General features: G+C 50.8%; 9 non-coding genes across 9 annotated transcripts; 4 read left to right on the top strand and 5 right to left on the bottom strand.

Moving 5' to 3' along the window:
- Positions 1 to 19,580: 19,580 nt before the first annotated feature.
- Positions 19,581 to 19,652, bottom strand: TRNAV-UAC. The gene has a single exon. It is a non-coding gene; the product is annotated as a tRNA-Val (tRNA).
- Positions 19,653 to 20,948: 1,296 nt separating this feature from the next.
- Positions 20,949 to 21,020, bottom strand: TRNAE-UUC. The gene has a single exon. It is a non-coding gene; the product is annotated as a tRNA-Glu (tRNA).
- A 15,872-nt stretch (positions 21,021 to 36,892) lies between these two features.
- On the bottom strand, positions 36,893 to 36,974 carry TRNAS-UGA. The gene has a single exon. It is a non-coding gene; the product is annotated as a tRNA-Ser (tRNA).
- Positions 36,975 to 40,432: 3,458 nt separating this feature from the next.
- TRNAS-AGA lies at positions 40,433 to 40,514 on the bottom strand. The gene has a single exon. It is a non-coding gene; the product is annotated as a tRNA-Ser (tRNA).
- A 2,818-nt stretch (positions 40,515 to 43,332) lies between these two features.
- On the top strand, positions 43,333 to 43,404 carry TRNAE-UUC. Its single transcript has one exon. It is a non-coding gene; the product is annotated as a tRNA-Glu (tRNA).
- A 14,235-nt stretch (positions 43,405 to 57,639) lies between these two features.
- TRNAK-CUU lies at positions 57,640 to 57,712 on the top strand. The gene has a single exon. It is a non-coding gene; the product is annotated as a tRNA-Lys (tRNA).
- Positions 57,713 to 58,365: 653 nt separating this feature from the next.
- On the top strand, positions 58,366 to 58,438 carry TRNAE-UUC. The gene has a single exon. It is a non-coding gene; the product is annotated as a tRNA-Glu (tRNA).
- A 3,254-nt stretch (positions 58,439 to 61,692) lies between these two features.
- Positions 61,693 to 61,888, top strand: LOC120389486. The gene has a single exon (XR_005590960.1). It is a non-coding gene; the product is annotated as a U2 spliceosomal RNA (small nuclear RNA).
- A 4,375-nt stretch (positions 61,889 to 66,263) lies between these two features.
- On the bottom strand, positions 66,264 to 66,428 carry LOC120389476. Its single transcript, XR_005590950.1, has one exon. It is a non-coding gene; the product is annotated as a U1 spliceosomal RNA (small nuclear RNA).
- Between the last annotated feature and the right edge of the window lie 4,369 nt (positions 66,429 to 70,797).

Genomic DNA, 70,797 nt, shown 5'->3' with positions numbered 1-70,797 from the left:
AACAACAATCTTTTGTCATCTTTAACATCCTGTAATACTCTATCTGGATTTGATGAACCTTTCCTGCCAGGCGGGGTGTAATACATTCTGTTGCCAATCAGCACTTCCCCTAGGTAAAGTCTCTCTCCTGTCTGGTGATTTACAGAGCCACAGAGGCTCACAATGCAGCTAGTCAGATATTAACCCTGGCAGCAACTCAATAAAGCATTCATTAAAGTCTAAACATATTCTTGTCATTCTAATACCTGTTTTAACAATACTAACACAGGTGAGTCAGACTGATTCCAGCTATGTGTTTGTCCCTGTTCAATGAAGACATGGGGGCTTTTGCAAGAGCTAACACCTCATCTGCCACTGTCACAGGCAGGGTGGGCAGGGATGGTGTGTCTAGCCTCTGTTTGCCAGAAGCTGGGAATGGGCGACGGGGGGGATCACTTGATGATCCCCTGTTCTGTTCATTCCCTCTGAAGCACCTGGCATTGGCCACTGAGCTAGATGGACCAGTGCTCTGATGCAGTGGGCCGTTCTTATGTTCGCAGTCACTGTCAGGAGTATCTACTCATTTGGACTCACTGGGGAACCACAGAAAGAAACAAGATGTGCTGTGGCAAGAAGGCCCCGTCTCAGAGCCCCTGGGGTCACACTTGCCAAAAGCTAAACCTAGGCCCAGCCCATGAAAGGGGCACTGCCAGGAGAGACTGTATAAAGGCTGGACCATCCAACAACTTTGTAAACCTGTGATAGGGAAAATATCCCCCCACCCTGCTTATAGGCCCAGAATTTTGAGCGTACCTTAACCCCCCTTGCCTCGCAGGCCCAAGGCCTGTAGCTAGAACAATTGCTATGTAAGAACAAAGGTTGAAACTTCTGCAAAACTTGTTTGTCTGTACAAGGGGCACGGGGGAGAGGGGGGGGGAAGAGACCAGAGAAAGAGGAACTGAGGAAAGGAACAAAGAGGGCCCATATGTGCCAGCTCAGCCAGAATGCGACAAGAGCCTTATCCAATGCAACCGCAAAGGAGGGGTCTTAAGGCAGGCAGACCACCAACGAAAACTGCCAAAGAACAATAACAGGAAAAACCAAATATGGAAAAGTACTGAGCTAGCTTGCTTAATTTTCCATTGATAATCCCAAATAAGGGAAATTTAGTAAGTAATGATTTGTGGTTTTAGCCTTTATAAGCCTGGTGAAATCTGTTGAAGACAAGGCAGCCACCCCTTGCATGGGGCCACGCTGTCCCTCCCTGCATGCATGCTTGTATAACAATAAAGGTGCCTCAGGCTGTCTGATCTAAAATCAACCGTGTGGCTAATTTTCCACAACACCTGAGACAGCTGCCTTGGGGACAATGACAGGGAGAATCCTCAGAGTGACTCCTTTGATCCTGCTCTTCTCTGGCCTTTGGTTTATAGAATCACAGAACTGGAAGGGACCTTGAGAGGTCTCCAGTCCAGTCCCCTGCACTCAAGGTAGGACTAAGTATTATCTAGACCATCCCTGACAGGTGTTTGTCCAGCCTGCTCTTAAAAATCCCCAATGATGGAGATTCCACAATCTCCCTAGGCAATTTAGTCCAGTGCTTAACCACTCTGACAGTTAGGAAGTTTTTCCTAATGTCCAACCTAAACCTTCCTTGATGCAATTTAAGCCCATTGCTTCTTGTCCTGTCCTCAGAGGTTAAGAAGAACAATTTTTCTCCCTCCTCCTTGTAACAACCTTTTATGTACTTGAAAACTGTGATCATGTCCCCTTTCAGGCTTCTCTTCTCCAGACTAAACAAACCCAATGTTTTCAATCTTCCCTCATAGGTCATGTTTTCTAGACCTTTCATCATTTTTGTTGCTCTTCTCTGGACTATCAACATCTTTCCTGAAATGTGGTGCCCAGAACTGGACACTCTTCTCCAGTTGAGGCCTAATCAGTGCAGAATAGAGCGGAAGAATTACTTCTCGTGTCTTGCTTACAATACTCCCGCTAAAATATCCCAAAATGATACTTGCTTTTTTTGCAACACTGTTGACTCATATTTAGCTTGTGATCCACTATGACCCCCAGATCCCTTTCCGCAGCGCTCCTTCCTACGCAGTCATTTCCCGTTTTGTATGTGTGCAACTGATTGTTCCTTCCTAAATGAAGTACTTTGGATTTGTCCTTATTGAATTTCATCCTATTTACTTCAGACCATTTCTCCAGTTTGTCCAGATATTTTGAATGTCAGTTCTATCCTCCAAAGCACTTGCAACCCCTCCCGGCTTGATATCCACCACAGACTTGATAAGTGTAACAGAGAGACTCCCAGTGGCAGAGGGTTTCATCATGTCTCAGAGGGTTGCACCCTGGTGGGAGGGGGCTAGGCCTATACTGGAATAAGTTCACTCTGCTTCACAGTGTGGCAGAACCTAGAATTTCCATTAGCAGGGGAAAATGCTGGGGGGAATCGACATGTGGAATGGACAAAAGCCTCATCTGAATTCTCTCACATTGCCCTTCTCACCCTGGCAGGCTACAGAATAACGTCCACGTTTTGCTCCAGATCATCCCATCCTCCCAGGGGGAAGGAAATGTCTGCAATGGAGCTGGCTCAGGTAAGGGATTATCAGGAGCTGGTGGTGGGTTCTGCTTGGAGGAGAGGAGCACTAAATGCATAGGAGGGTGGGAGCTGCTCGAGGTGGTGGGAGGCAGGAAATATTGAGGGTGGAGAAAGGAGGGGACATGATGTGACAAACCTGCTTAGGCTTGTGTAATAGAGGGTGCGATGGGTTGTCACCCGGGTGCAGTCTGGGAGGCTTCTGGGAACTGCTGTGCCTCTAACCCTCAAGCTGGGCTGGCCCTTTTCACACTGCTGGAGATTTAGCCTTGTTATCACCCAACAGGACAGCAGGTGGCACCATGCATCCAACTAAGCTACCTGAGTTCTTTACCTAAGCCACTCAAGGACAGATAGACGACAACAGCCAATTTCCCAGCGATAAGCGGTAGCAAACAGATCAAAGCAGATTACTTAGCAAATAAGCAAAAACTCACACCAAGCCTAACATACTAGATGGATAGAATTTGAATTAGCAGTTTCTCACCCTGACTGATGATAGGAGCAGTCCACCAAGTTTCCATACACAAGCTGGAAATCCCTTTACCCTGGGACCAACACCTCCCCCAGTTCAGTCTTTGTTTCTCAGGTGCTTCCGGGAGTTCTCTTGTCTGGGGAATGAGGCCAAGAGATGATGACACACCCCACCTTATGCAGCTTTTCCATATCGCAGAAACCCTTTGTTCTAAACTAAGTTTCCAGTCCAGTTTGTGGAAAAATACAGGTACCAAAATGAAGTTCATTGTCATGTGGTCTGGTCGCATGCCCTGCCAAGTCATAGTAGCCATGACTCGCAGGCTGGCTGAAACTAGGCGGGCACACATAAATGCCCTGGCGGGCACCATGGTGCCCACGGGAACCACGTTGGGGACCACTGATCTATTGTGTCTAAACCTTTTTAATGGGTACTAATTATATTACCCTTCTTTAATTCTTTATTAATGAAATCCAGTATTGGCTGCTCCATTCTCTTGCCCAGTATCGATTTCAGACTAACACTCTTGTAATTAGCTGCATCATCTCTTTAATAGTTTTTAAATATTGGCACAGCATGAGCTTTATTCCAGTCTTATGGAATTTCCCCAGTGTTCCAAGTCCTAATTAAAATCAACATTAACAGTCCACCACGTTCCTCCACCGGGTCTTTCAAAACACTAGTTATCTGGACCCACTGATTTAAACACATCTAACTTTAACAGCTGCTGTGTAATGTCCTCGTGAGTTACTGTTGGAATGGAAAAACTGTCAGCATCAACATCTTATGATATGAGTTACATCATCTGTTTTTCTCCAAATCCAGGAGAGAAATATTTATTGAACACTTTACCTGTTCTGCATGATTGTTGATAATTCTGCCATTTCCGTCTAGTAATTTACCACTACCATTGTTAGGATTAATTTTGTACTTAATATACTTTTAAAAACTTCCTTCGTATTTCCATTGATTTCTTATAGCCAGTTTTGTACAATTCTGACCTTCTCACTTACACTCTTAACTATTGACTTCCCCTTTCTTCCATATATTTTATTTGGAGGGTGTTGGGATTCCTACCAGGGAGACACCAGCAGGGTCCAGAGACAGCCCCATCTCCTGTATCAAGCTCTGGCTTGTAGGTATGTGATAAATGTGAAGACCCTGCCTCCATCTGTCAGCTGGGAGACACAAAGGTTCTCTCTTTCTACCCTCTGATGCCTCCTGCATGCTCTAGACAAGGTGGGGTGGGACTCTGTTAACATGTGCCTCGCGGAGCTTCCATTTACCTGGTGCTGCTGTTCTGTGAGTAATGGGACTGTGAGTGGGGCAGCAGGTACTGAGTGTTGGACTCTTTCTCTTTCAGGGGCCGGTGACCTTCGAGGAGGTGGCTGTGTATTTCACCAGGGAAGAGGGGGCTCTGCTGGACCCCACTCAGAGAGCTCTCTGCAGAGACGTCATGCAGGAGAACTATGAGAACGTGACCTCGCTGGGTGAGGAGTCCTGTCCCCTGGGTTCTTAGAAGCTGCGGGGGGTCTAAAGAACCCGAGTAGTGATAACTTTATACCTTTATTTGTCATACAAGTTTCCTTGCCCCCGTTTTTTGCCTTATTTCCCATACATAAGTATCATTTTTGGACATGTGCCTTTTTGGTGCCGTTAGTCATTTTAAAATTGCATTGAATGCATCCTTATTGGCTACATTAGCAACTACATTAATAACTGTAGCTTTCATGCCTTTTCCTCATTTTAATAGGAAAATATGCTGACTGTAGAATTCTAAAGTAAATAGGTGTATGACTCATGCCTGGCTTGTGTGACAGGCAGATGAGGAGAGCGTATAATGTTGCCATTCAGGACCCCACGGGTGAAGGGAGAACAGAGTTGTGGGAGAGGAGAAGAAGGGGGGAGTAGATAATTCTGGGGTGCCAGGACATGGGGAGGGTGTGTGCAGGATTAGAGCTAAGAAGCAGCAGGGAGGGATGAGGTAGTGAGAGATGAGGAGGGAACACAAGATGTTCCCAAGGTGCTGGGAGGTGGTGTCGGCTGAGAGTAATGGGATGAAGGGGAGAGGAGTGTGGAGGAAGGGCAACCAGGAAGTGGGCTGGATGGGTCAGTGGATGGGAGGAGAGGTTTAGGGATCTGGAGCTGTGAGGAATCCCAGATCTTTAACCCCGAATCCCTACCCTTTCATGGATTGAGAACTGGTTAAAAGACAGGGAACAAAGGGTAGGAATTAATGATAAATTCTCAGAATGGAGAGGGGTAACTAGTGGTGTTCCCCAAGGGTCAGTCCTAGGACCAATCCTATTCAATTTATTCATAAATGATCTGGAGAAAGGGGTAAACAGTGAGGTGGCAAATTTTGCAGATGATACTAAACTGCTCAAGATAGTTAAGACCAAAGCAAATTGTGAAGAACTTCAAAAAGATCTCACAAAACTAAGTGATTGGGCAACAAAATGGCAAATGAAATTTAATGTAGATAAATTTAAAGTAATGCACATTGGAAAAAATAACCCCAACTATACATACAATATGATGGGGGCTAATTTAGCTACAACGAGTCAGGAAAAAGATCTTGGAGTCATTGTGGATAGTTCTCTGAAGATGTCCACGCAGTGTGCAGAGGTGATCAAAAAAGCAAACAGGATGTTAGGAATCATTAAAAAGGGGATAGAGAACAAGACGGAGAATATAGTATTGCCCTTATATAAATCCATGGTACGCCCACATCTCGAATACTGTGTACAGATGTGGTCTCCTCACCTCAAAAAAGATATTCTAGCACTAGAAAAGGTTCAGAAAAGGGCAACTAAAATGATTAGGGGTTTGGAGAGGGTCCCAAACGAGGAAAGATTAAAGAGGCTAGGACTCTTCAGCTTGGAAAAGAGGAGACTAAGGGGGGATATGATAGAGGTATATAAAATCATGAGTGATGTTGAGAAAGTGGATAAGGAAAAGTTATTTACTTATTCCCATAATACGAGAACTAGGGGTCACCAAATGAAATTAATAGGCAGCAGGTTTAAAACAAATAAAAGGAAGTTCTTCTTCACGCAGCACACAGTCAACTTGTGGAACTCCTCACCTGAGGAGGTTGTGAAGGCTAGGACTATAACAATGTTTAAAAGGGAACTGGATAAATTCATGGTGGTTAAGTCCATCAATGGCTATTAGCCAGGATGGGTAAGAATGGTGTCCCTAGCCTCTGTTCGTCAGAGGATGGAGATGGATGGCAGGAGGAAGATCACTTGATCATTGCCTGTTAGGTTCACTCCCTCTGGGGCACCTGGCATTGGCCACTGTCGGTAGACAGATACTGGGCTAGATGGACCTTTGGTCTGACCCGGTACGGCCGTTCTTATGTTCTTATGTACCCAAGCTTTAGAGCCTACACTCCGGTTTTATTTCTGTTCAGTTTTGCTTCATTACACATTTTCCCCCAAATATTATTATTTTAACTTTTAACCTCCCTCTCCCACTTATTACCCCTCTCCTCATATAACCTCCCTATCTCTATGCACAGCGACCCTGACCATTGATTCTGAGTCCTTGCTGCATCCTCCCTCCCATTGCGGGGCCGCTACCCAGGCATCAAGCATTAATACTCATGATTTACATCACTTACTTATTAATAATTCCAATATATGAATGCCTCCAACTGCTGAGATACTGCATAGCAACCTAATTGTTAAAGCCCACCTCCGCTTTCAGAATCCTGTGGCGTATTGCACCTGTTTGTGGTTACTCGTTAGTCTTTCAAAATCAGGGTGCAAAATATCTGACTTGGGATTCTCTCCTTAGGCCTATGCAGATAAATCCCAGACTTCAGCATAGCTACTCCCACAAAGTCTCCACCTAATATATGGCCCTTAACTGTAGCAAGCTTTGGCTATGTTTATACTACTGCAGTCAGTCGACCTACGCTGCGCAACTCCAGCTACGTGAATAAAGTAGCTGGAGTCAGCGTACCTTAGATCGCGTTACCACAGGGCGTACGCTGCAGGAGGTCAACTTACTTTACTCTTCTAATCTGGATAGAGTACAGGGGGCAACTGGAGAGTGATCTGCAGTCGATTTAGCGAGTGTTTACTACACCCGGTAAATCGACCATGGGTGGATCAATTTCAGAGCGTCGATCCCAGCTGTAGTGTAGACCTGCATCGCCTCCTTGCCCCTCCACGCATGTTCCAAGCTAATAAGCAATACTCTGATCATGTCATTTTCCCTCTAGCGAGTATAAAATTGCCCCCAAGACATGGTGGTCGTAGATGATAAAATCAGGTCGGGGTCAACAGGAGTGAAAGTCTGGAGAGTCTTGTCCCCCCTCTCCCCATCTGCAGCAGCCACAAGCTGGCTTCCCTCCAGGCTCCTTGGATCTCTGGGCCTGTCCCTCCGGAGCTTGCATGGCCCAGTTCTTGTTTCTTACAGTTTCCTTTTCTGGAAGAATTAGGGGCTGTTGCTCCTGAATTTTAGTGTTTAATTCCCCAGCTTTCTCCACACACTGGGGGAGTTTAATTCTCCCTCCCATTACACCTGAGTCACTCGGTTTCCTAATTCCCCCAAATCTGCTTTTGCGATGTCACAGTTCTGGGGTAGCGAAGCCTTTGACCTGCCTCCATGGTCTGCTCAAGCAATGGCCTCTCGGGTATCAGGCCTCTAGCCAGCCCCTCTCTATGGGTGGGGACCCACGTGCCTCTCCTGTTTGACCAGGGTGTGAGGATTGCAGCTTGTCCTCCACTGTGTTCACTGGACTGACCTCCAGTTCCCGTGGTTTGCTTTCTCTCCAGGGGCTGTGAGAGAGGTGGGAGTTTTGGTGATGCCAATACACACCTCAGTTTCCCTCTGGGGTTGGTGTTGCCATGATTAGAAAGAGGAGGAGACATGAAGTGTTTTGTCACGGAGCTGTCACGGGGTGATATGAATGGGTCATTAAGGACAGGCTGGGACCAACCTACATCAGTGGAATACCCGACAGAGACAAGGGAATAATTGTCCCCTGTCCATGGCAGGATCTCCCCTTGGCTGAGTGAAGCATACATGGACTCATGATGTGCTTGGGAGCAGGAAGAACTGGGTTTGCAGACACAGGGAGCTCTACCGGAGCGCAGACAAACGGACAGGCAAAGTGAAAGGAAACAAAACTGTTTTTAACAGCAGCGTGGCTCAAGAGCTTTGGCCAATATGGACTATATTGTCGTCTTTGCTTCTCTGTCCTAATCTAAAGCCTTTCTAATGCTGTGTTTCAGTTGACTAATAAACCCTGCTATATTTTAACAGTCTGCCCAGTATCACAGCAAAAACTTGCTGAGGTGCATTGAAGCATGACTGAGGAGCAGTCTCTGAACAGGAGGGTCGTTCAGCTGGACCTGCTGGCAGAGCTCACAGGTTGAAATAGGAGTGTTGAAGCCAGAGGCTCAGTCTCAAGTGTTGAAGCGACATGGTCTCTCCTTGTGGAAGACCCTTGGGGGTCCAGCGCACTCCAGGGGCACCTCCCAAGGACTGTTTAAAAGCCAGGGCATTGCACAGATCCTGTGCATCCATGACACTGCGCCAGAGGTTCAGCCTTATGGGAAAAAGATATAAAACAAGAAAAGGATCTAAATGTGTATTGACCATCGCACCCTCCTCAGTCCTCGTGGGAATCCCTCATCAGTTACAAAGTGCATTAAAACCTTCCTCTAAGGCTCACCTCTGGGTTATCCAGTCGTGTCAGTTTTGTTAGAGGGCTTTCCCTTCCCCCGCCCACTTCCCTGGCTCGTGTCACGCAGACAGCAAGCAGCAAAAGACCAGGAGTCCGAAGGGCAGATAGTGCGATGTTTATTGGGGTTATTTCCAAGCAAGCAGATTCCGAAGCCCTTCCCACCAGTCGGGCTTATCTCTATACACCCAGAGAGTCTGTTCCCCAGTGTCCCGTTCCCAGCTCTGAGGCCGCAGAGCCTTGCCTGTGTCCGTGTTCCCGTTCCCCCCCATTAATAAACCTGATTCCAATTTCCCTTCCCCCTCCTGTTTGACCCCAGTTTATATAGTCATATTCCCAGCTACACCTTAACCAATCATTTTACTGAAATGTAACTAACCAGTCCTAACATACTGTAACATAATTACCTAACCAATTATATCCTACTACCCTAATTAACTTACACCCAGCAAAATTAATTATACCGCAGGCAGAAACAATTAGAGAACCAGAAAAGTGGTGGACATAAAGATAAAACAATACAGAAATGAGGGTACCACAACCGTTGATAAGTGATTTCTTGCCAGACAGGATGCTATCAAATTAAATTTTCTTTAAGCATCTTAAGATCTGTTTCTTTATCTGGTGGTTCTACCCCTTCCCCCATCCTGTGCTTGTCTTGTCTAGTTAGATTGTAAATCGTTTAGGGCATGGGCCATCTACTATTCTGTGTTTGTACTTTGCCTAGCACAATGGGGACCCACTGTTAGCTGGTCCTTAGGCACTAAGGTAATGCATATGATTTATAATAATAACTCTCCTGCCCTTTGAGCCAAGGAAGCTGGCCTTGGGACGTTACTGCTTAAAAATGAGCTGGGGTTAAAACCGTGGACTATTCTTTGTGACAAGTATCCCACAAATTCCACTGACCTCCCTTGTTTTCTTGGCTTGGTGTAGGGTTTCTAAATTCCAAACCTGATGTGATCTCGCAGCTGGAACGAGGGGAAGAGCTGTGGGTCCCAGACCTCCAGGGCTCTGAGAAAGAAATGCTCCCAAGAGCTGCCTGCACAGGTGAGGGCTTGGTTAAACCAACTCAGAAACTCTCCATGAATACAGGAAACATTTGGGATGCCCTACAAAGACCTTGTGAGATCTCCAAGTTCAGGATTGTTCCCTTCAGATGTGGAATCATTAGGCAGATGTCACTCATGGCTTCCCACCTATCCTGACTAACAACTGGCAGCAGGTCGCTCCCCGATCTCGCTTTCCCCTGCATGTTCTGGTGAGATGCAGACCAAAACGAGCTCCTGGTAGGTTTGATCTCTCCTGCACATATTTTGGTTTGTTCATCCCTTTTTAAATTCCTGTCTCTGAGATTTCCTTTTTCTCAGGCACAGAGAGTGACCTGTGTCTGGATTCTCTCTGTCTCCCATCAGGTGTTGGGATGGCGAGTGAGAATGAGGAGAATCCCCAGCAGGAAGATGCTGAGCAAGTAGAACCACATGGGACGTTATCAGGAAGACCCAAAGGGAATGTTTCCGGGAGTTGTGCACTCCCAGAAAAAGCAAAAGCCTGTGAAACTCAGCAGAGTCCAGAGGAAAACTTAAGTAGCCTCTCAGACCTTATTACACACGAGAGAATCAACTTGGAAGAGACACGTTACACATGGCATGAGTGTGGGAAAAGCTTCAATGAGAGCTCAGACCTTTTCACACATCAGGGAATCCACAGAGGAGAGAGACCCTACATGTGCTCTGAGTGTGGGAAAGGCTTCAGTTGGAGCTCACACCTTATCAGACATCAGATAATCCACACAGGAGAGAAGCCATACACATGCTCTGAGTGTGGGAAAGGCTTCAGTCGGAGCTCAGACCTTATCAAACATCGTAGAATCCACACTGGAGAGACGCCCTACACATGCGCTGAGTGCGGGAAAAGCTTCAGTCAGAGCTCTACCTTTATCACACACAGGAGAATCCACACCGGAGAGACGCCCTACGCATGCTCTGAGTGCGGGAAACGCTTCAATCGGAGCTCAGACCTTTTCACACATCAGGGAATCCACAGAGGAGAGAGACCCTACATGTGCTCTGAGTGTGGGAAAGGCTTCAGTTGGAGCTCTACCCTTATCGCACACAGGAGAATCCACACAGGAGAGATGCCATACACATGCTCTGAGTGCGGGAAAAGCTTCAATCGGAGCTCAGACCTTATTAAACATCGTAGAATCCACACAGGAGAGACGCCCTACACATGCTCTGAGTGCGGGAAAAGCTTCAATCAGAGCTCACACCTTATCGCACACAGGAGAATCCACACCGGAGAGACGCCTTACACATGCTCTGAGTGTGGGAAAAGCTTCAATCGGAGCTCAAACCTTATCGCACATCGTAGAATCCACACAGGAGAGACGCCCTACACATGCGCTGAGTGCGGGAAAAGCTTCAAGCAGAGCTCAGAGCTTATCGTACATCAGAGAATCCACACCGGAGAGACACCCTACACATGCTCTGAGTGCGGGAAAAGCTTCAATCAGAGCTCAAATCTTATCGTACATCAGAGAATCCACATGAGAGAGATGCGCTACACATGCTCTGAGTGCGGGAAAAGCTTCAATCGGAGCTCAGACCTTATTAAACATCATGGAATCCACACCGGAGAGACGCCCTACACATGCGCTGAGTGCGGGAAAAGCTTCAATCAGTACTCAGACCTTATCAGACATCAGAGAATCCACACTGGAGAGACGCCCTACGCATGCTCTGAGTGCGGGAAACGGTTCAATCGGAGCTCAGATCTTATCGTACATCAGAGAATCCACACCGGAGAGACACCCTACACATGCTCTGAGTGCGGGAAAAGCTTCAATCGGAGCTCAAATCTTATCGTACATCAGAGAATCCACACGAGAGACACCCTGCACGTGCTCTGAGTGTGGGAAAAGCTTCAGTCAAAACTCACACCTTATCTCACATCGTAAAATACACACAAGAGAGACCCTACACATCCTCTGAGTGCGGGAAAAACTTCATTGAGTGCTCAGACCTTGTCATACGTCGTAGAATCCACAGTGGAGAGAGATTCTGCACATGCTCTGCATTTGGGAAAAGCTTCAATCAGAGGTCATTCCCTATTAGATATCAGAAAATCCAAATGGGAGAGAACTGTGAGAAATGCCTTGATTAGGGCTGGCCAAAGATTTGTTTTTAAAAAAATCACATTTGCTAATTCCAATATAGTGATCTTTGCACCATCTTCACCGTGGTCTCTCAGCTCCCCCAGATGAGTTGCCTCCTTCTGCCTTTTACAGCTCATCCTTCTTTGGGGTCAGTCCTGTGATCTTTCTATCAGCTCCTTCCTTTTGACTCGCAGGAGCATGTGTCCCTCCAGCCAGGAATGTTCATCAGCTCCAGGTCGGGGAGAGAGGGTTGATGCCAACAAGCTACCCTGAGGCAAAAGCTACCTGTGTCTTACATCCACTAGGACTGTACATGGAATTGGCTGCGCAAGTTAGTGATCTTGGTGTAAAAAGACAATTATAGTTGTAGAGCAGAAGCAGCCCAGGGAGTGAACCTAACAGGTAACGATCAAGTGATCTCTCTCCTGCCATCCATCTCCACCCTCTGACAAACAGAGGCTAGGGACACCATTCCTTACCCATCCTAGCTAATAGCCATTCATGGACTTAACCTCCATGAATGTATCCAGTTCTCTTTTAAACCCTGTTATAGTCCTAGCCTTCAGAACCTCCTCAGGCAAGCAGTTCCACAAGTTGACTGTGCGCTGTGTGAAGAACTACTTCCTTTTATTTATTTTAAACCTGCTGCCTATTAATTTCATTTGGTGGCCCCTAGTTCTTGTATTATGGGAGTAAGTAAATAGCTTTTCCTTATCTACTTTCTCCACATCACTCATGATTTTATATACCTCTATCATATTCTCCCTTAGTCTCCTCTTTTCCAAGCTGAAAAGTCCTAGCCTCTTTAATCTCTCCTCATATGATTCCAAACCCCTAATCATTTTAATTGCCCTTCTCTGAACCTTTTCTAATGCCAGTATATCTTTTTGAGATGAGGAGACCACATCTATAAGTAGTATTCAAGATGTTGGTGTACCATGGAGTTATGTAAGGGCAATAATATATCCTCCGTCTTATTCTCTATCCCCTTTTTAATGATTCCTAACATCCTGATTGCTTTTTTGATTGCCTCTGCACACTGCGTGGACATCTTCAGAGAACTATCCATGATGACTCCAAGATCTTTTCCTGATTTGTTGTAGCTAAATTAGCCCCATTATATTGTATGTATAATTGGGGTTATTTTTTCCAATGTGCATTACATTACATTTATCCACATTAAATTTCATTTGCCATTTTGTTGTTCAATCACTTAGTTTTGTGAGCTCTTTTTGAAGTTCTTCACACTCTCGTTTGGTCTTAACTATCTTGAGCAATTTAGTGTCATCTGCAAACTTTGCCACCTCACTTTTTACTCCTTTCTCCAGATCATTTATGAATAAGGTGAATAGGATTGGTCCTCGGACTGACCCTTGGGGAACACCACTAGTTATCCCTCTCCATTCTGAGAATTTACCAATTATTCCTACCCTTTGTTCCCTGTCTTTTAACCAGTTCTCAATCCATGAAAGGACCTTCCCTTTTATCCCATGACAACTTAATCTACGTAACAGCCTTTGGTGAGGGACCTTGTCAAAGGCTTTCTGGACATCTAAGTACACTATGTCCACTGGATCTCCCTTGTCCACATGTTTGTTGATCCCTTCAAAGAACTCTAATAGATTAGTAAGATACAATTTCCCTTTACAGAAACCATGTTGACTTTTGCCCAACAATTTATGTTCTTCTATGTGTCTGACAATTTTATTCTATTTATTGTTTCAACTAATTTCCCCAGTACTGACGTTAGACTTACTGGTCTGTAATTGACGGGATCACCTCTAGAGCGCTTTCTAAATATTGACGTTACATTAGCTATCTTCCAGTCATTGGGTACAGAAGCCAATTTAAAGGACAGGTTACAAACCATAGTTAATAGTTCTGCAACTTCACATTTGAGTTCTTTCAGAACTCTTGGGTGAATGCCATCTGGTCCCGGTGACTTGTTAATGTTGAGTTTATCAATGAATTCCAAAACCTCCTCTAGTGACACTTCAGTCTGTGACAGTTCCTCAGATTTGTCACCTACAAAAGCCAGCTCAGGTTTGGGAATCTCCCTAACATCCTCAGCCGTGAAGACTGACACACAGAATCCATTTAGTTTCTCCTCAATGGCTTTATCATCTTTAAGCGCTCCTTTTGTATCTCGATCATCAAGGGGCCCCACTGGTTGTTTAGCAGGCTTTCTGCTTCTGATATACTTAAAAAACATTTTATTACCTTGTGAGTTTTTGGCTAGCCGTTCTTCAAACTCCTCTTTGGCTTTTCTTATTAAATTTTTCACTTAATTTGGCAGTGCTTATGCTCCTTTCTATTTACCTCACTAGGGTTTGACTTCCACTTTTTAAAAGATGCCTTTTTATCTCTCATTGCTTCTTTTACATGGTTGCTAAGCCCCGGTGGCTCATTTTTAGTTCTTTTACTATGTTTTTTAATTTGGAGGATACATTTAAGTTGGTCTGTGTAGTGGGGCGTACTGCCCCACTCCCTGTGAGAGTGGGCTGCGGCAGGCCAGGGTGCCTGCGCAGACAGGGAGCCAATCAGAAAAGAGCTTATTGTGAGCCAATCAGGGCCCAGTTTGGAGACAGCCAATCCGTGCCAGGCTCAGACATATATAAAGGCTGCGCAGAAAGTGAGCAGTCAGTCTGTCACTGGCCTTTGGGAGGGGAAGGTCAGTCTCCAAGGGTGGAGACTAGCACCACGGACAGCACAGTGCTGGCCTGGCCTGGGCTCGGGGAGGCTAGAGAGCTTGAGCCCGTAGCCTGCCAGGCTGCAGGCCCTGAAGGGAAGGGCCTAGCGGGAAGGGGCCATAGGGGAAGTGGCCCAGGGAAACAGACAGCGGAGGGGAGAGAAGGACAGCGAGGCTGAGGCCAGAGGGTCCCTGGGCCGGGACTCAGAGTAGAGGGCGGGCCTGCCCCCCCCCTTCCTCCTTGCAGTACACCCAGCCAATGGCCATAGGGAGCGGCCATTGTACTACCCCAGATCCCTGACAAGAGGGATTGGACTCAGAGGGCGGTTGGACAGAGTGGCTGGGGTGTAGGACTGCTGATCACCGACCCCCGGAAGGGGATGCAGATGGACTAAGGGGCACTGCCAGAGAGCAGTGGCCTCGAAGAGCAGGCAGCAACGCGGGTCCAAAGACAGCAACAGAGGGCAGAACGACGGACGGGACACTACCAGGAGGGGGCGCTCCACTGGACAGAGCTAATTCCGGGAGTCACCAGTGGGAGGGGTCAGGTGGTGAGTCCCAAGCCGTTACAGTCCTCTATTATGGTGTCTTTAAAAAGCGTCCATGCAGCTTGCAGGGATTTCACTTTAGTCACTGGACCTTTTAATTTCTGTTTAACTAACCCCCTCATTTTTGCATAGTTCCCCTTTTTGAAATTAAATGCCACAGTGTTGGGCTATTGAGATGTTCTTCCCACCACAGGGATGTTAAATGTTATTATATTATGCAGTTTATTTTGAGCAAGTGCAGTTAGTCGGGAGAGTCCACACGGGCAGAGTTTCCCCTCCTGAGGTAGGTCTCGGTTAGATAAACATTTCAGGCAAGCATTTATACGTTTTGTGTCATGCAGTTGTTGCTCATTACTGTATTTTGTTTGTACATATTCCTTTCTGATCTCTTACTTCTCTCAGCAATTTCTGCTACAGTCTGCATTCTATTCTTATCTAACACAAGGTCGAAAACCAGCATCTCTTACAGTTCTTTTCCACTCGCCCAGGCCCTGCTTGGAAGTCTCGCGTTATTAGCTGTTAGAGTTAGCCTGTTAAATATCAAAATAAGGAGAAAACACAGTTATACAAAGCAAAACGAATCACAAACAGAAATGTCATTGGAAATACAAATATAAAAAAGGGAAATGCAATCCCCATCACTTTATCATGTCTGGGCCATTCCTGTATCGAGAGCACCCGCGAAGGTCCCTGTGTGCTTACGAGAAACCTGGAGGAACTCATACCACAGCCTGAACATGCAACTCAACTGCTCCCAAGTGCCGCAGTAAAACCCTTTCCCTGCTGTGACGTTGCACTCCATAGGATTTTATGAAAATATGCTAATGAGTGTGACTATAATGTAACTGGAATATGCTTCATTCAAAAGGTCTCTTGTACAGTATCATTAAAAAGCTTATAATCTACTGTGTGTGTTCATCCTATTTGTATGAACTGATCATTCTTGTATCTGAAACTAGAAATGTGAACTATAACTCTGAGGTCCTGTTGTAATGATGCAAAGTGTGGGCCATTAATAGTGGTTTGGACTCTTGAATGCTCCCATTAACTAGGACAATTGACCAGAGATGGCTCTGTCCTGCACCATCTGTGAGTCAGGCCAGGAAGAATGAAGGCTTGGGGTCTCACAGGACATATGACCATGTCCCCCAGTACAGGAATCCATCTTAAACCTGGGGCTTTTCCCCAGGAGAGAGATGAAAGATTCCTGCCTTGTACCAAAGCTGTATAAGGGGGAGAAACAGAAGAAAGGTGTCTGCAGTCATGAGAAATCCCTTAGCTACCACCTGAGCTGGAACACGGACTATACCAGGTGAAAAGATTGGGCCCAGACTAGAAATAAGTCTAGTCTGCAAAAGAAGTTTATTGGAAGATCTCTGAAGATGAGATTTTTATCTGTATTAGGCTTAGACTTGCATGTTTTTGTTTTATTTTGCTCTATGGAGAATAAAAACTCCACATAGAAGAAAAAGTTAATGCCCTAGAAAAGCAGGGAGCAAAAAACCTCATCTTCTCTGAGGTTTGACCTCAGGCCCTTCAGATTATGAGACTGACACGCTGCCAACTGCGCTAAGAAGGCTTGGAAAAACTTTAGGCTCAGTGCATATAGGACCCTTCTACAGCAGTGACTGGGGCAGGGAAGGAGCCAGAGATGTGCTGGAAGAAGCAGGGAGCTCTGGTGACCAGAGACTTTTCATGGCAGCTTTCACAGCAGCAAAGAAATCAATTCAGGCTGCCAGTGAACAATCTACTGGAACTAATGGCAGCACAGGGGGGATGTTTCCAAGCTGTGCACCTACTGCCACCTTTTAGAACTTACTCTCCTTTTCCTAGTAGGGCACTTTCCATGTGAATTAAGCAAAGCAAGTTGGGGAAACTACACAGGTAATAGAAACCAGGGCGCCAGATAAGGGTTGAACTCATAACCCCAGCAGTATCCCCCTCTGCGCTCACCAGTTGCACCACTGCAGGTGCTTCTTAGACAAAGCTGGGAAGCAGGCAGTTAGTCTCTGTGGGTCACACCTTTGCCTGGTAATTGAAAGGCTGATCCATCAAACCTAACTCAAGATGCGGCTTTTCAGCCATAAGACTCCAGGACATTTTAACAGGAAGAAAATCTCCTCGATTCTTGTTTAGCCCCATTTGACTCCTTCTGCCCGTCTTCTCTGCGCCCCCCCCGCCCCCGCCAGTCTCTTTCCTTCCCCATTGGGGCCGTGCAGAGAGGAGCCCCAGCCAGTCTCTGTCACAGAGTCTGTATCCCATCAAGGGAGGGAGGGGTCGCTCCAAAACACTGATAATGGGGTGGGGAGGGGTGTGTGTGGTTAGGGGGAGACAGGATGGAGAACTAACAGTGGGACCCAGAGAGATTCCCTCAGATTGAGGCGATCCCCTGCTGCCCCCCATCAGCCAGCTGTGGGAAGAACAACTCGATATTGCTTGGGGAAGCCACCTTTAAAAACACAAGTGTAACATGCTAGTTACATTTTAATAAGACCAAAGCCTCCTCAAACCCAGGGTCACAATCACTGGAATGATTTTGCCTTGATATTTTAGCAGCCGCAGACACAAAGCGAGTCAAATTACAGTTTCCGTTCGGAGTCAGTGCACACACAAGAATCCAGAGGCTTTTAATTCCTTAGGTTCTGCCGCCATTTCATTTGTTTCCTGTTCCAAGATTTATCCTTGTGCAAAGCAACGTTACGCCCTTGGGAGTGTCCCGCTCCCTGGTCCTGCCTGTCCCCCATGGGCAATTTAAAAGGGCCTGGGGCCCCCCGCCACCACCGCCAGCAGCACAAGGGGACTAAGGCACTTTCCTGCCCGCCCTCGCTCCGTGTGGCACGCCACTCCCAGAAACGCCTGGCACATCCCTGCGGTCCCTGGGCTGGGGGTGGGGGGTCTCTATGCGCTGCTCCCTCCTTGAGTGCCAACTCTGTCAACTGTGGCAATGGGAGCTGCGGGGGTGGAGTCTGCGGGCAGCCATGCACAGAGACACCCCCGGCCCTCCCGCTTAGGGGCTGCTGCCGGGGTGGGGTGGGGTGCAGGTTGCTTTCGGGAGATGCCCGAGGTAAATGCTGCACCCCTCACCATCTCCTGCACCCCCAACCCCCTGCCCCAACCCAGACCTCACACCCAAACCTCTTCCAAGACCCTGTCCCCCCACACACCCTCCTGCACCCCAACCCCTGACTGAGCCCAGACCCTGCACCCAAACTCTCTCCCAGAGCCCAGCCCCTCTCCCTCCCTCACCCAAACTCCCCCCCAGAGCCTTAGGCAGGTGTGTGTGTGTGGGGGGGCAGGACTTGGTCCCATTCTGGGCACCACCAAAAATTATACTAACCTGCCACCCCTGTCCAGCCCAACCTTCTGCTGATGCACCTCAGCCCACACCCCTGCAGGGTTTGAAGCTTCCATTGCTTAAACTCCAGGACACTGGGGGATTTCAGCTCCCCTTTGCCCAGAGGGAACCTTCACCCTACTCCCAGCCAGGTTCTTGTCCATGGGATCACTGCAGGGGGGCTGGGTCCCTCGCTGTCTTTTCTCTATGACAGGCCAGGGTGCAATAACTGGGGCATCTGAGCACCCAGGACCTTCTGTGGGGCTGCCATTCCCCTTCCCCTTCTGTGGTCTCGGCTGTCATTGACTCCAGCCTTTTTTCTATCCATCGTCAACACCATCCCAAGCAAGCTGCACTCGCCTCAAAAAGACAAAGAGTCCTGTGGCACCTTACAGAGAAACAGACATATTGGAGCATAAGCTTTCATGGGTGAATCCCCACTTCGTCAGATGAATGTCATGGAAATTTCCAGGGGCAGGTATAAATATGCAGGCAAGAATCAGTCTAGAGATAAGGAGGTTAGTTCAATCAGGGAGGATGAGGCCCTCTTCTAGCAGTTGAGGTGTGAGCATCAAGGGAGGAGAAATTGCTTTTGTAGTTGGCTAGCCAGGCACAGAATTCCCACTCCATTCATCTGACGAAGTGGGGATTCACCCACGAAAGCTTATGCTCCTGTACGTCAGTTAGTCTATAAGGTGCCACAGGACTCTTTGTTGCTTTTTACAGATCCAGACTAACACAGCTACCCCTGTGATACTCAAAAAGACAGTGTCCCCTGTTGGGTGTAAATCACTGACCTCTCTCCTCTCTGAGCACTGACTGCCCCTCTGTTTCCTTGCCTCTCACTCTGTGCAGATGGGACCTTTCCCTCCAGTGCTGGAGGATTCGCCCTTCTCATCTACCCTTGTCCCAAGCAGCACAGCTGGTGGGAATCTTACATGTACTGAGGTGACTTAGGAGCAGAAACCCCCCCAGACCTTCCATGCAATTGGCACTTGCCCCTCACTGAGCAGGATTAAAACTCCTGCAGGGAGACTGCTGGGCCACATCCCAACTGGGCATGAGCAAAGCAGCAGCGTGAAAAGAACCTGGAGATGCTGGGGACTGAACACAGGACCTTATACATGTAAAACATATGCTCTACCACTGAGCTACATCTCCAGATGAGCCATGTGTGCTATAAGTTGCACTCAGAGCCCTCCTGTTTCCAGAGCACCTAGTGGCCTAAAAGCAGCATGAGGGACGCATTCCCTGCTCTGAGGCCAAATCTGCTGTCCTGGAGGCTGCTGCTTCTTAGGGTCACTTTGCAGCAGGGCCAGATTCGATGTGTGGGGCAGAGAGAGTGGGTGCTCTGGACTCAGGGTGCAGAGATACACTCAGCCCTCTCCCCTGCATTGGGTGGGGGGTGCTGCCACCCCGTGCTGGAAGGTAATGTGTTGGGGGGAGGGGGGCACTGTGAGTCACTCAGCACCTGACCCTGGTGGCAGAAGTGCTGTGCGGAGCTCCAGGTGTTTCTAGGATCTGCTCTTTCCACCTGCCTGTGAAGTCCAGCTTTCCCCAGCACATTCACTGCGGTGCAATTGGGTCACTCTTTCCATGGCTGCACAGCAAAGAATCACTCCCAGTTTCCCTTCTATCTGCGGCAGGATTAGCCTGTGTCAGTGGTTAATGAGGTGGATCTAGTTGTAAATTGTTATTCATTCCCCACCTTGATAATTCAACCAGTCCCTTTCCCATGCAGATTCCCAGCACCTCAGTGATCCTGGTAGCAGGGGTTGGGGCCTGAGATTTTCAGGGTCCTTTTTCCCCTCCACCTGGAGTGAACTCAGCTTTTCCCCCATCCCAGACCATCCATGAAATAACAACAGGGGCATAAAGAAAGAGGGGAGGGAACATCTCACGGCCAGGGCTGGATGTGCCCAGGGCCCCCTGCTTGTCCATTGTTTCCCTGGAATTTGGCCCCCTGCTTTGCACAAGGGACAGAGAAAGATCTTGCTGTTCCTGTGTCTGTGCAAGGAAAATTGTGTTTCCCTAGGAAAGAGAGGAGGGAAATGGCCCCATGATGGGACAATATCCTCAGGATTAAGACCTAAGGACTCAGGCTGAGAACTGATTTAACTCCACTCATCTGTGATTTAACAAATTGTCTTCCATGGAGCAGGGCCAGTTCCAGTGTTTTTGCCACCCCAAGCGGAAAAAAATAAATAAAAAAGCTGCAGTCAGCGGCAGCTCTACCTCTGCCACTTTTGGCAGCAAGTCCTTCCCTCCGAGAGGGACTGAGAAGGCTGAAGCCTCCCCTTTCCATTGACAGCCCCAGGGACCTGCTTGCTGTGCTGGTGCCTGGAGCCAGCCCTGCCATGGAGACACTGGGAAGATGGGGGGAATCAGGAAAATACTACAGATTTGTTTACACTGCAAGTGAAGAATAACTGGAGTATTTTTGGTTTAAAGTCACTTTTCCCTGACTGGGAATTGAACCCAGACCTTGGCAGTGAAAGTGCCAAATCCTAACCACTAGACCATTAGGGAGGTGATGATATTGTTTTTCTTTTCACTTATGTTACACTTTCTTAGGCTACTTTCTATCCAATTTCTGAAGCTGCTCCATTGTCCACTCCCTGAGGGGCTAAGAGCAGAAAGTGCAGGAATCCCTGTTCTCAGGGTCACAACCTGAGACCAACCCAAGCCACTGAAACAAACATAAATGATGCTTCCTCCAGCAGGATCACAGAGCAACACAAAGAAAACCCAGCAGGAACAATCCTCCTCTGCCTTCATTTACCCCATTGCAACCCTCTCAGCAGCCAACTCTTGCGGGAAGGACGCTGAGCTGATAGGAGCTCTGGCATAGAGACCAAGGGAGGGGTGTTGCACCCCTTCAGAGGGAGCTGATCACATTCTGACTCTGGAAGAGGAGGGAAAGGCCATGGCCACATGATGGGGCCAGTATGTACCACAACATGGTTCTTTTCTGTGGGATGACTCTGAACATTGACTGATCTCCACTTCCTTGGATTTGAAGAGATGTTTAGTTGGGCACTTAGGAGGCTGAAGCAATGTTATGGATGGTGACACTACGATTAAAGGGTTATTTAATGTTGTAGAAATTGTTAAAAACACTGAGCTTAAACTGGAACTGCCTGTTGTTAAAGGCTGGTTTCCCCTCGTCAGTTCCATAAGCTCTGCTAGAAACACCCTGGGTTCTCTCCTGCCTCGGTGAGAACTGGAGGGAATCGTCCCCTGCTGCCCTTGGCTCCAGGCTGGTTTTTCTGGGGAGGGGACATGGAATTGATTTGTTTGCTGTTGAGAAGGGAGCCAGGCCAGTTTTCAGGGAACGAGAACTCCCAGCATCTTCCCAGCCCAGCCCAGGCTGCTGCCCTGTTCCAGCCTCTGTTCCCCTGGGGGCCCTGCGTGTTTGACTCTAGAGCAGGCCGGGAGCAGCAGCTGAGGCAGAGGACAGCCTGGGCCGGGCAGAGAAGAAGGAGTTTAGCCAGCAAAAAAGTAAAATGGCAGGGGAGTATTACCTTGGACTCGACGGCATTTCTCCATTGGTCTGTCTGCTTGGGGGTGGGGACAATAACACGTCCTGCTGCATTCGTTATTTCGAAGGGCAGTTTAGGATTTTCATTCTCACACACGGTGCACAAAGCAGGACTCAACCTTTGCCGTAAACTAAACGAGCTGCCCACAGATTCTAGCAGCCACAATGAGCATTTGGGTGAGAGCTCAGACCTGCCCCTGTCCCAGAGGGAGGGGGTCATCTGTGTGGGGACTGAACCACTGACCTACCCGCTCCTAACTCCCAAACATTCAGTAACTCTATTATCAGTGCCTGTGAGTGTTATTTAAACCATAAGAAAAACCACACTGGGCCAGACCAAAGGTCCATCTAGCTCTGAATCTTGTCTTCTGACAGTAGCCAATGGTAGGTGCCCCAACAACCAGGCACCACTGGGAGTTGAACCCAGGATCTGTTATTTACGAAACAGATGCTTTAGCCAGCTAAACCATAGTGCCTGCTGGTAGCTAAAACACAGTGTCTGCCCACACCTGACTCCCTGCCATCGCCACCAGGGCCTGACAAGCTTTGCTTGTGTTTGGATTCTGCAAAGCAGAGGAGCAGGTGATGTTTCCCTTACAAGTTGTGTGTGAGTGAATCTTTGGCCAGGTCTGCACTACAAAGTTATTTCAGCAGAATTATATTGCTCAGGTGTGTGAAAAACACACAATGCTCTCTCGGTCGGCAGCTTGTGGCTGGTGCACACACTGCAATGCCACGTCTGGTGACAAAACTGCCCTGTTTAGGTGACAAAATAAAATGAATTCGATGAGCAGTCTGGAGCTTTTTGCAGCAAACTGAAAGTGAGAGAGTGTCACTGTAGAGGCTGCTGTTCATTATATCACCATAACTGGCCTCCTCCAGTATCCCACAATGCCCGCTTTGAACTCGCCTGCCCTGCATTCCTGCTACAGAGCCATGGGCCCCTCCCTTTCATAGCTCTGGGAAGTTCTCACAGCTGAGCCTGCTGCTCTGCTCCGGCAGCCAGGAGCAAATCACTGCCGTGGATGCTGCTCTCTCCCGCACAGCGAACACAGAGCAGGGTGGTGGGAACTTCCTTACATGGTGCGGGGGGGCACCGGCATCTGAACTGTGATACCCCCATGGCACCTCTTCCCTCGAGGAGGCTCTTACTTTCTAAACAGGGACGGCTGTTTTCTCGTAAAATCACTAAAAGGGAAGGAGAAAACTCGGAAGAGGTTCCTCCTGGCGCTCACGTCCATGAACCCGAATAATCTCTCCGTCCTCAAAGAGAGACCTGGAGAAGGAGACTTGCTGAAGCAAAGCCACAGGGGTCTCTGAGGTTTCCCTGGCCCCTCGCCCCTGTCCTGCCTGCCTGATGTCAGCATCTCTCTGTGAGGTCACCACCTCCCCACCACCTTTGACCAATAGTCTGAGGTCCTGCAAAAGGCCTTTGTGATGTCACTGCCACACCCCTCCCTTGCTGGGCTAATGTCCTGCCCCTGGCCAGGCACTTTGGAGGTTTGAGCTACTCCCTGTGGATCACCCCACTCAAGGAGCGTTCGTTCTAGGCAGCAAGCCAGCTAGACAGGAAAACATCAGACGCTGCTCCCAATGCTACACTCAGTTTTTCAGAAATTAGTCGACTTTATGGCCAGAAGAGACAACTAGAGCATCTTATTTGACCCCCTGCATATCACAGGCCTCCTGTATGACACAATAGCTACTTTTGGGGCAAACACATTCCAGAAAGGCGTCTAGTCTTCATTAAATGATATCAAGAGAGGGAGAATCCACCACTTTCCCTAGAAGACATTTTTCTCCAGCCCTCAGAACATTTGGTGGCTCTTTGCTATTGAACGAGCTCAACCTGTTTAGCTTATCAAAAGAAGATTGAAAGGTGATTTCATTGAAGTGTTGAAGGGCATTAATGGAGACAAAAGATTGGGTATGAAAGGGCTCTTTAATTGAGCAGAGAAAGGCATAACAAGACCCAATGGCTGGAAGGTGAAAAGAGACAAATTCATATTACTACTAAGGCACAAATATTCAACAGCGAGGATGATTCACGACAGGAACAAGCTCCCAAGGAATGTGGTGGATTCTAATTCTAATTCCTTATGAATATTCTGTGTGTTTGTGTCTGCAGGGGAGGAACATGCTATATGGCCAGAGGACTTTATTCCTCCAGCCTGCAAGGACAGAGGGGATGTCAAGGAGTTGCTCCTTCAATCCCCCCCCCAGAAAGGCCCTTCTTAGGAAAGGCAAAATCCTGGAGAGAAAGAGTAACACTGAACAAGACTCCAGAAAGACAGATTTTTATACTCACAGTGAGAAGTTTTTCACCTGACCAGGGACTTGAACTTTTAATCTGAGGGTCCAGGGTTCAAGTCCCTGGTCAGGTGAAAAAACTTCTCACTGTGTTACTCTTTCTCTCCAGGATTTTGCCTTTCCTGGAGGAATAAAGTCCTCTGGCCATATAGCATTAGCACAGCAAGGGAAGGGTGTGGCAGTGACATCACAAAGGCTTTTTGCAGGACCTCAGACTATTGGTCAAAAGTGGTGGGGAGGTGGTGACCTCACAGAGAGATGCTGACATGAACCAGGCAGGACAGGGGCGAGGGGCCAGGGAAACCTCAGAGACCCCTGTGGCTTTGCTTCAGCAAGTCTCCTTCTCCAGGTCTCTCTTTGAGGACTGAGAGAGTATTCGGGTTCAGGCATGTGAGCGCCAGGAGGAACCTCTTTCGAGTTTTCTCCTTCCCTTTTAGTGATTTTACTAGTAAACAGAAGTCCCTGTTTAGAAGGTAAGAGCCTCCTCAAGGTTTGAAACCTGTTCAGTCTGATCCATCTGGTGACCACTGAATTCTAGGCATGGAAAACACGAGCTTAAGGAGGCAGAATTTTATTCCGAACCTGGGATTTTGTCCCTTAGAATCACTGGGGACATTAGGGTTTGTCCTTTTGGTTTCACCTTTTCCTCCATCCATCCCTCCCTCCTTTCTCTTTGTCTCTTGCTTCTTTTGTCTTTTCTCCTGTTCCCCTCCCAACACCAGGAAGGCATTTTTCTCCAGCCCTCAGAACACTTCGTGGCTCTTTGGTCATCAGACTCCTGAACTGCAGCTGGATGTGGTTCTTGTTCTTCTGCACAACATAGCTCCTGGAGAAGAGGGATCTGCAAATGTACATTCGTATGATACCTTTGTTTAACTGATGAAAACATAAATTGACACTTTGAGGATTGAAACTGATTTCAGCTGATGGACAGCTTTGCTAGGTTTTTATGCATTTGGACAGCGAAATATTGAGTGTTTACATTGATATCAAGCACTCCTGTATAGAGGAGCCCCTGAACAGAATGGAGAATGGAAATGAAAATGTTTTCCATTTTTTTTAAAAAAAGAAAGAGGGTTATAAGAGAACACGGGGGTTTGAACTGAGGACTACGTGAACTGCAGTTAAGCACTCTACCACTGAGCAATATCCCCATGACAACAGGACTATGGAATCATGATGTCCAACACTTTGAAGGACAGACCCTGCTTCATCGAGCTCCTTTGCCATTCCCAGACCACAGGTGGTTTTAAAAATGGGGTTTGATTAAACTTCTTAAATGTGGCAAACACCACAGCTTGCACACCCACCGATATAGCTTCTCCCACTGACATAGCTGCCACCTCTTGGGAAGTGGATTAACTACACCCCCAGGAAAACTTTCTCCCATCAGCATAGAGCAGTGGTTCTCAAACTGAGAGTCAGGACCCCAAAGTGGGTCATAACCCTGTTTTAATGGGGTCGCCAGGGCTGGCATTAGACTTGTTGGTGCCTGGGGCTGAAACCAAAAGTCTGAGCCCCACCACCCAGGGCTGAATCCCTCAAGCTCTGGTTTTGCCCTCCCCTAACTGGGGCAGGGCTCAGGCTTTGTCTCCTCTGCCTGTGCTCAGTGTAGAGGGGCTTGGTGCGTCTTTCTAGGGTCAGGTAGTAAGTTGTTTTTTTTTTGGCAGAAGGGGGTTGCAGTGAAAGGAAGTTTGAGAAACCCTGGCACAGAGCCTCTGAGTATGTCTAGACTTGGCTCCCTGTGGCAGATCAGACACTGAAAGTGCAGCCATGGAGACACCACACCCCAGCCTTGCCCAGCAGGCAAGAATCAAACATCCACAGACAAATGCCTGTAGCTTTTTAACCCATCTCCCTAAGCCCTCAGCCACCACCATTTAACAAAGGGGCTTTTCTACACTATGGTTCTGGTCTCACTGAAGGGTCATTTCCAATTGTTTGCTCAGAGCAGCATTACGGGAAATGGTGCCCTGGGAAAAGCTTGTACTTTGGCACTTCCCCATTGCCCCTGGACGATCCCCACTCCCCCTTTACCGCTAGCTCCTGCACTCCCAGCCCTTGCACCTCCTTCACCCCTAACTCCTGCCCCCTCCTGTGCCCCCTTTGCCCTTAACTCCCTGGGCCACCACCCATTGCCCCTCTCCTGCAGCCCTTCACATGGCTCCAGTGCTGGGGGCCCCACACTTGTTCTCCCTTTCCCTGGGCTTTGGCATCACTAGCCCCTGCTTAGCGGGTAGGGTTCAGTGGTCCCCAAAAAGTGGGGCATGACTCCTAGGGGGACACAGAGGAACATTCATGGAGTCAATGAAATCAATTGAGTTTCTTCAGTCTCTCGCTGTAGACATTTCCCTTGTTTTTAAAGGCAAAAATCCTGATCTTTCCAATGGGAGCTGCTGCTTCAATGTTCAGTTTGGGGAGGGATCTGGCTGCACTCAGAGATCTGACCCTCGCTGTGCAGCAGGAGGCGGAGGGAAGCTGATTGTCAGGGCTCAGGACTGCACCCTGCCATGTTGAGCTGGTGTCTGTGCTAAGCTCGGCATCAATCAGGTCATTCTGGGCAGTTCGGGGTCCCCGGGCTCCCACAGTAGGGTGAAGCAGGTCACCCCTGGAGCAGGTTAAAGCTGCAGGGTGACAGTGGGGTTGCTGCCCCTGTGAACAGCTGCTGTAGCACCGCCGGGGCAGGACAGGGAGAGCCAGTTATACCCTCCCCAGCCTGTATCGGGGGATGGGAGCACTCACACCCTGGGGACCTACCCACCAGAGATCTGCTGGGGGGGTAGTGGCACCCACACACCCAGAATGTTTTAGGGGGGGACAAGGGCATCCACACTCTGGGATCCTCTGCAGAGGGACGGACACCCACACATCCAGGATTCTGTATGGGGGGCAGAGGTACCCAGACACCTGGGCGGGGGAAGGGGGCACCGAAACATCCGGGATCTTACCTGGGAGGACAGCGGCGCCTGCAGCTCGACATGAGACGGGGGCGAGGGGAGAAGGAGCATTTCCCAGTTCCAGGCTGTCCCCGTCTGGCCAAGGCACAGAGCTCACAAGCAGAGTTTAAAGCTCCAGCTGCCAGGCTGCAAAACAAGCTGGGCTCCATGGCTGGTGCCTGTGATCCCAGCGCCTGGGGAGGCTGAGGCCGGTGGGTCGCTTGAGCTCAGGAGTTTTGGGCTGCAGGAGGCTGTGCTGATCAGGTATCCGCACTAAGTTCAGCATCAATATGGTGATCCTGGGGAAGCTGGGGGTCCCCAGTTTGCCTAAGCAGGGGTGAACTGGCCCAGGTTGGAAATGGAGCAGGTCAAAACTCCTGTGCTGATCAGTAGTGGGATCGCACCTGTGAATAGCCCCTGCAGCATAGCCTGGGCAAGACAGTGAGACACGGTCTCTTTTTAGACCTCCCTCCCCCCCCCCCCCCGCAGAGCCTGCATGGGGGGATGGGAGCAGCCACACACTGGGGATTCTGACTTGGGGGGAGGGACACCCCCCTGCAACACAGATCTTGAAAAGAGGAACAGAGACACCCACACACCACAGAGCCTGGATGGGGGCAGGGGAACCACACACGGGAGCTAGTTCATGGGGTGGGGGACACACCCATATGCTCCGTTGCACCATTCTTAATGAGAAGAACGGGGGCATCCACACAACACGGATCCTTAACGGGCGGGGGGACACCCACACACTCCACTATTAAGCAGGAGGGACAGGGGCACCAGACACCCACAGTAGCTTGGAGAACACCCACATCCACCGGATCCCTCATGGGGGGTAAGACAGAGGGGATTGTAATGGGGCCCAGCGCACCCACGCACCGGGGATTGTTAAGCGTTGAAGGGACAGGGACACCCACACACACTGAGATCACGTCCTTGGAGGAACGCAAACCCTCCACAGAAGGACCTGGTCTGTTCCATGATGGCAGCCCAGCCTGGGTGAGTCAAAGTCTCTTTTTATACAGCCACGCCCCAGAGATCCTGACTAGGGGGAGAGACACCCACCCACCAGAGATCCTTAATGGTCTAGGGTGCACCAACACACCAGGGATTCTTATGGGTGGGAGGAATGGAGACAGCCAGACACACTGAGATCACTTCCTCCAAGGAGCCTGGGCCAGACAGGGAGACACAGTCCCCCTTTACATCTCTGCCAGACAACCTGCCTCCCACCCCCTCCACACAATGTTCTTATCTGGAGGTGAAGCCAGGGAAATCCCATGGAGGATTCTTATCTGGGGAACTGGGGGGACCCACTTACCACCAGAGATTCTTAAGGGCAGGAGGAACAGGGACTCCCAGCTCTGCAGCATGGGGGTGGGTCGCCTGCTGGGATCATCTGGGCATATTTCACCTCGTCAGCTCCCTGCCATTGCCTTGGGGGCCCCTTGTTCGCTGCCTCTGGCACCCAGTTTAGCCTCCTTCCTGAGGGCTGAAACGCTTTGATCTGTCTAAGGTCTGTGGGATCAATACGTGTCATGGTGTAATTCTGTGTTATTCGGGGGTCAGACTAGCTGAGCTAATGGCCCCTTCTGCCCTTAAACGCCATGAAAACATTTCCCTGGTTTCCCCTTGTGCCTGACAGACACCACGGTGAGGGGCCCAATAGAAGATCCTGGACACAGCGCTCTGGCTCTTACGTCACTTGGGGACGTCAGCGCTTTCCTAGCAAAGCTGCTGCTAAAGCGCTGGATTTGGGGAACGGTTCGGCTCCGATTCAGAGATCTGCCTGCGGGGTGTGAACCTGCCACGAGGAGCGGGAAACGCAACCAGCAACGGGAGGCGTGGGCTGAGCTCCAGGCTGCCCCCGTGTGGCCAAAGCTTAGAACTGAGCAGCAGAGTTTGAAGCTGGCGCTGGGAGGGACCTGAACACGTGGGGCATGAAGGCTCCTGCATGTAACGCTTGTTGGGTGGGCAGCTGAGCATAGCTGATTGCTGGAGTTCAGGGCTGCACCCCGGGGTGCTGAGCAGGTGTCTGTGCTCAGGTTGGCCTTGCTATGATGGTTTCTGAGAAATTTGGGGTTGCCAGTTCCCCCTAGGGAGAGAGGAGCCCGCCCAGGAAAGGAGGCTTTCAAAACTCTGGTACCGATTGGCAGTGGGACTGCCCCTGTGAAGAGCCGCTGCAGCCCCGCCAGGGAGAGCCGGTCTCTCTTTATGCAGCCCCCCCCCCATTCCTCAGGACGAGGGTTGTGCTCAAAGATCTGTGCCCCGTGTTTTCACCTCCATGTGAAACGCACAGTGCAAATAACCCTCAGCGTATCAGCTCAGTTCCAGGCTCCACTTCCACCCGCTCAGAGCGCAGAGCTCCCAGGCTGAGCCTGAAGTTGGAAGGGGGAGACAATGTAACCAGCCGGGCCCCGTGGCTGGTGCCTGTGATCCCAGCTCCTGGGGAGGCTGAGGCCGGCGGGTCGCTTGAGCTCAGGAGTTCTGCGCTGCAGGGGGCTGTGCCGATCAGGTGTCCACACTAAGTTTGGCATCAATATGGTGATCCCGGGGAAGCTTGGGGTCCCCAGGTTGCCTAAGGAGGGGTGAACCGGCCCAGGTCGGAAACGGAGCAGGTCAAAACTCCTGTGCTGATCAGTAGTGGGATTGCACCTGTGAATAGCCCCTGCAGTGTAGCCTGGGCAAGACAGTGAGACACGATCTCTTTTTATACAGACACCCCCCGCAGAGCCTGGATGGGAGGATGGGAGCACCCACACACTGGGGATTCTGACTTGGGGGGAGGGATGCCCCCTTGCCACATGGATCTTGAAAAGGGGAACAGAGACACCCACAGATCCCAGATGGGGGCAGGCAGGGGAAACCACACACTGGAGCTAGTTCATGGGGTGGGGGACAGAGACACCCACCGGAGATCCTGGATGGGATCACCCACATGATGGGGATCTTGAACTGGGAGGAGGGAAGCACCATGTACCAGAGGTTCTGAAGGGGGAACAGGGACACCCACACACCATGTGTCTCGCAGCAAGAGCTGCAGTCTTCATTTACACAGGGCAGTGATGGGGAATTAACCACGTCCCTCGCGGAGCTTGTTCCACTAGATGATTAGCCTCATTGAAGTACCCAGACCTTTTAACAATAAGAAGTGAAATGAAATGGCCACATGATGGCAACAGAACCTAAGAAACGTGTTAGTGTCTAAGGTGCCACACGCAGGGCCGGCCTTAAGCCGATTTGCCCGATTCCCCCGAATTGGGCCCCCCGCCTGAGGGGGCCCCCGCACCGGCAGCGTCTCTCCTGGAAGCAAACTGCGTCTCCCGGAAGCAGCAGCTGTTGCTAGGCAACGAGAGACGCTGCAGAGGCAGCCCTGGCTGAACTTGTAGGTCATGAGGAGGAGGGGGTGTGGGGGGGGAGAAGGCACATGTGCTTCCCCTCCCCCACCCCCAGCACTCACCTGGAGGAGATGCCGAGGGAGCTTCTGGCCCGGTGGGAGACAGGAATCTCTGGAGTGGACCTCAATCACCTGAGCAGCTGCTGCGGCTTCCAGCGGTGAGTGTTTGACCCTGTGATTCCCCCTAGGTCTGTAATATTGGGTTGTTTTTGTGGTTTTCGTGGTGTTGGTGTTTGAGGGTGAGTTGGTGCCTGCCTGTGTCTGGTTCAAAACTAAAGTCTTGGGATCCTGTAACCCAGGAAAAAAGCCCCGAGCTGGTACTTAGTGCTGTGAACTCCAGGCGAGAGAGAGGGAGGTTTGGAGGAGGAAACCAAATACATCAAGAGGGGAGAATGCAAAAGGTCTGCAACAGAGAAGACTTTTATCTCCCCTCCCACCCCCGCAGGAGGGGAAACTGAGGCACTGAGTGATCAAATGCCCCTCTCCAAATTATTTGCAAAGGAGGAGGACAGGGGCTCCTATCCAAACCTGTTCCCTTCCCATCAACTCTGCTTTCCCTGCTGCAAGACTGCTGTAAGGGCTGAATATTTCCATTAAACCATGGCTCCTTCATTTGCCCTGCAACAATGAAATAGACCGGCTGGGGGGGGGGAATAGCCCCCCCCCAAAGCTTTGTGGATATTAAGGTTTTGGGGGGGGGGCATGATAATATTCTAGATCAATCAAATGCCCAGCTCAGCTTTCTAGCCATCCAGCAGCTTTAGGGCAGGGAAGGAAGGTGCTATTGGTGCAGAGTGGTCGCAAAACAAGGATGAATTTAGTGGGGGGTTGAGGGGTCCGCTTGAAATCCCACCCGACGCAGCCACACAGAATCATTGGCAGCACTGGGAGAGGCCAGGAGTGGAAGCAGGTGGCCTGGGGGTGGGGGGACATTTGCCCTCAGTCCTGGGCTCTGGGATGGACTAGGCTGGATGGTAGGTTCAGTCTAGTCTTCCAGCCTGTTGCTCTCACTGGGGTTTGTGGTTTTCATCTGGCTCCACCGAAAAGAACAAACAAGCCCAGTAGAAAAGGGGAGTGAGAGAGGCGGGAAGGAGTTTGTAAGGGGTTTAAGTGACCCGTCAGCGAAAGAGTAAAACCAGAGTTTCACTGGGTTTCCCCCCAGCCACCACTCCTGCAAACACTGGGCAAGGGGCAGCTCCACCCCCCACTGAGGCTATGGTGAGGGGCAACAGGGGAAGAAGGAAGCCACATGGCCGTCCCTTCCCCCCAGCACCTCCCTCCAGCCCCCAAACTCTGTCCCAAAGCCTGCACCCACCCCTCCGCACTCCCTCCCACTCAGCCCTGGGCAAAGCTCCTTGGTCTGGCTCCCAGCCCCTCTCCAAGATTTGCAGCTGTCTGGAGGTGCCTGCCTTCCACACCTTCCTCATTCACACCTCATTCAGTCAATGGGGCAATTGATTACAAAGTGGAGGGAAGATCTTATTCTACTTCTAACAAAAAGACATTTTTCTTTTACCTTATGCTACCTTAGGGGCCCGCTATAACATATTACTAAGGTTCAATACAAAGTCATGTAAAGGTTATACAAAAATGCATAATGCAGAGATTTATCTACAACTGCATTGATTGACTGCTGTGTGCAGTAATATAGTGACCCTGGCCGTAGGTTTGTAATATTGTGTCGTTTTTGTGGTTTTCGTGGTGTTGGTGTTTGAGGGTGAGTTTGTGGCTGCCTGTGTCTGTTTCAAAACTAAAGTATCCGGATCCTGTAACCCAGGAAAAAAGCCCCGAGCCGGTACTTAGTGCTGTGAACTCCAGGTGAGAGAGAGGGAGGTTTGGAGGAGGAAATCAAATACATCAAGAGGGGAGAATGCAAAAGGTCTGCAACAGGGCAGGCTAAGACTTTTATCTCCTAGTTTTCTGGCATGATTTACTTTTTCAAGTGAATTTTGTGAGCAAAGAGCTGCAGAGTGATACAATGGATATTTCTGCAGGAATTTCTTCATTTGAAAAGCTTTGTAACTGGTTAAAAATGTACAGAGAGAAGGGTTTTCAAGAAGTGTTAACTGGTGCTAATGAACTTGCCAAAGATCTAGATGTGACTCCAGTATTCCAGACTAAACATTTGCGCAAACGAAAAAAACAGTTTTAGTACAAGTCTGCAGATGAGCCTTTTTCTGACCCAAAGGAGCTTACAGAGTGTAGTGCTTCAATCAAGTGTTAGACAAAGCTTTACAGTCACTTGAACCAAGGTTTGAACAGTTACAAAAGCATGAAAGTTTATTTGGATTTTTATGCAAATTCAAAAATTTTCCCAAGGACACCATACGAAAAGCTGCTGCAGATCTGGAACTTGCATTGACAGATGTGAAATTAGTGCAGGAAAACGAACAAGTTTCAATTGTAAAATCAGTTGACATAAATGGCTACATGCTTTGTGAAGAACTGGAAGCATTAAAGCCAATTATTTCATCTGATTGTAGAAACCCCCTAAAAATCCTTCAATTTCTTGCATATAATAACCGATCAACAGGATTCCCAAATTTATTTATAGCAATTCGAATCTTCCTGACTATTCCAGTAACTGTAGCCTCAGGAGAGAGGAGTTTCTCGAAGCTAAATCTAATTAAAACATATCTGCGATCAACGATGCAGGAAGACCGATTAAACAATTTGGCAATCATGTCAATTGAATGGGAAGTAATGAAGAGTTTAGAGTTAGGCAATTTACTGAAAGATTTTGTCAAACAAAAAGCGAGGAAGATAAAGTTTTAAAAACATAGGTGAGGTGTACAATAAATACTGATATTTATATTATGATGTAATATATGTAATATATAATTTTGTTATTATGTATATAGTCGTGGAAAGTAAATAATACATGGAAGAAATGAAAGAGGGGGGTTGTGGGTTTTTTTTTTTTTTAGTCATCCCTGCCGGGGCCCCGTCAAAACTGTTCGAATTGGGCCCCACACTTCCTAAAGCCGGCCCTGCCGGTGTGGGTGGGTAAAAGGGACCAGGAAGCAGTACGGCCTCATTACGGGACAGGAGGCCCTCACCACACCCAGGCCTGCCTCTTGCCTTCAGCCCAGGCAGCCAGAGGTGCCAGGGAGCTCTCTGGCAGGCCGCCGCCTCAGCCAGGAAATAAGGAAAAGGCGATGAATGAAGAAGTCAGGAAATAACAAGGAAATGAAGAGGTTTGTCGAATGGGTTTCTGCCCGATTTACCATCTTCTCAGCTACCGCTCAAAGTTAAAGACCTAAAGTCAACCTATTGGCATAAGTATAGATGGTTGGATCGGAATTAAAAGGAGCTGCTGTCACAAGTGTTAGGTGCCTGCAAGCAGCATGCAGACTGTTTAAAACCGCCGCAATTAGAGGCTCAGATGAAACGTTTGCCCTAAATCAGAAACGACAATAGGAGGACCAGCAGAACGCCACTCTAGGTTCATGGCAGAGTAATGGAGGCTGTTAGAGGCAAAAAGTCATTCCTCAAAATTTGGAAATCAGATCCTAGTGAGGATAATAGGAAGGTGCACAAACTCTGGCCTGTTAAGTGTCAAAGTGTAAGAAGTCAGGCCAAGAAAGAATCTGAGAAGCAACACGCTAAAGACACAAAAGCTAAGCATAAATCCGGTCAATGCGAGTCCTGGTCTGTCCCCGCAGAAAGGTGAACCCCCTCTGTGGCTGGAGTGAGCTCCTCTAAGCCGACCTCACTACAGACCTGCGCCAGGTAGTGCACATTGTAAAAATGTTTCTTCTGAAGGTTGGGAAAACGGGACCAGCGGGCCTCAGGCCGGCTGACACAATTAAAATCCCCCCCAACACCAAACATCATGAAGTCCAGAGGAAGGGAGCCTTTGATCTTTCCTCTCATGCCTTAACTGGGGACCATACACACTAATATAGCAGTAACCAGTGCCACAGAGCACAAAGCCCACCAGTAATGCCCTCCCTGGTTGGAGCTCCAGCCCCTTCTGTACTCGCACCACGAATGTGACTCCAGCCCCATCATTCTTCCCTGGCCAGGAGGCCCTTCCTCCAATCACCCTCTGCCCATCAAGCTACCCTAGAGTTGTTAATGTGCATTTCCTGAACACCCACCATGGCCAAGTCCAGCTGCTCCAAGGCAATGAACATCAAGTGCCACCTCCTGGGCCCCCAAATCCCTTCCACCTTCCCACTTTCACAGACGCCCCTTCCCTGGTACTGCCCTCACTCAGCTGCACAGAGGAGCTTCCATCCCAATCCCTGCCTGTCACTGCCCAGCACCCCCTGTGGCACCATTCCTGAGGGTCCCCCTGCCTCACTCTCTTCCTGCCATGTTGGGAAAGACAGCTCCCATCTCTCCTTGTTAAAGGTCAGGTGGGCCAACTAGGGGCAGAAGCCCATTCTATGTTTTCCTACTGCCGAGCCCAAGATCAGAGACTCACCTTCAGTGCCACCCAGAGGGGAGGCAAGTGGGGCAATTTGCCCCAGGCCCCAGGAGAATACAGTATTGCACCTTTTTTTTAATGGAAGGGGCCCCCAAAATTGCTTTGTTCCAGACCCCCTAAGTCCTCTAGGGCAACCCTGCTCATCTTGGGTGCAGACACAACTGTGTTCCCAGAGAACAAGCCACCACTGCACAAGGAGGGAAGAAAACACCTGCCAAACCCTGGGATTGAACCAAAGACCTTTAGATCTTCAGTCTAACGCTCTCCCAACTGAGCTACTTCAACAGCAATGTAGGGATGTTTTGGCCTGTTGCTTCTCTGCCCGGGATGTTTTTGCAGCAGTTGCACACAAAAAGGACGTCATTGTGAGCGGCCCATGAAGACAAGACTCGCTTTTGCCTGCCTTGCTCAGCTTGACTTGCTGCCTCACCCTGTTCCTGCCCTAGTGCCCGGGTTGACCTGGTGGTGGAAGGGGACTGGGGGCCAGTGGCGCGGGGAGGAAGTTGAGCTGGACCCTGAGCTAGACTAGACCCTGGCGGTGAGAGTCTGGCCACCACCTGCCGCCCCACCCTGTTGTCCTGGCTTCCCCCACTGGGCGTCATTTCAGGAGGGAAGTGGGGCTTCTGCCTCCCCTCCCCGATTTTCACACCGCAGAGGAGTGCGAACAGGAAAACGAACGGCTGCTCCACACCCCCACCGGAGGAACCCGGCGCCCTTAGCTGTGGGGAGTAAGAAGTGGCTGTTGGCTGACAGGGCCTGTCCCCGAGGAGCTGGAACAGCAGCTGCTGCCTCCCCCTTGGCTCCAGGCTGTGGGAAATGCTCATTGCCTGGCTGCATGGGCGGCTGCTGCTCCGTGCAGCGTCTGTATTGCTCTGTCAACCCCCCGTCTTCACTGAGCCGGTCTGGTAAGGTCCCACGTGCCCCCTCCGGCCTGGCAGCTGAGAGTCTGTGCAGACATCAGCCCCCCTGCCAGCCCCACAGGCAGCAGCAGCACCAGCCCCCCCAGCACCACAGGGGCACTCGATGCACTTCCTGTGGGGAAATGGCTCCTTGGCGTCCAGCTGCTAGAGTGAGAGCCAGGAGAGAGCAGTGTCTGGCTCACCGTGGGGGAGAGAAGAGACCTGGTGAGTGCGGATCTCCCTCAGCCTCCCCCGCAAGGCTGGTCACTTCTATTGTCACTGTGATAGTCAGTGCTTCCCTTCAGGGCCGGCCCTAGAGGGATCCGGGGTATGGGACAAATCCCCCCTTTCCTCCCCAGGCCCTGCCCCCCACTCCACCCCTTCCCCCAAGACCCCACCTCTTCCCGCCCTGCACCTTCCTGCCCCATTCCTTTCCCTCTCCCACTCTCCCTGCTCCTCCCCCTCCCCCCCAGCGCCTCGTGCACCCCACTGAACAGCTGATCACTGGCAAGTGTGAGGAGCTTGTCAGCAAGGCCTGTAGTGGGTGGGGGGGAGCTGGCTGCCAGTGGGTGCTGAGCACCTTTTTTTCTCTCTGTTGGTTCTGCAGCCCCGTAGCTCCCATGGAGTCGCTGACTCACATGCTAGAGAGAGGAGCAGAACCAGGGCTGTGGCTGATCTATGGGGCACTAGGTGAGTGGCAGAGGCTTCAGGTGCTGAGAGTTTGCCCAACCCCTCAACAACACAGGGTGAGGGGGTGTCCCAGGGATCTCAATGAAAGGAGCAGAACAGGATTTACTTGGGGTGGGGAGAGAATTGAGAGTGTCTCAGGGGGTTGTACAGAGGTATTGCCCGGGTGAGAGACTGGCTAAAACACAGCCCTCGCTGTGAGCAGGATTTGAACCTGCGCAGGGGAACCCTATTGGATTTCAAGTCCAACGCCTTAACCACTCGGCCATCACAGCTGTGAGCACAAAACTGCCCCAATGCCAGAGAAACTGGTAAATAATCCCAATGCCCAGGCGTGAAGTCATCTGAACTACAGGATTCCCACAGCAAACCTGGCTCCCAAAGCACAGGGGGGATTTGGGGTTTGTTCTGTGTGCTTAGCCAGGTGCCACAGAAGTCTTTGCTGCTTTTACAAATCCAGACTAACACGGCCCCTCTGATACTCCTAGTGACACTCTCCAATGGATCCCCACCCTCCACCCACCTTGAGCTAGGTAGGAGCGGATCATCATTATCCCTACTTGAGAGAGGAAGAAGCTGAGGCTGAGAAAGGAGAATTGACTTGTCTTAGGTCACACAGTCAGCCAGTGGCAGAGTTGGGAATAGGACCCAAGAGCCCTGATTTTGAAACTAACCATCAGATCGTGAATTTCAAACACTGAATGACCTGATTAAAGTGCTCTCAGATGAGCTCCAGACCAACAACAGTTCACAGTAATTATTCAGCAAGTATTTGAGGAGAACTGCAATGTTAGAGAGAATCATGAACTGCTCAGAGACCATTAATGCAGAGAAGCAGCAAAATTTATCAAACATAGCAGGGGCGGCTCTACCTTTTTGGCCGTCCCAAGCAGTCATGCGCGGGAGGCGCTGCGGGAGCAGCGGACCTCCCGCGGGCATGACTGCAGAGGGACCGCTGGTCCCGCGTGGCTCGGCTGGACCTCCCGTGGCTGCGGACGGTTCGTGGGTCCGGCGGCTCCGCTTGAGCTGCCGCAGTCATGCCTGCGGGAGGTCCAGCCGAGCCGCGGGACGAGCGCCCCCTCCTCAGTCATGCCTGCGGCAGGCCGGTCCTCCCGGGGCTCCGGTGGACCTTCCGCAGGCATGACTGAGGCAGGTCCGCCGGCCCAGCATGCCGCCTCCCCCCCCCCCGGCGGCAGGGGACGGGCCGCTCCTCGGCTCGCAGCGGCGGGATGAGCTGGGGCCCCAGCCTTTTGCCGCCCCCTAGATTTTTCCGACCTAGGAACCAGCTTGTTTTGCTGGTGCCTAGAGCCGCCCCTGAAACATAGAACTGGTTCTGACTTATTTCCTTGGTCTTAAAAGAGAACAACAAGGACCCGAGTCTCCTCCCTGTCAATAACCCCCTGCTCAGCCAGGGCCAGCTCCAGACCCCAGTGTGCCAAGCGTGCGCTTGGGGCGGCATTTTGCCGGCAGGGTGGCAGGCGGCTCCGGCGGACCTTTCACAGTCATGCCTGCGGGAGGTCCACCGGAGCCCCGGGACCAGCAGACCCTCCGCAGGCACGTCTGCAAGAGGTCCCCTGGAGCCGCGGGACCGGCGACCGGCAGCGCGCCCCTAGCGGCACGCTGGCCTGCTTGGGGCAGCCAAAATCCTAGAGCCACCCCTGTGCTCAGCCAATCAGGGTAGAGATTGAGGACGAGAAGCTGAGGGTTCTCACCAGAGAGCCCAAAGGATGGCCCAGGTCACCAGTGGGGATCACTGCCCGAGCACTATTTCAGCCCCACATTTTTGGGTGGACCTACCAGAGTGGGAGCTGCCGAGCACTCCTCCGCAACACACACACACACAACTCCTGATGTTGGGAGGGGAACAGGAGAAAGGACAAAAGAAGCAAGAGACAAAGAGAAAGGAGGAAGGGATGGATGGAGGAAAAGGTGAAACAAAAAGGACAAACCCTAATGTCCCCAGTGATTCTAAGGGACAAAATCCCAGGTGCGGAATAAAATTCTGCCTCCTTAAGATCGTGTTTTCCGTGCCTAGAATTCAACTGTAACCAGATGGATCAGACTGAACAGGTTTCAAACCTCGAGGAGGCTCTTACCTTCTAAATAGGGACAGCTGTTTTCTAGTAAAATCAGGAAAAGGGAGGGAGAAAACTCGAAAGAGGTTCCTCCTGGCGCTCACGTCCGGGAACCCGAATACTCTCTCAGTCCTCAAAGAGAGACCTGGAGAAGGAGACTTGCTGAAGCAAAGCCACAGGGGTCTCTGAGGTTTCCCTGGCCCCTCGCCCCTGTCCTGCCTGGCTGATGTCAGCATCTCTCTGTGAGGTCACCACCTCCCCACCACCTTTGGCCAATAGTCTGAGGTCCTGCAAAAGGCCTTTGTGATGTCACTGCCACACCCCTCCCTTGCTGTGCTAATGTCCTGCCCCTGGCCAGGCACTTTGGAGGTTTGAGCTACTCCCTGTGGATCACCCCATTCAAGGAGCGTTCGTTCTAGGCAGCAAGCCGGTAGTTTTGGATCATCGGCACATTTTGTCAGCTCACTGTTTAGCAGGTCGTTTATGAATATGTTGACTTATCCTGGTCCCAATACAGACACCACTAATTACCTGTTTCCATCCTGAAAACTGACCATTTATTCCTACCCTTTGTTTCTTGTCTTTTAACCAGTTATTGATCCACGTGAGGATCTTCCGGAGGTGAAAGTAAGCCAGTATGTTACCGTATGGGGTACCGGCAAGAGCCGGTACGCTGTGCCAGCCCGGCCCGGCTTCCCCAGGCTGGTGATTTAAAGGGCCCAGGGCTCCCTGCAGTGGCCGGAGCCCTGGGCCCTTTAAATCTCCTCCCGATCCCCACTGCCGGAGCCCCAGGGAGCAAATCACTGCCGTGGGTGCTGCTCTCTCCCGCTCTGCCAACACAGAGCAGGGGCGGCAGAAGCTTCCTTACAGTGGGGGAGGGGCACCATTGTCTGAACTGTGGCACCCCCATGACACCCCTTCCCTAAGGACCCCCACTCACACCACCTCTCCCCCTGAGGCCACACCCACAGACGCCTCTTCCCCAAGACTGCACCCTCCCCCCCCATCATTTGTCCTAACAGCCAGTAAAGAGTGGTGGGACCATGGCCCTATAACCCCCCTGTTCCAGCATCCCTGACACAGAGCTAAGCAGGCAGCAGTGTGTGTGTGTGTGTGAGACAGAGAGTGCTGTGCTGAGCTGAGCCAGGGAGAGAAGGGGGCTGATGTCGGGGCTGTCCCCTGCCTCAGGACTGGTTGCTTCCAGCAGCTGTCTGAACTTAGAGAAAGTGTGTGACACACTCACTCTTCCAAAACACACACACTGTCTCCCCCCACACACACACACACACGCTCTCTACCCCACCATGCACATTGCAGTTGAAAAGCAGCTGGCAATCTAGTAGGATGCCCATGGACCAATGGGATAGAAACCTGCATCATGTGATGCTGTACCAGCCGGTGAGGCATTGCAAACCCTTCCCAAAGCACCCTGCAGCCAGTTGCACAGTGGGATAGCTACCCACAATGCACTGCTCTCTGCGGTAATCCAAGAGATGCTAGCATGGATGTGCTCTGGTGACACAGGGGAATAGGGTGGACATGCAACAGCTGTTCAATTAAAACACTTTAACTTAAGCCACATTATTCTTTCATGTAGACATAAATGAAGAGTGAGACAAGACCCAGCTCCATTGAAACTAAAGAACCACAACTTCCTGTGTAGTTGGCAGGATTTGAACCTGCGCAGGGAGACCCCAATGGATTTCTAGTCCAGCACCTTAACCACTCAGCCACAACTACTTGCTTGGTATGTGGTTTTCACTGCACTCTAGTTCTGTTCTCACTGAGTGATCAACTCCAGTTGTTTCCTCAGACCAGCTTCCACAACACACACACTGCTGTGCCCTTGTGTAAGTGTGTCCATGGCTGAACTGCAAGAATTCCTGCTCCTTTCCCGTCTGGCTAGAGCACGAAGAGAGTGTGTTTGTAGTTAATGATGTTGCTGTAGATTTTTGTCCATATCCTGCCTCGATTATTCAGACAGTCCCTTTCCCGTCATATCCCCAGTACATCAGTGATTGCGATAGCAGGGGGCAGGTTTTCTCTGGGGCACTGAGCTTTGCCAGGGGGTTGATGGGTCCTTTCTTTCCTCACCCTGGAGTAAACTCGCTTTTTATTCCATCCTTGATGTTTCAAGGAATAACAAGAGATGATCAAAGAAAGAGGTGGACAGGGTAGGTCTCAGGGGAGGGGCAGAGAGGTGTGGGCAATGGATAGGGTAGGTCTCAGGGGAGGGACAGGGGGGGGCAGCAGGCAGACCTTGGGGTATGGGGTGGAGAGGCGCGAGGAGGCCTTGCGGGAGGAGAGGAGCGAGCGATCAGCAGGCCTCAGCCAAAGAGCAGGGGTGGGAAGTGGCCAAATGGGAGTGAGGGTGGAGCACAGGGGGGGCCTCGGAGGGAGGAGAACGAGGGAAGGGGGTGTAGGGGGGGACAGCACCACGGTCTGGGAAGGGGCCGCCCACAGGATTCAGGGGGCCTGGGGCAAAACAATTTCAGGGGCCCCTTTCATAAAAAAAAGTTGCAATACTATAGAATCCTGTATTCTCTTGGGGGCCCTGGGGCAAATTGACCCCCTCTGGGCAGCCCTGCCTTCAGCCTCTCCCTGTAAGTCCCCTGCCCCCTAGACTCTCTCCAATTTGTTTCTGTAGTGTGTGTGTGTGTATGTGGGGAACTGGACGCAATGCTCCAGATGTGGCCTCAGCAGTGCTGACTAGAGGGGAATAATCACTTCCCTCCATCTGCTGGCAACGCTCCTACTAATCCAGCCCAATATGACCAGTTACCCATATTGAATGCAGACACAGCAATATCTGATACATTGGTTCCTGTCCATTCAGGAGGTTATTTCCCACCTATTCATAAATAATGAAGCTGCTCTAAGCGGAGGGGAGAGAGCTGTCCCGTCCGTGCAGTTAATCTATATCCCCGAGAGGTGGTAGCTATGTCAGTGGGGGAAGTTATGTTGGTGGGTGTGCAAGCTGTGGTGTCTACATGTGTATATAAAGTTTAATCAAACCCCATTTTTTAAACCCCTGTGGTCTGGGAATAGAAAAGGAGCTCTCTGAGGCAGAGCCCGTCCTTCAAAATCCTTAAGATCACAGACTTGCCTATGCAAATGTCATGGGGGTAGAGCTCAGTGGTAGAGTGTTTGACTGCAGGTCAAGTGGTCCTTGGTTCAAATCCAAGTGCCCCTTACAAGCCTGTCTTTTCAATAAAAATAATTCCATTTCTAGTATGCTCAGGAGCTCTACTATATAGGGATTCCTGAAATGAATGGACACACTTACTGTTTTCCTGTGCAAATGCATAAACACCTAGCAAACGTCCCCCAGCAGAAATCACTTTCAATCCTCTAAGTGTCTTGGTTTGTTTTCATCAATTAAACAAAGACACATGAAGAGACAGGTCCTTGGCCCCATGGGTTACAATGTGCAGAAGAACAAGAACCACATCCACGTGGGAGGCATGGGCTAGTCTGTATTACATTTGGTAAGTAAGTTGCCATTGGGACTGAAAACTCTACTGGGGGTGGACAGGAGCCTGTTACAAAACTAAAATAACCAAGATTTACCAAACTCCCTGTTACTCATTCAATCCTCTCTTTGTGCACATGGCATCAACTGGGGCTCTAGTAAATGGCAGCCTTCCTTTAACACAGATCGTTGTTCCTTGTGACATCCAGATACATTCGAATGGCAGCTGTTCAGAGGTCATGTGCTGCTAGTTCATGAGCAGCAGCAGAGTCTCTGTACGTCACCAACCGTAGAGCTGGGTGTGTCTGCATCCAAGTAACTGCAGAGTCAGTGTAGTACAGACAGTTAATTGCACAGTCTCACTTTCTGGTCTCATTGATCATTTGGGTAGAAACAGCAACGGTTTGGTGGGTTTTGGTTTTTCCCCTTCGTTTTCTCCTAAGGAATGTGTGATCTTGAGCATGTTAGTTTAAGTTCCCTGTGGGTCAGGAAAATTCCATCTCCTTGAAATAGCTGGGAAGTGACCTGTTTGTATCACCTAGAATAAAGGAGCTTTTGTAAAGCAGTTTTGCCTTTAACTAGACTGGGATAAAAATAGTAAACAGTAAATTCCACAGCCAGACACCAGGCCAGGATCAAGTCATCCCACAGAAAAGAACCATGTTGTGGTACATACTGGCCCCATCATGTGGCCATGGCCTTTCCCTCCTCCTCCAGAGTCAGAATGTGATCAGCTCCCACTGAGGGGGAGCAACACCCCTGCCTTGGTCTCTGTACCAGAGCTCCTATCAGCTCAGCGTCCTTCCCACAAGAGTCGGCTGCTGAGAGGGTTGCAATGGGGTAAATGAAGGCAGAGGAGGATTGTTCCTGATGGGTTTTCCATTGTGTGGCTCTGTGATCCTGCTGGAGGAAGCATCATTTGAGTTTGTCTCAGTGGCTTGGGTTGGGCTGAGGTTGTGACCCTGAGCACAGGGGTTCTCTGCTCTTAGCCCCTCAGGGAATGGACAATGGAACAGCTTCAGAAATTGGATAGAAAGTAGCCTAAGAAAGTGTAGCATAAGTGAGAGGAAAAACAACATCATTACCTCCCTGGTGGTCTAGTGGTTAGGATTTGGTACTTTCATTGCCATGGTCTGGGTTCAATTCCCAGTCAGGAAAAAATGACTTTAAACCAAAACTGCTTTAGTTTTTCTTCACTTACAATATAAACAAATCCATGGTATTTTCCTGATTCCCCCCATCTTCCCAGTGTCTCTATGGCAGGGCTGGTTCCAGGCACCAGCACAGCAAGCAGGTCCCTGGGGCGGTCAATGGAAAGGGGAGGCTTCAGTGGCAATTCGTCCCTCTCAGAGGGAAGGACTGGACGCCAAAAGCAGCAGAGGTAGAGCTGCAGTTGATTGCAGCTTTTTTTTTTTCCACTTGGGGTGGCAAAAACGCTGGATCTGGCCCTGCTCCAGGGAAGACAATTTGTTAAATCCCAGATGAGTGCAGTTCTATCAGTTCTCAGCCTGAGTCCTTAGATCTTAATCCTGAGGATATTGTCCCACCATGGGGCCATTTCCCACCTCTCTTTCCTAGGGAAGCACAATTTTCCTTGCACAGACACAGGAACAGCAAGATCTTTCTCTGTCCCTTGTGCAAAGCAGGGGGCCAAATTCCAGGGAAACAATGGACAAGCAGGGGGCCCTGGGCACATCCAGCCCTGGCCGTGAGATGTTCCCTCCCCTCTTTCTTTATGCCCCTGTTGTTATTTCATGGATTGTCTGGGATGGGGGAAAAGCTGAGTTCACTCCAGGTGGAGGGTAAAAAGGACCCTGAAAATCTCAGGACCCAACCCCTGCTACCAGGATCACCGAGGTGCTGGGGATTTGAGTAGGAAAGGGACTGGTTGAATTATCAAGGTGGGGACTGAATAACAATCTACAACTAGATCCACCTCATTAACCACTGACACAGGCTAATCCTGCTGCCGATAGAAGGGAAACTGGGAGCGATTCTTTGCTACTCAGCCATGGAAACAGTGACCCAATCGCACCGCAGTGAATGTGCTGGGGAAAGCTGGACTTCACAGGCAGGTGGAAAGAGCAGACCCTAGAAACACCTGGAGCTTCCCACACCACTTCTGCCACCGGATCGGGTGTTGAGCGGCTCACAGTGCCCCTCCCCTCCCATTACCTTCCAGCAGGGGGTGGCAGCACCCTCCACCCAATGCAGGGGAGAGGGCTGAGTGCATCTCTGCACCCTGAGTCCAGGGCACCCACTCTCTCTGCCCCACACATCGAATCTGGCCCTGCTGCAAAGTGACCCCTAAGAACCAGCAGCCTCAAGGACCGCAGGTTTGGCCCTCAGAGCAGGGAATGTGCAGCCCGGTCTTCGGCGGTAATTCGGCGGCGGGGGGGCCCCACCGCAGGTCTTTGGGGCACTTGGGCAGCGGGTCCCAGAACGGAAGGGGCTCCCCGCCGCCGAATTACCGCCGAAGACCGGGTTGCGCTTCGGCGGCGGCCCCCGCCCCCAACCTCTTACCCCCGGTTCCCTCCTCGCCCAGAGTCTCAGCGCCTCGCCGGAAGAGCCACAGCGTGTGGCCGGCGGGGCCTGAGCTCCGTCCCGCTCAGAGCCGCGTGGGGAGGGGGCGGGGCTGGGAGCTCCACGCCGAGCGGAGGGAGCAGAGCTCAGCCCAGAGCTCCCAGTCCCGCCCCCTGACGACGCGGCTCGGAGCGGGGTGGGGCTCAGGAGCCCCGGCGGAGACTCGGCGTTTGATGCGCTGAGGCTCCAGGAGAGGGGCGGAGGCGGGAGCCCCCGCTGTTCTCTTGGGGGCCCCTGCGGAGCCCGGGGCAAATTGCCCTCTTTGCCCCCCCCCCTGGGCGGCCCTGGCTCAGATGCCCCAGTTATTGCACCCTGGCCTGTCACAGAGAGAGAAAAGACACAGCGGGACCCAGCCACCCTACAGTGATCCCATGGACAAGAACCTGGCTGGGAGTGGGGTGAAAGCTCCCTGTGGGCAAAGGGGAGCTGAAATCCCTCAGTGTCCTGGAATTTAAGCAATGGAAGCTTCAAACCCTGCACGGGTGTGGGCTGAGGTGCATCAGCAGAAGGTTGGGCTGGCCGGGGCGGCAGGTTTGGATAATTTTTGGTGGTGCCCAGAATGGGACCAAGTCCTGCCCCACCCCACCCCACCCCCACACAGGGCCAGCTTTAGGCCGATTCTCCCGATTCCCCTGAATTGGGCCCCACTCCTAAGAGGGCCCCGTGCCCAAGCCCTGGTTCTGCGTACTGGCAAGAGCTGGTGTGCTGTACCAGGGTGGCCCGGCTTCCCCAGGGGGCAATTTAAAGGCCCTGGGGCTCCCAGCAGGGGCTGGGATAGGGCTGGGGTAGGGCGGTGGGACGCTGGGGGCTATTTAAAAGGTCCAGGGTTCCCATTGCTTCTACCGCCCCGGCCCTTTAAATAGCCCCCAGAGCCCCGCCGCTTCCCCAGGGCTCCCAGAGCTATTTAAAGGGCCGGGGCGGTAGAAGCAGGGGAGCCCTGGGCCCTTTAAATAGCCCCCGAATCCCAGGCTGCTGCTGCTATCCCAGTGGGGGAGGGAGGAGGAGGGAGCACTTACCGTACAGGGTGGGCTGTACCCTCTGTACCCGCACCCCCTGACTGCAGCCAGCCCCTGCTGCACCCTCTGCCCTGCCTCCAGCCCCTCACCCCCTGCCCTGCCTGCACCAGCCCCTGCCTCCAGCCAGCCCCTCACCCCCTGCCTGCAGCCAGCCCATTTCCAGCCAGCCCTGCACCCCCTGCCCTGCCTGCACCAGCCCATCTCCAGCCAGCCCTGCATCTCCTGCTCGCAGCCAGACCCTGATGCACACCCTGCCTTGCCTCCAGCCCTCACCCCTGCCCTGCCTGCACCAGCCCCTGCCTCCAGCCAGCCCCACACCCCCTGCCTGCACCAGCCCAAAACCAGCCAGCCCAGCACCCCTGCCCTGCCTCCAGCCCCTCACCCCCTGCCCTGCCTGCACCTGCACCTGCCTCCAGCCAGCCCCACACCCCCCTGCCCACAGCCAGCCCGTCTCCAGCCAGCCCTGCACCCTCTGCCCTGCCCGCAGCCAGCCCCTGTCTCCAGCCAGCCCTGCACCTCCTGCTCACAGCAGCCCCTGCTGCACACCCTGCCTGCACCAGCCCCGCACCCCCTGCAGCCAGCCCTGCACCCCGTGCCCTGTCTCCAGCCAACCCCTGTCGTACCTCCTGCATCTCTGCCTGAAGCCAGCCAGCTCCCCACACTCCCCTGCCCGCACCAGCCCTACACCACCGGCCCCGCACCTCCTGCCTTGTCTCCAGCCAACCCCTGCTGCACCCCCCTGCCTGAAGCCAGCCAGTCCCGCACACCCCATCTCCAGCCAGCCCCGCACCCCTTGCCCTGCCTGCAGCCAGACCCTACTTCCAGTCAGCCCCTGCCCTGCCTCCAGCCAGCCCCATGTCCACTGGTGCCCTGCAGTTCCCAGGGCAGTAACCCTGCACACCTGCTTCAATGAGGGGGGCAGGGAGCAGCTGGGACCCACACATGTGCACACCGTAGGGTGACCAGACAGCAAGTGTGAAAAATCGGGACGGGGGTGGGGGTTATTAGGATCCTATATAAGAAAAAGTCCCAAAAATTGGGACTGTCCCTATAAAATCAGGACATCTGGTCACCCTAGCACACCCCCAGGGAGTGGCTGGGACCCACACATGTGAAACGGAGCTCGTTTCTAGTTCAGGCCCATCTTTTTAAAAAAGAACTTTAGGTAGGGTTAACATACACACGTATTTTCCTGGACATGTCAGGCTTTTTGGTTCTTAAATCACTGTCTGGGAGGAATGTTTAAAATTTAAAAATTCCTCCTGGGAAAATACGGACGCATGGTAACGCTATTGGTACAAAAAATACGTACTGTGACACATCCCTTAAATGAGAACTTTTTATAGGGAACCGGTTCCTAAGAAATGAAAGTCTTATAAATTTTTAGTTATCCCTGCCGGGGCCCCGCCGAAAATGACTGCCCAGAGTTCGAGAACTGTCCCTGTTCTCATTGGACAGATGGGGAGAAGCCTGAAGTACAAAGAAGGGAAGTGACCTTCCCAAGGGCCTACACAGCAAGGTGGTGGCAGAGCCAGAAAGAGAAGCCAACAGTCCTGACTCCTGTTCTAATGGACAAAAAAAAAACCCAGAGAAAAGGATAGAGCCCAGGAATCGAGATGGTGGGGAAATTTCATTGAAACCATTTCTGTCAGAAAATCCCCTTCAGACTAAACCAGTTTGTTTCTCTAAATCAAAACAAGTGGGATGAAAGTTCTTTGCAAAAATATTTTGTTGCAAAACAAAAGCATCTCCTGTTTGTCAGTGTGTGTTAAATTGTCTCGTCGCACACAAAGAGGAGACACTTAGATCTCAAACATTAGATAAGATGCTTCAGTCTGAGCTAAGTAATTGCTGCTCTTAACAATTTCAAAATAAAAAAATACAAATCAAATAGACTATTTCAGCTATTCTATTATGTCATAATCTGCTCTGAGTAAACATGATAGGACACCGCATATTATGCACTACTCCTAGTGACACTCTCCAATGGATCCCCACCCACCGTGAGGTAGGTAGGAGAGGATCATTATTATCCCTACTTGAAAGAGGAAGAAGCTAAGGCTGAGAAAGGAGAATTGACTTGTCTTAGGTCACACAGCCAGTCAGTGGCAGAGTTGGGAATAGGACCCAAGAGCCCTGATTTTCAAACTAACCATCAGATCTTGAATTTCAGACACTGAATGACCTGAATAAAGTGCTCTCAGATGAGCTCCAGACCAACAACAGTGCACAGTAATTATTCAGCAAGTATTTGAGGAGAACTGCAATGTTAGAGAGAATCATGAACTGCTCAGAGACCATTAATGCAGCGAAGCAGCAAAATTCATCAAACATATGACTGGTTATGACTTATTTCCTTGGGCTTAAAAGAGAACAACAAGGACCTGAGTCTCCTCCCTGTCAATAACCCCCTGCTCAGCTAATCAGGGTAGAGACTGAAGACGGGAGGCTGAGGGTTCTCGCCCAAAGGATGGCCCAGATCACCGGTGGGGATCACTGCCCAAGCACTATTTCAGCCCCACATTTTTGGGTGGACCTCCCAGAGTGGGAGCTGCAGAGCATTCCCCTGAGACACATACGCACACCCCTCCTGGTGTTGGAAGGGGAACAGGAGAAAGGACAAAAGAAGCAAGAGACAAAGAGAAAGGAGGGAGGGATGGATGGATGGAGGAAAAGGTGAAACAGAAAGGAGAAACCCTAATGACCCCAGTGATTCTAAGGGACAAAATCCCAGGTGCGGAATAAAATTCTGCCTCCTTAAGTTCGTGTTTTCCATGCCTAGAATTCAACTGTCACCAGATGGATCAGACTGAACAGGTTTCAAACCTCGAGGAGGCTTCAACCTTCTAAACAGGGATGGCTGTTTTCTAGTAAAATCAGGAAAAGGGAAGGAGAAAACTCGAAAAAGCTTCCTCCTGGCACTCACGTCCATGAACCCGAATACTCTCTCAGTCCTCAAAGAGAGACCTGGAGAAGGAGACTTGCTGAAGCAAAGCCACAGGGGTCTCTGAGGTTTCCCTGGCCCCTCACCCCTGTCCTGCCTGGCTGATGTCAGCATCTCTCTGTGAGGTCACCACCTCCCCACCACCTTTGACCAATAGCCTGAGGTCCTGCAAAAAGCCTTTGTGATGTCACTGCCACACCCATCCCTTGCTGTGCCAATGTCCTGCCCCTGCACATGCACTTTGGAGGTTTGAGCTACTCCCTGTGGATCACCCCATTCAAGGAGCGTTCGTTCTAGTTAGCAAGCTGGCTAGACAGGAAAACATCAGATGCTGCTCCCAATGCTACACTCAGTTTTTCAGAAATTAGTCGACTTTATGGCCAGAAGAGACAACTAGAGCATCTAATCTGACCCCCTGCATATCACAGGCCTCCTGTATGACACCAGAGCTACTTTTGGGGCAAACACATTCCAGAAAGGCATCCAGTCTTCATTAAATGACATCAGGAGATGGAGAATCCACTACTTTCCTTGGTAGCTTGTTCCTGTGGTGAATCATCCTCGCTGTTGAATATTTGTGTCTTATTTCTAATATGAATTTGTTTCTTTTCACCTTCCAGCCACAAGCTCTTGTTATGCCTTTCTCTCCTCAATTAAAAAGCCCTTTAATACCCAATCTTTTGTCTCCATTAAGGCCCTTCAACACTTCAATGAAGTCACCTTTCAATCTTCTTTTGATAAGCTAAACAGGTTGAGCTCGTTCAATAGCTCACTAGACGGCATTTTTCTCCAGCCCTGAGAACACTTTGTGGCTCTTTGGTCATCAGACTCCTGAACTGCAGCTGGATGTGGTTCTTCTTCTTCTGCACAACATAGCTCCTGGAGAAGAGGGATCTGCAAATGTACATTCGTATGATACCTTTGTTTAACTGATGAAAACATAAACTAGACACTTAGAGGATTGGAACTGATTTCAGCTGATGGACAGCTTTGCTAGGTTTTTGTGCATTTGGACAGCAAAATGTTGAGTGTTTACATTGTTATCAAGCACTCCTGTATAGAGGAGCCCCTGAACAGAATGGAGAATGGAAATGAAAATGTTTAACTTTTTAAAAAAAAAGAAAGAAGGTTATAAGAGAACACGGGGGTTTGAACTGAGGACTATTTGAACTGCAGTTAAGCACTCTAACACTGAGCAATATCCCCAATGACAACAGGAGTATGGAATCGTGATGTCCAGGACTTTGAAGGACAAACCCTGCTTCATCGAGGTCCTTTGCCATTCCCAGACCACAGGTGGTTTTAAAAATGGGGTTTGATTAAACTTCTTAAATGTGGCAAACACCACAGCTTGCACACCCACCGATATAGCTTCTCCCACTGACATAGCTGCCACCTCTTGGGAAGTGGATTAACTACACCCCCAGGAAAACTCTCTCCCGTCAGCCTAGAGCAGTGGTTCTCAAACTGTGGGGCAAGACCCCAAAGTGGGTCATAACCCTGTTTTAATGGGGTCGCCAGGGCTGGCATTAGACTTCTTGGTGCCTGGGGCTGAAACCAAAAGTCTGAGCCCCACCACCCAGGGCTGAATCCCTCAAGCTCTGGTTTTGCCCTCCCCCAACTGGGGCAGGGCTCAGGCTTTGTCTCCTCTGCCTGTGCTCAGTGTAGAGGGGCTTGGTGTGTCTATCTAGGGTCATGTAGTAAGTTTTTTGGGTTTTTTTTGGCAAAAAGGGGTTGTAGTGAAAGGAAGTTTGAGGAACCCTGGCATAGAGCCTCTGAGTATGTCTAGACTTGGTTCCCTGTGGCAGATCAGACACTGGAAGTACAGCCATGGAGACACCACACCCCAGCCTGGCCTAGCAGGCAAGAATCAAACCTCCACAGAAAGACACCTGTTGCTTTCTAACCCATCTCCCTAAGCCCTCAGCCCCCAACACTTAACAAAGGGGCTTTTCTACACTATGGTTCTGGTCTCACTGAAGGGTCATTTCCAATTGTTTGCTCAGACCAGCATTAGGGAAAATGGTGCCCTGGGCAAAGCTTGTACTTTGGCACTTCCCCATTGCCCCTGGACGATCCCCACTCCCCCTTTACCGCTAGCTCCTGCACTCCCAACCCTTGCACCTCCTTCACCCCTAACTCCTGCCCCCTCCTGTGCCCCCTTTGCCCTTAATTCCCTGGGCCACCAGCCATTGCCCCTCTCCTGCAGCCCCTTCACTTGGCTCCAGTGCTGGGGGCCCTGCACTTGTTCTCCTTTTCCCTGGGCTTTGGCATCACTAGCCCCTGCTTAGCGAGTAGGGTTCAGTGGTCCCCAAAATGTGGGGTGTGACTCCTAGGGGGACACAGAGGAACATTCATGGAGTCAATGAAATCAATTGAGCTTCTTCAGTTTCTCGCTGCAGATATTTCCCTTGTTTTTAAAGGCAAAAATCCTGATCTTTCCAACGGGAGCTGCTGCTTCAATGTTCAGTTTGGGGAGGGATCTGGCTGCACTCAGAGATCTGCCCGCGGGTTACAATCTGGGATCCGAAGGGTCAAACACAAACAGCGTTTAGATGGGACCGTTAGTGCCGCCCCCGTGTGGCCAAAGATTAGAACTGACCAGCAGAGTTTACAGCTGGAGCCTGGGACGCTCCTGAACAAACTGGGCACGAAGCCTCTCGCGTGGGACCCTCGCTGTGCAGCAGGAGGCGGAGGGAAGCTGATTGTCAGGGCTCAGGGCTGCACCCTGCCAGGCTGAGCCGGTGTCTGTGCTAAGCTCGGCATCAATCAGGTGATTCTGGGAAGTTCGGGGTCCCCGGGCTCCCACAGGAGGGTGAAGAAGGTCACCCCTGGTGCAGGTTAAAGCTGCAGGGTGACAGTGGGGTTGCTGCCCCTGTGAACAGCTGCTGTAGCTCCGCCTGGGCAGGACAGAGAGAGCCAGTTATACCCCCCCCAGCCTGTATCGGGGGATGGGAGCACTCACACCTGGGGACCCACCCACCAGAGATCTGCTGGGGGGGGAGTGGCACCCACACACCCAGGATGTTGTAGGGGGGGACAAGGGCATCCACACTCCGGGATCCTCTGCAGAGGGACGGACACCCACACATCCAGGATTCTGTATGGGGGGCAGAGGTACCCGGACACCTGGGCGGGGAAAGGGGGCACCGAAACATCTGGGATCTTACCTAGCAGGACAGCGGCGCCTGCAGCTCGACATGAGATGGGGTCAGGGGAAGCAGGAGCATTTCCCAGTTCCAGGCTGTCCCTGTCTGGCCAAGGCACAGAGCTCACAAGCAGAGTTTAAAGCTCCAGCTGCCAGGCTGAGAAACAAGCTGGGCTCCATGGCTGGTACCTGTGATCCCAGCTCCTGGGGAGGCTGAGGCCAGTGGATCGCTTGAGCTCAGGAGTTCTGGGCTGCAGGGGGCTGTGCTGATCGGGTGTCTACACTACGTTTGGCATCAATATGGTGATCCCGGGGGAGTTTGGGGTCTCCAGGTTGCCTAAGGAGGGGTGAACCGGCCCAGGTTGGAAACAGAGCAGGTCAAATCTCCTGTGCTGCTCAGTAGTGGGATCGCACCTGTGAATAGCCCCTGCAGTGTAGCCTGAGTGAGACACAGTCTCTTTTTAGACACACACACACACCCCGCAGAGCCTGGAAGGGGGGATGGGAGCACCGACACGATGGGGAGTCTGACTTGGGGGGAGGGATGCCCCCCTGCAACACGGATCTTGAAAAGGGGAACAGAGACACCCACAGATCCCGGATGGGGGCAGGCAGGGGAAACCACACACTGGAGCTAGTTCATGGGGTGGGGGGCAGAGACACCCACCAGAGATCCTGGATGGGAGCATCCACATGATGGGGATCTTGAACTGGGAGGAGGGAAGTACCATGTACCAGAGGTTCTGAAGGGGAACAGGGACACCCACACACCAGGTGTCTTGCAGCAAGAGCTGCAGTCCTCATTTACACAGGGCAGTGATGGGGAATTAACCACGTCCCTTGCGGAGCTTGTTCCACTAGATGATTAGCCTCATTGCCAGGGCGGCTTCAGGAAGTGCGGGGCCCAATTCGAACAGTTTCGATGGGGCCCCGGCAGGGATGACTAAAACAAAAAAACCCTTAAAAAAACCCTTTCGTTTCTTCCATGTATTATTTACTTTCCATGACTATATAAATAATAACAAAATTATCTATTACATACATTGCATCATATATTAATTAGCTGATTTGCACTTTCATATCAGGAAAATAATTTGTTTTGATAGTTGTACAACTGATTTTCTTCACTAATGTTTATTTTATTAAAATGTATAAAACATTTCCTTATTAATATAAAATTGCCCCCTTCTTCCCCCCCCCCCCAGTGCCGCCCGGCCCCGTGGAAACAAACCCTCCTTCCCCAGCTCCGCCCCATCGAAACAAGGTTCGGTGGGGGCAGGAAGAAACTGCACATGGGGTGACCAGATCACAGCAGTAAAATAGGACCTGCCCCCTCCCTGCTGGGCCCCACCATCACACCCCTCTTCACCCCTAGCCCCCCGCTGGCTTGCTGCGTCCCTCCTAGTCAGTCCCCACCCACCACTCGCCTCCTTTCACCTTCTCCCTCGCCTGCCAGAAACCCCCATGCCCGCCCATAGGCGACAGGTTTGTATAATTTTTGGTGGGGCCCATAATGGTGGTGCCCCTGCCCCACCCTGTAAGCCGATATAAAATGAAGCTACAACACGTCAGTGCCACAAGATTACAAGGGTCAATTAAAAGTGGAAAGTCAGAAGCGGCACTTGCCTACTTCAATATATGGTATTATATTTTGTTGCACCTGTTGTGACAAAGTGGGAATGTTCTTAATGTTTTCTCTGAATACTGTGTGGGTGCCTCAGTTTCCCCTGCAAGATGCCAACTGAAGGTGTTGGGGACAAAGAGATCAGGTGGCCTCCTTGTCCAGAAGAGACATAGAGGCCAGAGGAGGGAGTGTCAGTTTGGAGCTGGCTGGGGAAATGGGGAGAGACACAGAACTTGGTTCTGGGCTCCCCACCCCACAAGATGGGCCTGACTGAGGGGTCCTGTTTTCTGTACCAACAAGCTCTGTTTAAACTGTGTTCCCGTCATCTAATAAACCTTCTGTTTTACTGTCTGGCTGAGAGTCACGTCTGACTGTGGAGTTGGGGGTGCAGGGACCTCTGGTTGCCCCAGGACCTGCCTGGGCAGACTGGCTGCGTAAGGCGCACAGTGTGGAAGGGCTGAATGCTTCGAGGTCAGACCCAGGAAGGTGTAAGCTTCTTGCACTGGAGACAGTCTGCTCCGATAGAGAAAGCTCCCCCAGAGTCCTGACTGGCTTTGTATGGAGTTGTTCCAAAGCATCCCAGCATCCCCTTCCACACCGTGCGCTTCCCGGAAGTCTGCACAGGCACTGACACTCCCTCCTCTGGCCTTTGTCTCTTTTCCAGGCATTAGGAGGCCACCCGATCTCTCTGTTCTCCAACACCTTCAGTTGGCACCTTGCAGGAGAGCGGCCCAGGCCATCAGTATCCAGGAGACAGGGTTTCAGCCATTCTCTGTGCAGACGGCATCACACTAGCACTCTAGGGCTCTACAACAATCACACCCCCTTATCCCACCATCTAGATCCTTGAGAAATGCACAGGGGAAACTGAGGCACCCACACTGTATTCAGAGAAAACATTAAGAACAGCCCCACTTTGTAACACCTGTATACAACTAGTTATACACTTTAAAGGGGTGTAAAATAGTCAAGTATTGTGCTAAACAAAATGATACTCCAAACTGACCACCAAATTTAAGTTGCATGTTTTTCCCCTCAGGTGAGGGCTCTGGGGTTGGGCTGGGGATGAGGGGTTCACAGTGCAGGAGGGTGCTCAGGGCTGGGGGTGCAGGGACTGGGGATAAGGAACTTGGGATGCAGACAGGCTGCCCCACGGCTAGGGCCAGAGAGGACCCCCCTCCCTGTTACCGGCAGCCGCAAGCTCCAGAGGAGGGACCCATCGTCCCCACCTCCCGCAGCACACTCACTCTGCGCCACAGTCACTGCACATGCTCCTAGGGACTCTCTCAGGTCCAGAAAGCCCACTCGCCTTCCCTGTGGTGGGTACCGGGTGTCACGGAGTCCCTGGGCGATGCTCTGGAACTGCTCCCCACCAAGCCAGGCAGGACTTTGGGGAGCCTCCTCTCCCTCGGAGCAGACTTTTTCTGGGCAAGAAGCTCACACGGCTTCACCTTCCTGGGTCTCTCCTTGGAGCATTCAGCATCCTCTGCCCCTCTGTGCGCTTCCCACAGCGAGCCCGCCCAGGTGGGGTCCTGGGGAAGCCAGAGGGTCCCGCCCCCCCCACTTTGCAGTCAGACGTGACTCTCAGCCAGCCAGTAACACAGAGATTTATTCGATGACAGGAACAGGGTGTAAAACAGAGCTTGTAGGTACAGTGAACCGGACCCCTCAGCCGGGTCCATTCTGGGGGCAGTGAGCCAGACCCCCCTTGTCTGCACTTCACGCCTGGTCCCCAGCCAGCTCCAGACTCCCAAACCCCCTCCAGCCCCCACTCCTCTCTGCTCACCTGATCTCTTTGTATCCAACACCTTCAGCTGGAACATTTGCAGGGGAGGGTCTCATTCCATCAGTTGCCTGGAGACAGGGTTTCGGCCATTCTCTATGCAGACACCATCACACTGGCCCTCTAGGGCTTTACAACAATCACTCCCCCTTATCCCACCATCTAGAGCCTTAAGAAATGCATTGGGGAAACTGAGGCACACAGACAGTATTCAGAGAAAACATTAAGCACATTCCCACTTCGTAACACCTGTATACGACCAGTTACATACTTTGAAGGGGTGTAAAATAGTCAAGTATCGTGCTAAACAAAATGATACTCCAAACTGACCACCAAATTTAAGTTGCATGTTTTTCCCCTCAGGTGAGGGTTCTGGGGTGGGGCTGGGGATGAGAGGTTCACAGTGCAGGAGTGTGCTCGGTGCTGGGAGTGCAGGCTTTGGGGTGGGGCAGGGCTGAGGATGAGGAACTTGGGGTGCAGACAGGCTGCCCCAGGGCTAGGGCCAGAGAGGACTCCCCATCACCACCACTGGCAGCAGCAAGCTCCAGGGGAGGGACCCCTCCTCTGCCCCTCTGCCCCCACAGCACACTCACTCTGCACCACAGTCACTGCACATGCTCGTAGGGCCCCTCTCAGGTCCAGAAAGCTCACTCACCTCCTCTATGATGGGTACTGGATGGGGGGGTTGCCATCACAGGTGGCCTTCCATGTTGCTGCCCCTCACCATAACTTCACTGTGGATGGGGGATGGGGCTGCCCCTTCCCCAGCATGGGGCAGGGGCAGGGGCAGGGGCGGAATCATAGGGTCAAACACTCACAGAAGCCCCAGCAGCTGCTAAGGTGAGTGATGTCCGTCTCCTGGCCGGAAGTCCCCTTCGTGTCTCCTCCAGGTAGCGGGAGAGGAGGGCTGCCAAAAATGGCAGGGTCCCCTCCCTCCTGAGGTGCTACAGCAGCTAGCACTGCTCTTATGCTGTAGCCCTTAGGCGGCGGCAGCAGCAGCAGCAAGGGAGAGAGACGCGCGCTGCGCACTCTTTACGTTCAGGCAGGGAAGCTCCGGGGTGGAGGGGGGGAAGATACCATTTCTGGGGGATTGTTCCCAAGCTGCAATATTTGTGTTCAAACATCTACCAGCTTCCTTGGTGAAAAATAACACCAGGTTTCTTTGCAATATACAAGAAAGAAGGAGTTCTTCTTCGAGTGATTGCTCATATGCATTCCAGTTAGGTGTGCGCACGCCGTGTGCACGTTCGTCGGAAGATTTTTACCCAAGCAACACTCGGTGGGTCGGATGGGTGCCCCCTGGAGTGGCGCCGCTATAGCGCCAGATATATACCACTGCTGACCCACCCGCCCCTCAGTTCCTTCTTACTGCCCATGTCGGTCGTTGGAACAGTGGAGCGCGGCTTAGCTGACCTCCACTTCCCTAGCTACTCGTAGTTTCTCTCGTTAATTCTTGTATATATAGTTCAGATTTATATAGTTGTAGTTAACTTTATTCGTTTGTAGTATAGTTAGTGTATATAGTTCATACTATATATATGAATGGGTCACAACCTTAGCCCAACCGAAGGCACTGAAACAAACTCAAATGATGCTTCAGCTTCCTCCCTCAGCATCACAAGACCAACACAAAGAAAACTCCCGAGCAACGGGGCTCTGAGCATTGCCAGGTTGTGAGTTCCGTGCCCTCAGGAAGCAGCCAAAATGCTCAAACCCCCACCCGCTTCTCTTGGACCGCTGGCAACATGGTGTTTGCACAGGAGCCGCAAGCCCGTCTTTCCTGTCTTTGTCTATCCCGGCCCCTTCCCCCCAAATGCTTTCATCGGACGCTGGAGGGACCTAAGGACCTGCAGGTTCCCGCACCCACCTCCTAAAGCAAACAGTCCTTACCTTCTCTGACATTCCTGGAGCCGCACATCCTTGGAAGAGTTTTACCCCAGGGGGTTCTGATTCCCTGCGAAAAGATGTGTCTGGCGGCCGGCGGGGAACTGTCTTCTCTGCCCCCTCTTTGGGCGCTGAGAAGCTTTTTCTGAGAAACAGCACCTCCTCCTGCTGGGAGAATCCTAAATTCCACCCTCCCACCCAGGTTTCTCTGAGCAGCTGCTAGATGATTTTCCCACTTCTCTGGTCTAGACACCAGCATCTAACTAGCCTTGGAACGGGCCCTGTTTGCTAGCTGGAGAGCGAAGGAACCAGGAAAGAAGGCAAATGTCAGGAAACGAATCTCAGCACACAAAGAAACTTCCTTCGCTCTTCTTTTGCACTGTCTGTGCCTTTGCTACCCCTTGAGGCCTAGCCCGACTAGCTCAGTCGGTCGAGCATGAGATTCTTAATCTCAGAGTCGTGGGTTCAAGCCCCACGTTGGGCGTTTCATCTTGCACTCTTCGACATCACTCTCTCCCTTAGAGTCTCAGAGCATAACGGAATCCACTCTTTGTCCTCTCAACCAGCTGAGGCGGTCTCGGACCTTTAGTACATCATGAAGACAAGACACATTGACAATTCCATGGTCCTAAGAGAGTTGAGTCTCTTCTAGCCCAGGCAAGAGAGGGAAAAAATAACCTTTCAGAAGCTGATTGCCCCCCTCCCCCTGAGCAGCCATCTAGAGCTTCTCTACTTATTTCTATATCTTCGCCAGCGCTCAGTAGTTGAGATAACTGCTTCTTTCTCAAATCCTCCACCAGCCCTCTTCATTGGGATGGAGATTGCTTAAGGCTGACGATTCCACCACATCTTATTCATCCCTCATACATTTCTGTAAGCCCATGGAGAGTAAAACAAGATAGCAACAAAACTGTTTTTTTTTTAAAAAAAAGACATGGCCTCAATGTATAACAATACTGGAAATTGTCTTAATATGTTTTCTGTTTCTTTTTCATATCAGTGCTAAAAATAGGAAGGGAACCGTAAGGAAACGAAGAGCTCAGAGCTTGTGTTAACCTCCTTTGAAGACGAACGAATGGCCTCAGTTGGACAGAAAGTAGGCCTAGAAAGTTATGCCCAACCCCCCCAACTGTCATCTCCCTGGTGGTCTAGTGGTTAGGATTTGGCGCTTTCGCCGCCACGGCCTGGGGTTTGATTCCCGGTCAGGGAGTTATCCTCTTCAACAAAAGTCTACCTTTCCTTCCTTGCTTGGAGTTCAACCAGAACAATGCAACTTCCTGGCCTCCTTCAGAATGCTCGGAAACTCTTTAGAGGCCATGGGGAAAGCAAAGCTTCCAACTACTACAATATGGCTATCTGCCCCTTAAAGCCCAGCCTCTGCACCCTTTTACACAAATACACTTACTTGTGCAAACAATTTAGTTTTTCCTTTTTACCGAGCCTAACCTAAATTAGAACAACATTGCACTTTGACCCAAGATCTTTTTCTTTTCTTTTCACTTTTCTTGGTGAAACCAAACAATCATTTTGGGTCCACCAAAATATTTCACTAAATATAATATTCATCCAAAAACCTTTCACCCAGCGCTATATACAAGTCTTTGGAAGTAACACCCCGGAGAAAGATCATTAAGCTTTTCCATTCCTCAGATCTAGCCGCTGAAGGCTTCTGAGCATGGGCTATGGGCCTTTCACCTCTAGGCCAGTGGTTACCCTCTTGCTCAGGTGGCTACTGATGAAAGGCAACGTGGTTTAGTGGCAGATCCATTTCAGCCTCCCCCTTCCAATGTCTACAGGAGGGTGTTTGTTTCGCATTGCATCTAAGAATCAAATCAATTCTCTTGAAACCTCAACCTGGAATCAAGGTGATTGTAGGTCAAGGAAGGAAGGTTTTGTTCATCCTGTTCTAGTAAATGCTCAAAGTTGCGATGCTTCTTGGAGCTTCCAGACACATTGGCCAGAATTTTCAGAAGGTCTCACACCCACCGCTAGGGCCAGATTTGCAGAAGAACTAGGCTCCCAGTTAGGCACTAAAATCTTTAGCCAAATTGTCAAAAAGGCTCAACCTATTTTTCCAAAAGATGAGTTATTTTGGAAAAAAGCTTGTAAAGATTGTGGGTGCTGGTTACTTGTCTATGTGGCCCACACTGCTGGAGTTGGAGGTTCACCATTGTTTTCTCAGAATGCGGTGTCCGTAGTCTGCCTCAGTTCTGGTGTCCATCTTTTATTCTCCTAATAAATCAGCAGGGAGACTAAAACAACATCGGACTCACAGGGCTCCCGGAAACCTGCCACTTTGGCTCACGGTGAAGGTGTATACAAATCATCTGTGCTGTAGAAGGGCTCTGGGAGTTGAAAGAGTTGTGAATTTAACCCTCTAGCGAGATGGCCCTCTTCTGCTTCCCAAAGGCTTTGGCTGCAGTAACAGCCCTGGGAAAAGCCCTGGCCCTCCTCACCTGCCCTTGCCCAGCACAACGCCTTTTCGGGCCTACACAGCTCCTCACACAACACCCGCCTGGGACCTTACCCTCACCTACCAGCTCAGCAGCACCTTTTTTCCTCTCAAAACCTCCTCTTGCCACCCTCCCCCTTCCACACTTCACACTCACCTCATCGCAAACTCACCCATGGCCCCTTTGGCTTCTCAAGCGCCTCTGGAGGGACGCAGCTTCCCAGGCACGCAGATCCTTCCCTTCAACGCACACTGGATGGACATTCGAAACACAGCCCTTTCCAGTAGGTAATGTGTTGCTTTTGGACCCTGACGCCCAGCAAGAAGTCCTGGTACTCTTTTTCTGACCGACGGACCCCACTGACTTGCCTTTACCAAGCAGAAACTAAGGACCGGCTGATGGCTCTCTTTGCAAATGGACGCCATCAGACTGAGCCACGAGGCGTGCTGCAGGATAGCCCCTCCCCACCAAAAAGCAATGCCGTGACCCGGATTCGAACCTAGGCTGCTGCAGCCAGAGCGCAGAACACTAACCACTATAGATCATGGCCAGGAGCTGAGGGTGCAGGCAGCAACCCAGTGGAAAATGCTCAGCTCTGTGCTCTCGGGGCAGCCACCTACCTCACCAGCATCACAGGTATTTCTCAAGTCTCCCCATTACAGTGACAGGTAAAATGCTGAGCAAAGGAAAAAAGACAGGAAGCCAATCCCATGCCTGTCCCTTTTTCTGTCTTCCTCCACCCCTGGACCAAGTCCCTCCCCCTTTGTCTGGGCCATTGTCCTCATGCCCCTCGCCAGCCTATTTCCCTTTGCATTTTTCTGTGGAGAGGAATGTTTATGAGTTTGTACCCAATTTTTTAAGGCTTTGCTTTGGCAAGGCTGTTGCCTGCTGTGAGAAAAACAGAAGGGGGCTACCTGAACTGGTGTCACTGGCTGAAGCTTATCTATAGTATATGAAAAAAGCTCAGAGCTCTGAAAATGGTTTATTTACTTGAAGATTCTCATGTTAGTGAGATTGTTTCCTAGCTAGCAGGGGACTGTTTTGTGATGTGCATTCTACTGGCTCTTTGGTTTTGTATGTTTTTGGGAGGAACGGTGGAGGAGAGTATCACGGTTGAAGAGCAGCAAAGAAATGCGTTGTTGTTTGTGTTGACGTTTGGTTTTTCCTAAAAGTGTCTGGTTTGTAGTCATTTGTAACTCTTCGGTTAGTTATTGGTAACAGCTTATTATTGGGCCCCTGAGTTGAAAAGCTGCTCTTGCAGATTTTAGTTTGTCATTGTTGGAAGGTCAGTTCAAGAGCTGCTTTCTTAGTCTAGTCCGTGAGGGCTCTTCCGCCGCCCTCCTTAATATACCTTCCAGAAGGTGATTGCATGGTTTCCCTCGTCTTCCCACAGAAGAGAAATTGTCCATCCCTTTCCTGTGGGGAAAACACCAGTGTTTTAACTTAGGAAACGGTCAACGTTTTGCCCAGATGAGTGCTAGTTCATAGGCGCAGAAGAAGAGGAAGGCTGTGGCCCTTTGAGTCAGATTCCTAGCGTTTCAGGCCAGAAGGAACCAGCCGATCACCTCAGAGGGACTAAGGGGCACCAATGCCCCAAATGGCAAGGAATTGCTTTGATGCAATTGACTGTCTGTTTGAGCTAGTTCTGTGGGAAGGAGCAGAAAAGAGCCTCGGGGCTGTGGAATAGCGCCTGCATAGGCTTTCTTTGCCCTGTTTTGCTGTAAGAGTTAACCGTGAGAGATTGGTAGTCCAGGTCAGTGGGTGGCTTTATGGAAATTAGGAGTATAGAGGGGAAACCAGGGAGAGGAAGGCGTCTGCAAGACTTGTCTGTCTTTGAACAGAATTGTGTGTTAAGGGTTCTTGCTTCGAAGTCTTCCACTGGAGTCATTTTGGGGAAGTGATTCTCAGGTAGAGTTCCCGAGTTGTGGTGGTTGTTGCGGTTCTGGGAGCTCGTCCTGGTGAGGTCGAAATGGGTGGGCGCAGGGGTGTGCGTGCATAGCAGAATGTGAGTATTGTTTTTGGGCTCCTTGGAGCTCAGATCAAAGTGTTGTGTCTGTTCTTATCAGTTTAATCTCTGATACATCCTTGATGTGAGGACTGTATATTAACTTGATTTTTGAAGCAGGGGGGGTTAGAACAGAAGCTTGCTTTGTCTGCCCTATGCATTGATCTGGTATTGCAGTGCTTCCAGGATCGGTGTATCTCCTTTAGAGGAGAACCTTCTGGTTAGAAAAGCAGAAAAGAGTTGAACTGTGATACTTTCTTTAAAGCAAATGTTTTTTGAAGTAGCAGAAAAATCTGGGTGTTTTTCTTTCTTTACAGTTTCTTGGAAGTGTTTTGTGAGTCTATAGATGTGAGAGGTTCTTCTTTGTCTTGCTAGAGAGTTATTTAAGAAGCTGGACTCCTTCTTTCTGCTGTGAGTCTTTTCAACAGTATGAGGGACAAATGCTTTCCAGATTCTGGGTCTGTTGGGGAGATGGGATTTTTTTGTTTTTTTTTTTTTGTATTTTTGGGGGGTGGTTTGGGGTGGGGCGGTTGGTAATATTTGAGGTCACGTGTATATCCACAACTGCATGAGTTACACAGACTTCTCCCCACCCGGCCTACGTTCTATGTATCTTGGTTCGTAAGATCAAGACAAGGCACTAGGTGTCGTGCTGCACCCGGCACACAGGGGCCCCAATCCTGATTCCCCCCCCCCCAAGCCTACTGTAATCTAAATGCTACATAATAACCCTTAGCTTCTCATTGTTGCCATCCTCGCTATTGGAAAATCCCCCAAATCATGACAGTGGCTTACAAATCAGGAGGATTCTTTTTTTTAAAAATGTAATGTGGGTTCTCTTTCTTTCCCTTCTGGTTTTCTGAACCAGGCAAGCTAGAAACTTACCTTTCTAGTGTGGCCAGAGCCCCAGAGAGCAGCAGCCCCCGGCGCCTGGGGCTGGCAGGCAGCGGGGCTCCTCACTTTAATTTCACCCACCAAGTATCAAGTGTGAACTCCTCAGGCACTAGAACAGCCTTAACATGGAGTCACAGACAGACCCCTTGGGCACCCTGACTCTATCTTGCTACCCAGGGGTAGTAGAAGCTGCTGTAACACGCAAGCTCTGTATGTCCTTTAGGGCTAACCCTAGCCAAACAGCCAGGATCCCTTGCTGCTGTTTAGAAGATGTGCCGTCTCCCTGAAGTCCAAGCAGCATCGTGGGGAGGGGGGAACAACAGTTTCTTCCTGACAGGGATTTTTATTCCATTTCCCCAGAGCTCAAGCTGATGGGGGCAAGTGTTTGTGCAGGGCTCTGCCTCCTCGGAGGTGTGTGAGGAGGAGCAATCAACCAAGTCTTTTGTCCACGGATGATCCACAGTGGCTTGCCTGATGTCTCAGTCAGGGCCTTCTCTTGTTGGAAAGGAGATGACGCCTCTTCTGGTAAACTGGCATTTCACACTTGGTAATGCTTCTCTCCTGACGGGTGGCGGGGCGGCGGCAAGGGGGTTTACAGCTTTAGTGCCAACGCCTTTATATCACCTTACAACATGGGCTACGGCTATTATAGGTGAGAATAATGCATGCAGCAACTCACGAGCTTGTCATAAACTCTAAACACGTTTTTATAAAGCTAATGCCTGTTTTAACAACACTAACAAACAGGTGAGCAAGACTAGTTTCCAGCCATGCGTTTGTCACTTTTCAGTAAGGCCTAGGGGCCTTGGCATGAGCTAGCACCTGGTCTGCCAGTGTCAGAAGAGGATCTTCCCTCTCTTATCCCCGGGTGTCTGTACTGGGAGCAGTACTGTTCAACTTATTCATAAATGATCTGGGGAAAGGGCTAATCAGTGAGGTGGCAAAATTTGCAGATGATACAAAATTGCTCAAGAGAGTTAAGTCCCAGGCAGACTACCAAGCGCCACAAAGAGATTTCACAAAACTGGGTGACGGGACAACCGAATGGCAGATGAACGTCGGTGCTCATAAGTGCAAAGTAATGCACATTGGCAAACATAATCCCACCTATCCCTATAAAACGATGGTGTCTAAATTAGCTGTTACCACGCGAGAAAGAGATCTGGAAGTCGTTGTGGATAGTTCTCTGAAAACATCCACTCAATGTGCAGCGGAGCATTGGGAATCATTAAGAAAGGGACAGGTAATAAGACAGAAACTATCATATTGCCTCAATATCAATCCATGGAATGCCCACATCTTGAATACTGCATGCTGATGCGGTCGCCCCAATCTCAAAAAAGATATATGGGAATGGGAAAGATTCAGAAACGGACAACAAAGAGGATGAGGGGATATGGACCAGCTTCCATCTAAGAAGAGATTCATAAGATTGGGACTTTTCATCTTGGAAAAGAGACGACTAAAGGGGGATACGAGGGAGGTCTGTAAATCTATGACTGGCGTGGACCAAGTAAATAAGGAAGAGTTATATACTCCTTCTCATAACACACGAACCAGGGGTCACCAAACCAAATTAATAGGCAGCAGCTTTATAACAAACAAAAGGAAGTCTTTCTTCACGCACCACACAGCCAACCTGTCGAACTCTTTGCCAGAGGATGTCGTGAAGGCCAAGACTATAACAGGGTTCAAAAAAGCACTAGATAAATTAATGGAGGATAGGTCCATCTATGGCGCTTTGCCAGCGGTATCCCTAGCTAGGTATCCCTGTTTGCCAGAAGCGGGGCATGGGCGACAGGGGATGGAGCACTTGATGATTCCCTATTCTGTTCATTCCCTCTGGGGCACCTGGCATTGGCTGCTGTCAGCAGACAGGATACTGGGCTAGGTCTTTAACTTTGATGGGTAGCTGGGAAGACAGTCAATCAGACAGAACCCGTTCGACAAACCTCTTCATTTCCTTGTTATTGCCTGACTCCTTTAATTCATTTCCTTTTCCTTATTTCCCAGCAGACTGACTAGCCACCAGATTTGGGTGCTAGCAGAGGGACCTGACGAGCTCCTTCTTTTCGGCAGCGTTGAACTTGCCAGGGCACAGTCAGATTCTGGATGCTCATCTGAATGTAACGCCTAGCGCTCACCTTTATTTCTGTTTCTTAGCTCTTTTGGGCCATCGATCTTTGGTCTGACCCGTAGGATCCCTGCATTAGGAGAGATGGCTAATTAATGAGCCCATAAACCTTGGAAATCAAATGAAACCTGAAGTCCGTAGAAGACCTCGAAAGGCCCTTGGGGGGTGGAGTGCGAGCTGAGGAAGAGTTCCCTGCACAGCTTACCTGTCCATTCTCGTTTTCCTGTCCTGAGCGCAAAAGCCAGGAAGCAGCTCCGGGTAGGGAGGGGATACCATATGTGTGCAGTGGTTAGACAGGAAACAGCGAGGAACTGGATTCGTATGGAGTGAAACTGTAAGCATCTTCTGTATGCCTGATGACTGCAGGTTTGAGAGAGTTATGTGGGAAGTGGAGGCTTTCGGTGGCTTTCAGAGGAAATGGAATGGACAGGCAGCCGAAAGTGGAATCCCAGGTTTTTAAACAATCCTCCACTAACACATCAAACAGCTCAGGTCTAGTTACTCATTGAAAATTAGAATAAAGTTACAGCAAGATTTCATCATAAATGAATTCAAACCCTAAAGATTTCAGAACACAACTGCTATAAGGAGCCACGAGGGAAGCAATACAAAATCAACCTTGCCTCAGAGAAAGGCAGTTAAACACTTTCTCTTTTTTAAAGCAGCATAATCTCCCCAAACGGAAGGGCACTGTTCCCGGAGAAGGGTCCTGGAGAGGGTTTTCCTTGTTGGTGCCGGCCATCCACCTCCCCGAAAGGCGGGAGCTAGGTCGACGGAAGAATTCTTCCGACCAAGGCGCGGACTGACGTAGCCGCGCCGATTTACGTTCCCCGTGCAGCCCAGGCCCGAGGGTCGGTGCGTGCTGAACAGTTAAGTCAAAACAGCTCCGTCCGTCAGCAAAAGGGAAAACCCGCTCCTGGGCGACACGGCCACGCCGCCCTAACCCGCAGCGTAGCTAAAGGGCATTCGGGGAGGCGGCGGGTGGGCCTCAAGCGACGGAAAGCCCTCCTCCAGCATGGGGTTGTGACAGCCTAGTCTCCGTAGCACAGACAGGGTGGCCACCAAGAGACAGGAACAGACAGCGAAAGCCAAAGCGGCCCCAGGGCAGGGGGCGAGGCTGCCTGTTGGACGAGGAGACCAGGTGGGACAGGCGTTTTGGACAGGCCGTCCTCCCGTCAAAGGAGGAAGAGCCCGAGAAGAAGGGCCGGGCAAGAAGCTACAAGCAGGGAAAGAACCAGAGCAGGCAGGCAGGCAGCTCCCCTTAGAGCCAAAGAAGGCACCGGTCCAAGCCCCCCCAAAAGCAGACTAGAGAGCAGATCAGCTGAAAAAGACCAGGGAAAGCCAAGAACACAGAGAGACCCAAGTAAAGTTCCAGAGCTGAGCTTTGCTTACAAGGAGGAACCTGTGACAAAGATACCTAGAAGTACAGGGCCTGTGGAAAAGAGCACTCCCAAAGGCCCAGACTGACAACTGCTTTCCCGAGAGTCTGCTTTGCAGTGCACTAAGCCTAAGCAGCCCACTGTCGGTTTTCTGTTGTTCAAACAATCGCCAGGGGAGAGCGCGAACGCAGTCCCCCACTACCACAAACTATGCAGTTGAGTTTCCCGCATTTGGGGAAATCGCAGGGGTCAGCACACCCACAGTGCAATGGATGAGCCTCACCCTGGGAAAACCACCTTTGTGATCATCAATAACCAAACTTCCATACAAACGGACTTCACTAAAATAAGACAGGAGATCTACATCACTCACTTCACCTCTCTACAAAGGAAAAAGGACTGTAAGCTGTCTAAACTCCTACCTGCCACATGGGGCCACAACCGTGATACCCCTAACCCACCGAGCAATATCGTCAATCTATCCAGCCACACACTCAGCCCAGAAGAACAGTCTGTCCTATCTCGGGGACTCTCTTTCTGCCCTGCCACCCCCACCAACATGATACAGTTCTGCGGCGATCTGGAAGCCTACTTTCGCCGTCTCCGACTCAAAGAATACTTCCAGGACAACACTGAACAGCGCACTGATAAACAGTTACCCTCCCACCAACAGCACAAGAAGAAGAACTCCACAGGGACTCCTCCTGAGGGTCGAAATGACAGTCTGGACCTATACATTGAATGCTTCAGCCGAAGTACACAGGCAGAAATTGTGGAAAAACAACATCGCTTGCCTCACAACCTAAGTCGTGCAGAACGCAATGCCATCCACAGCCTCAGAAACCATCCTGACATTATAATCAAAGAGGTTGATAAAGGAGGTGCTGTTGTCATCATGAACAGGTCTGACTACCAAAAGGAGGCCGCCAGACAACTCTCCAATACCAAATTTTACAGGCTACTTCCCTCAGATCCCACTGAGGAATACACTAAGAAACTGCACCATCTACTCAGGACACTCCCTACACTAACACCGGAACAAATCAACATACCCTTAGAACCCCGACCAGGGTTATTCTATCTACTACCCAAGATCCACAAACCCGGAAATCCTGGACACCCCATCATCTCGGGCATTGGAACTCTCACTGAAGGACTGTCTGGATATGTGGACTCTCTACTCAGACCCTATGTTACCAGCACTCCCAGCTATCTCCGTGACACCACTGATTTCCTGAGGAAACTACAATGCATTGGTGACCTTCCAGAAAACACCATCCTAGCCACTATGGATGTAGAGGCTCTCTACACAAACATCCCACACACTGATGGAATACAAGCTGTCAGGAACAGTATCCCTGATGATGCCACAGCACAACTGGTTGCTGAGCTCTGTGCCTTTATCCTCACACACAAATATTTCAAATTTAATGACAATATATATCTCCAGATCAGTGGCACCGCTATGGGCACCCGCATGGCCCCACAATATGCCAATATTTTTATGGCCGACCTGGAACAATGCTTCCTCAGCTCCCGTCCACTCACGCCCCTTCTCTACCTACGCTACATTGATGACATCTTCATCATCTGGACCCATGGGAAGGAGACTCTGGAAAAATTCCACCATGATTTCAACAGCTTCCACCCCTCCATCAACCTCAGCCTGGACCTATCTACATGGGAGGTCCACTTCCTAGACACCACGGTGCAAATAAGTGGTGGTCACATTAACACCACCCTATACCAAAAACCTACCGACCGCTATGCCTACCTTCATGCCTCCAGCTTCCATCCTGGGCACACCACAAGATCCATTGTCTACAGCCAAGCACTGAGGTACAACCGTATCTGCTCTAACCCCGCAGACAGAGACCAACACCTAGAAAATCTCCACCAAGCATTCTCAAGACTACAGTACCCACACGAGGAAATAAGGAAACAGATCAACAGAGCCAGATGTGTACCCAGAAGCCTCCTACTGCAAGACAAACCCAAGAAAGAAACCAACAGGACTCCACTGGCCATCACATACAGTCCCCAGCTCAGACCCCTCCAACGCATCATCAGGGATCTACAACCCATCCTGGACAATGATCCCACACTTTCACAGGCCTTGGGTGGCAGGCCAGTCCTCGCCCACAGACAACCTGCCAACCTGAAGCATATTCTCACCAGCAACTGCACACCGCACCATAGTAACTCTAGCTCAGGAACCAACCCATGCAACAAACCTCGATGCCAACTCTGCCCACATATCTACACCAGCAACACCATCACAGGACCGAACCAGATCAGCCACACCATCACCGGTTCATTCACCTGCACATCCACCAATGTAATATATGCCATCATATGCCAGCAATGCCCCTCTGCTATGTACATAGGCCAAACTGGACAGTCTCTAAGGAAAAGGATAAATGGACACAAATCAGACATTAGGAATGGCAATATACAAAAACCTGTAGGAGAACACTTCAACCTCCCTGGCCACACAATAGCAGATTTTAAGGCGGCCATCCTGCAGCAAAAAAACTTTAGGACCAAACTTCAAAGAGAAACTGCTGAGCTCCAGTTCATCTGTAAATTTAACACCATCAGCTCAGGACTAAACAAAGACTGTGAATGGCTTGCCAATTACAGAACCAGTTTATCCTCCCTTGGTTTTCACAGCTCAGCTGCTGGAACAGGGCCTCATCCTCCCTGATTGATCTAACCTCTTTATCTCTAGCTTGCTTCCTTATATATACACCTGCCCCTGGAAATTTCCACTGCTTGCATCCGAAGAAGTGGGTATTCACCCACGAAAGCTCATGCTGCAAAACGTCTGTTAGTCTATAAGGTGCCACAGGATTCTTTGCTGCTTTGTGATCATGGTATTTCCCCTGCCAGGTAAGTATGAGTTCCTGCTGCCTGGCCGCCGCCTCCCCTCGCTCGCCCTGCACTTATAACACACGGGGCGGACCGACCGCCGGCCTCGCCCACACCGGCCCCCACTGCCGACAGCTGCCCCGACGCGTCCCCCGGAGCCCCTCCCTTCTCCACGCCGAGCTCCCGGTGCCAAAGTCGGGCCCTGCCTGGCAGCCTGCGTCCGCTCCCACAATGCTCTGCTCGCACACAGATCTGCATACCCGCTCACGCAGCTCCGCCCCTCCGCTCGGGCCCCGCCCCCTGCCCTCCCAGGCCGCCACTCTTGCCTGCCCTGTAGTGGTAGCCGGGTCCCGTCCCGGGAAGCCAGGCCAGCAGAGAGACGACGTGGCCCACCTGCTGCTGGGGAAAGAGCACAGCTTACATTTTGCTTCTCGGTCTCTCGCTCTCTCCCCACCGGAAGCTGGTCCAATACAAGAATGACCTCCCATCCCCTCGCAAAAAACCCACCTTTCCAAACAGTCCTTCTTTCCCAGCCCCCTAATTTTGCTTTCACACCCTGGGACCATCTCCTCTCTTTGTCTCCCCCACACCCCCCAGGTAAAGTAGAGATGGAGGCAACTTCAGCCACTGGAGACAGCCCCAGCGAGCGCTGCAGCCCGCCCCGGGGGACGGGGGAGGGGTGTTTGCAGACAGAATACATATATCCCAGAATTCCAGCCCTGGGACACTGAGGAGGGGAGGAGTCAAAAATGCCCCCTTCAATTATTACCTCCTCTCCAGAGGTCAGGTGAGAATCTACAATCCTTTCTCCCCCCCAGCCCCTGTGCCAGGATCCTCAAGCAGAGCCTGGAGTCCTGCCCTGGCATCTGTACTATTGACAAAGACTAAGTGACAGGGACAAAACACTCAAATCCCGCCTGGGGCGAGGAGCCAGGTTTGCTCTTCAAATTCTGTCGTTGGTACATTTGCAGGCCTGGGAATGTCCCACAACAGCATTGAATGGGAAGCTGCCTGCAGAACAGTTACACTGCACAGAGCTCCTGTGGAGGAGGGGTGGGAATTAGTAACATTTTGAGGATCGTTTGGGAAATGAGCCTTTGCTGACAAGGTTTGTCTCTGGTCATATTTCACCTTCAGGTGTTATGTTGAGGGATCTTTAGTGTATTTTTGGGAGGTTAATAACTATCTCCTCAACTTTATTTACTGAACTTAAAAATTGGTGTCACTTGATTTTTGCATCTCCCTGTGAAAATACAACTGACGGTGGCTTTCCACAGGGAGTCATGATGTTACAGTTGGGGAATTCAGTCTCTGTACTTTGGGGGGGGGTGGGTTGCTTTTTTACAGCTGCCTCACTGCCAGGCACACCGGGCTGTTAGCTGCACCCACTGTCCTTGCCAGGGGCCCCTGCTGAACCCTGGGCGGCTGCACTGCCGTGCTGGGGTGACTCTGCAGGGGGAGAAGCTGCAGTGGAGCAATGTAGAGCAGGTGCAGGAAGGAGACGGGGTCACTATTCACATTCTGACCTGCACAATTTTCCAAATTTGGGAAAAGATAAATAGATTCATAGACTTAAGGTCAGAAGGGACCATTATGATCATCTAGTCTGACCTCCTGCACAACGCAGGCCCACAGAATCTCACCCACCCACTCCTGTAACAAACCCCTGCCCTATGTCTGAGTTATTGAAGGCCTCAAATCGTGGCTTAAAGACCTCAAGGTGCAGGGAATCCTCCAGCAAGTGACCCGAGCCCCACGCTGCAGAGGAAGGCGAATGTCTGAGAACAATTCTAAGGGGAAGGTGAATGCAGAGCAATGACACTGGAGATGCCC

Source organism: Mauremys reevesii, linkage group 23 (assembly GCF_016161935.1).
Source record: "Mauremys reevesii isolate NIE-2019 linkage group 23, ASM1616193v1, whole genome shotgun sequence".
NCBI classification, from domain to species: domain Eukaryota; kingdom Metazoa; phylum Chordata; order Testudines; family Geoemydidae; genus Mauremys; species Mauremys reevesii.
The sequence above is the reverse complement of the archived record's forward strand: the minus strand, read 5'-3'. Positions and strand labels throughout refer to the sequence as shown.